We start from the raw sequence: 72,089 nt of genomic DNA, 5'->3' as shown, positions 1-72,089 counted from the left end.
AAGCGAGGCTGGGGCTAGGACATCTTTCGGGTCTGATTTTGCAGAAATATATTATAAAAATGGACTGGATTTGATTCTATAGAAAAATACCTCGAGCGCATAAGGTTTTCAATGGTTGGATAGGAGAAGAAGCTCTTTTTCTTGTGGAAGTTTGTTAGAGAGAATTCTGTAAGATGATAGACGACCAAGATGAACGCTTCGATTTGAAGAACTTTTGAAAAATTTAGGAACTAAAGAATAAAATGGACAAGCTCGGGAATGAACTCGCAGAGAAGGACAGCGAATAAAGAAGAGTTTTCGAGTGAGGTTATGTCGTGAGTGTCTAGATCTCTCGATGTGTCGTACGACACGTGGCAATTCGAAATACTACATATGGAAAGGCTTCAAACCCAAAATTCCTGAAAGCTTAAATCCTAAATACTAAAATCTAACCTGTTTTAATTTTAAAGCATGTTCAAGAAAATTCCTAAACTCCCCTGACTCTTTCGAAATCAGAATTCCTCGCACGAGTGTTCGTACCATCGCGCCTCACCGTTGTTTTAATGTATCCGACTCCACGGCCGTGCCGCGTTCATACATACGTGATTGCGCTCGGTCGAAAAGAAGGAAATACTTATCGGCGGGGCCGACGACAACAGTTCCACGAAAGAGACCACGCAACGAGCAGGCGAAAAGTACAGGCTGCGATCGCGGGGATCCGCTCCTGGGCGACTCCAGGACCAATTTTTCTGCGGCGGCGTTACAGCCGCTCGTTTCGCGTCTTACCGGGCAATTTGCAGCAGCCAGAGCCGCGGTCGTCTCGCGTTCTTTGTATCGAAAATCGCCGCGGCGATTCGACGGCTAATCGCCGGAGGAATAGCACAACGGAAGTCATTCGACGCGAACGGTAACCGTCTACCTGCCGAACAACCGATAAAACCTTGGATCGCGCCGGGCGCCATTAACAGAGGGAGAGCAATTATCATCGAACGACACGGGATCTCCCAGGGACATTTGACAGAATTGGCTCGCTTCGGATCGTGATCGGAATCGAGTCTTTTGAACGATGACGATACACCCCTATATTATTTGCATTCCAGAGTATTAATAAGTCGCAAAGAGAAAATTGTCCGAAATAAAAGTCGCCTTGTGTACACAAGATGCGGCACCTGCTTGCCTTGGACAGCCTGTAAATTATCCGTTGTAGGATGTGTTAAGGATGCGATCAAAATTTCATGGTTTCGAGAGGGTCATTAAACGGGAAGCCGATGCTTTTTTTCTAGGTAAATGCGCGTCGAAGGTCGACGTCGCGTTTCAAAGAGGATTTTCTGCTTTTCGAGGCTGGGCTCGATCGCGCGAAGAATTCCGATAATAGAACGATCAATGAATATTCTCAGAATTTAAATTTGTTTTTCAACGAACGCGTTCTCGTTTCGACGAGAGGAACAGATACGCCGCGTTTCGCAATGCGATATGCATTATTGCATTCCATTTGTGTAACGTGGTCATTACAAGAGGCCAGCTGGTGTAACCCCGCGGATGGATATTAATCGTCCCCGACGATTTGAAGCGGCGAAATCGCTGCGGGGATGTGCGCGACTCTCGCCGATAAACGTTATTTCGCTTGTACCACTCGCGCTGGCCGTCCCCTTCGATGAATTATGGCTCTTTTCGCGATAAACGTATCGGTCCACCGTTACGCCAGCGCAGAAATGCGTGTTCTCGATACCGCCTGGTCATTCCGTCACTCGACGAGTCAATTATCGTTACATTCGACGACGCGAACTAGATCGCGCTCGCGATGGAGGAAATTCATGTTCGAGTAGTTCTAGCTAATTATATAGTCCATCCTTAGCTATCGGGACTTGCTGTACGGACGTGTACCGGATAAAGCTACGAAGTCTTGGACGAGTAACGAATCGAGTTTGCGGAAGAAGTCTGGCTGCGATGACGAACGTGATTAATGAAGATAGGCGTATGTAAACATTTGTAATGTAGCATCTCAATGTACGAATTTCTTTCTCGTAAATAATAGAAGTTCGTCCTATATGTTATTTAACAAAATATGCTTCATTTTGGCCGAGGATGTGAAAAATAATTTTTATAGACAATTTCAGATTTCGAGCAAAATCGATAGGGGGGAACACGTAGCGAAATCTTATAAAAAACTTTCTTTCATTTTTTAAAAATTGGATTTTCACTTTAGAAAAAAACTTGGTATATGTTTTTTGTAGGGTTCCATGAGATCTATAACGAAAAAAAGTTTCAGTCCAAAATGTTCGTTATTAAGAGAACTACGAATTTGTTAAGATTTGGATGCTTTTTACATATTTTTCCGTCGAAAAGAACTAAACAATCGACTGTTTCGATTGTTTTATATTTTGTATAGATTCTTCATGCACAGACGCGCATTTTCTCGGTTCGATTATTGAAATCCGTTCACCCAAACAAAAATTATGATTTTTTCAAATTTTAGTCGAGAATTCTGATCGAAATTTCTAGTCGATCCGGCACACGCTACAGGCTACGTAATTACATGCACATTAACTCGAATTTGGTAATGGATAGAACAAAATTGGTTAGACGAAAGTTGTTCAGTATGAAAGCGAGCACAAAATTGCGAGCACAAAATTGCGAGCACAATTTTTATATAGCGGATGGCGAAAAGATTTATGGTAGGGGAAATATCAGTCAAAATAATTTTTTTTTTAATTTCTTACTACGGCGTTATAGAATGTTAAAAACCATTTAGTTTTGTGTTTATGAGTTTTTCGATATCTCTTATGATTTCCGAGTTAAAGTAAAATAAATTTCATCAAAATCGGAGTGTGTCACTCATCGATTTTTAAGATAATTTTTATATACCTCTTGATGACTAGTATTATCTGTCCTATAGTACAAGAGATAAGACCAGTATAAGTAGCTAACGCACAATATTATAAATATTTTGTGAAAGATTGCAACGATGTATAGAAAGAGGAGTTGCCATACAAAGTCACAGAAACAAGAAGAACACAAGAGCAAGAACCACCGTCTTATCGATACCGTCGCGAAAGGTAACACGAACGAAAAAAAGCACCGGAAGGCGACACCGCAGATAAAGCACATCGAATCGCTCGTTTGGCCCTCGCAATTAACCTTCCAGAGATAGCAGTAATCAGCGTCACGATTTCCGCGCGGTTCAACGACACACGCCCGCTTCTACGACTTTATTTCGAGTGCGAGGTACTCGCGAGGCCATTAATTATCCCCGGATCGGACAACGAAGGAACGAGGTTACGCAATTTAAAAAGCGCCTCGAGCGAGATAAAGTCACGGGGTCAGAATCGGCAGTGGTCAAGGCATCGTCGCCCCGGTCGGCGCGCGTTTCTCTGAACGATAAAAGTAACGTTGATTGCTGCGCCTCCGGAGCAACGCCGCGCACAATACGATTTCAATTTTATTGTGCCAGCTGCGCCGGATAACCGCCGACGGCGATCGTAACTCACGCGGTGTCTTTTAAGCTGTCTTCGAGAGCGAAACTGTGTCAAATCGTCGGAATGGACCCTACCGGATTCGCGCCGATCGACCGCCTCGCGCGGCTGATATAGAGGTAACTCGCTGATAGCGGGACAAAGTTCCCGCGGCGAGCGACTGCCGGAAGTGGCACGGAGTATTGTGAACGCGTCAGCTTGATTGAGACCGTTGCTCGCGGGAGGATGGAGAAGCCTTGCGGCTAGATGGTAGTGACTGCATCTCGTGCAATTTTTCAAAGAAACGCGGGTACATTTGTAACGTAATCTACGGGGTTGTCGAGAATAATTCCCAACACTTGGCACTCGATTGTCTTGGTCGAAAGGGAGTGTCTAGAGAACCTTGTTAGCGAAAGGACTTTCGATCTAGGTTCGAAGGTGGCGATATAAACGAATTCATTGTTTCCGAGATAACGCGTGCTGATAGAGTGAACACAAAGCGTGTACTCGAGCTACAAGAAGGAAGTGCTACCGCGAAATGCAGCCATCGGCTGATATTATTTGGCACGTAATCGATAATGTTACCGCTGGTGATATCATTAGCGATCACGTAGTACAAATACTATCTGGGCCCAGGTCTCACCACGTGGAGGTTGCTGCATATGGAGACCCACAATTGAATAACTATTACGTAACTAGTACACTCTTCGTTTCCATAACGGAAGTTTGAGAAATAACCATGCTTCACGCTAGGACACTGAAAAACCGCGGCGCGGCGTCAACGTGTCAAAGAGATAGAAATCTCTCGATTCTCGTCTTCGTATTCCCGCCACGGTTCAGCTCATATTCTCGTCGCGATATAATCTCCACCAGTTCTGGAAACTGCTGAAGGCGAGTTTCAACGTCGCGTACGACACGCGACCAATCGCGTCTCGAGTTCCGAAAGAGTCGGCAAACGTCGACGATCGCATTCAGAAGCCCACGATCCGGTCGATTCGTGCAAATGGATCGTCGCCGTGCATAACTAAAAAGCAATCATCGGTCCGAGGAGAGTGACGGGCATAGGAACATTACCGTAATTCGTTTCCACGTTCCGTCTCGTTCCGCCTCATCAAGGCAGAAGGCACGCGCCCGTTTCTTTAAATTATGCGACGATCCGTGAAACAAGTTCGCGGAAAACGAGGACGATCTCTCGGCGATACCGCGCTAACGATCGCCACCAGAAACAATAATGAAACCAACACTGTCTCCGGATGCGCATAATTTACGAAAGTGATAGGATCCCTTTTGGCGTTTAGTATCTCGCGAAGCTACTGCAAAATAAAATAACAAAATTTCGGTCTTGCTAACTGGATATTATTCCACAGCAGAAGTAAGCAGATAATGTCACGGATACATTATTTTGCGTATCGAATGATACAGTTCTAAATGGAAGTTGCATTTTAAGTCAATTTATCGAGGGCAGGTGCAAAATCTCTATCAGATTAAGATGTTAATTAAGCGTCTGAATTTTTCCGGCTCATTGTTCGGTTTGTACAGTTCACGGTCGGAAACGTTTTCGCATATTTGATTATATTTGATTAATAAAATCGTATTCTTTTTCATTTTCAAAAGGATTCTTTTAAATCTTATCGATGACACACACACACACACACACACCACATGTAGGGGGTGTCCAATCATTTAGCCACGTATTTATTTCTGCCTTCGATGTCATGTTTCGAAACCACCAGCTTGTAAAACAAGTTTCGCGGCAAAGGGGGACACTTTTTAACGGCTCGGTTCGTTACTTTATCGCGAGATAAATATCGGCGGCCGTTTAGCGATACCTTTAACGACTTCCCACGCGATAGATTAATTGATGACAATTAAGCACCGATAATAAGTGCGTTCTGCGGGCCTCGTTATCGTCCCTGTAAGTACTCGGACTGGTAATTTCCGCGCGTAAATCCCGGCTGACCGGTCTTCGACATTTAGAATTCTCTTTCAGAACGTGCTGGTGTTTCTTGTCGTCTCCGTCCGATCATAATTCTCCTGAATCGCCGGTTACCTTCTGGTTCGACCTAAACGATTATCGATCGTGCACCCTCGCTAGCCTGCGCGGCTAAAAAGCGGTCGTTGCGTTTCTGTCCCGCTGAAAAATAGAGGGAACGGTCGGACTGTATGCGACTGGCATGGAAACTGGACGTGCTTTTTAGCAATCTTTGGGAGAAACAATTTCCAGGAGGTGACTTTAGTTTACTTGCAACTGAAAATTCTGGTTCGAGTAAATATTGGGTTGTCCAAAAATTTCGTGGCTATTTTTGAGAAAAATTCAAAGACACGTTTGAGCTTCGATAAATATTTATTGAATTGCATAGGTACCATTTTGTTCCACAAGCTTTCCACCTTGTAATGGATGCATACATGTTATTTCCATCTAATATTAAATAAACTCACGTAACAGCAAGGAGTAAATAATGCTGAGAAAATGGTCTCAGTCCGAAAGGCTGTAACTCCCATCCAGCGATACTCTCACTCACTCTCGTCGAGCGATATCACAGCGATGCAATTTAAAACGCGAACCTCCTGCGCATCGTCCTCCAGGAAACGGTTGCGTCGTCGTTCCCGTTCGGAAATCTGACCAAGAAGCATTCCTTTCTTCCAGTACGCGGCAACGATCGCCGCTTCCAATTATCCAGGGGCGTTCTTTTGAACGGTTCCTGTTTGCTTTATTCCCGCGGGCCTCGCGTGCGTACTCGAAAACGATGAAAGTTACGGTGATGTAACGCAGGTAAATGCAGTTCTTAAATCCCGGATAAGAAAGGTACGGAGGGCTTGACAGGAGAGGGAAGCACGAGAGAGAAGCGACAGGGGGAAGGGGTCTAAAGGTTGCAGCAGGCAGCTGGCGAAAAGGCATTTATTGCCTGTTGCACCATTTTACGGGTTCTTAATTCCTTTGGCAGCGTTATCCAGGATCGGTGGGATCTGAAGGGCGCCGCCAGGACTCGCCAATCCTTTGAGAGGTTCACACTGCCCTAAACGCCCCTGCACAATGCCGTTCCACGAGTTTTACGCCTCCGATGGCGACCCTTCTCGACAGGACCTTCCTCGCTCGGGGTCCGTGCTTTAATTAGTGCTCGATATCTGCCGGAAGTTGAAATACTCCGTCGCTAATGGACTTTGCGTTTCATCTTCGGACACTGGCGTTAATGGAGAATTTGTTTACTCGCTGGTTCTCTTCTGGCAAGAACTTCATTTCGACTTGTTCATCGGGCTTCCTTGCAAATTTCTAATTACAACACTTCTCGTGTACATTCTTATACAATTTTTTATGATTGCAAATCATTCACAAATAGTACCGGTGCATATCTGAAAAATGTCACACTGACGTAACGCTTGATAATAAAGATGTCAGAATAATAAAATAAATCGCAAAAATGATTTCGCATGTCCCTTTCCTGCATCGATTTTCGATCACCTGATTCTTACGCCTGTCGTGAAATCCGCAAATTTTTATAACGCATAGTTACGTGAAAATTCTACACAGGTATTGGTATTTGGTTGCTTAATTACATCGGCAGCCATCGGAACTTTTCCGAGGGAATTTTTCGCGTGGACGTTTCCCGAATGATTAAGCGGTAATTTAAAAACTTTGAATAGGGTTTCACGTATTCATCCGCGGTGTGTAATTCGGAGCAAAACGAGGGAGGTTTCTCCCGGTAATTGCGATTCAACGTTTGCCAGCTTTCGCCCGTCGAATAAAACTCACGAAGTGACGAAACAAAAATTCACGGGCACCGCGCGCGCGCGCGCGCGCGCGCGCGAGAGAGGTAATTCCAGGGCGAAAGTTCGCAAAAAACTGGCATGAATTAGTTAGCACGAGTCGTCAGGTGGATTAACTTTGCCACGGCAAAGTGTCCCGCGGATAGCTGCAACTCATCAAAAAACGGCTGCGGTTCGTCTCGCAAAAACAAATTTCATTTAACGCGTAATGACACTTCGCCGCCTGCAAGTTCTTTTTTTATTTTTATATCCGATTAATCCCGACGCGGAGAAAAATCGTTCCAACGAGACGAAGTCCCCATCGATAAATGACAATCCTCCTTTGGACTCGGATCATGTGTACAGTTTCGAGATTATATTAAGCGACGTTTAAATCGTGTGTCTCGGTTCACTTGTAATTAAGATATCCAATGGAATGTGAATTAAAATGTTTATAGACGTGATGATTTTTTGCGAGTAATACATTAAACGCGGGCATTGCTCAACTTAATTATTCCTACGTTCATACAGTCCCAGAAATATTCGTACCCTCTATGTCTATCGAAAAAATTTGTTTAAATTAAATGGTAGATTTTATATTTCCAAGTGTACGTTTATTTCTTCAATAGACATAGAAGGTGCGAATATTTATGGGATTGACTGTATATAATACGAACTTCAATATTCCTGCTTTTAGAAATAATTCAAAGTCTACTAACGTATGAAAGAAATACCACTGATCCAGGATTCATAGCAAGATAATTGCCAGAAGAATTCAACAGATAGCGAGGCCCTAAAATGGGAAGAAAATTCATTTCAGGCCGAAACCGTACCGCATGAAACGGTCCGTTTAGTACATTTCCATAGTCGCAGTTTCATCCTTTCCTCGACGTAACGAACCGCGAACCGCAATTTCCTAAGTTGCCAAATTGCGAGCGAGGCCGAGCAACGCGACGTCCGCCGAAAACAAAATTACATTCCTCCCACGGAAACGGTTACGTCCGAGGGAGCACCGGGTTCTCCCATCGCCAACCCCTCGGGCGTGGACCCGCAGCACCCTGATTCCGGCTAGATTAAATTACACGGGGACCAGAAGGGGGCGAGCGAAAGAATCATTGGCGGAGGGAAGATAGAGAAGAGTAGAACGAGGAAAGCCTGGCTAATTAATTGCACGGAGAGGAAGGAGACGGGATGACATGCGGGAGCCTGGAAGTGGACGCACGGTAGCTCGTTAAATTTTAGGGGCGTGTAGATCGAAAACCCCCTGTACGCTTACGCTTAAACGAGCACAGCTCGCTGGCGGTAGGTACGGAGGAGCCTGATTGAAATCTATCAGCGAGCGCCTAATTTAATTAGGTGTGTTGCTCGTGGCGAGGGAATCGTACGCTCGAGAGGCATGTATGAGTGCTTCCGTGTCGGCTGATAATTGCCGTCTATGGCTGCTGCTTCGGCTCTCGACTTGATAGCGAACGATCGTACTCGGGAATTTCGTGTAGACAGCCTTTTGATTTTTAATAACACGACACGATAGTATTCCATGTCCGAATGTAATCGTACGTACTTTCATTTATAACAAAAACATTGGCTGCATTCCGTATCATTCGTACTTTATCGAAAAACAAAATGCGCCAGTTAACCGTTTCGTCGGTATTCTCTAATGAACGCGTTCCTTGAATCCGATTTACTCGGAACAATATTCGACAACTGTCTTTTCGTAATCCTGGCGTTGTAGTCGTTATGTTTCCCACGCGGTCGATTAATCTTGACTGCAAATTGCTGTACCTTGTACGGAATTCTCGTGAAAGTCGTTTCCATCCGTCAACCCAGTCGAATTCCTGCTGGAGGAATTCCGGTCGGTCGACTTTGAGGGATGAAACGAATTCGCTTTACGAATTCAGTGATTGATTCTATTCTGGTAGGCAAGAATTTGATATTGTACGATTTTCATGAGGACATTTAACGAGGACATGGATACTTATTCCGAACCGTAATTATTATTAATATTTAACCGAACACTGAATGATACTGTATGTATCACAGTCGATTAAGATCGTATTACACTATTCGCTCGAGTGTCAAGTGGGAATCCTCCTAGTGGTGGAGATAGCCATCTTGTATTTACCCACGCAATCCTGTCTTGCAAAATAAACACAAATAAACAACAAAACCTGCAGCAAAAAGTTACACAGAGAAACTCAACCGCATCTGGACTACTACCAGTAATGGAAGCAAGCTGTAACTCGGAAGGAGAGGTACGAAAGTCGAACAAACGGAACGACAGAAATTTCCAAACCCTTTGTTTCAGCGTTCGGGCAGTTCGTTATCTGGATCGTTGGCTCGTTTATCCCGAGTCGTAAAAGGATAGCAGAAGGGGGAGACCGTGGTTCCGGTTGTGCTCGTTCCCTGTTCGTTCCCTGTTCGCCTGGGCCGCGCACGAAGCACTCCGGGCATGCGGTCGGTACCGTGTCACACCGAAATCCTTTTCCTCGAGATATGATTCATTGTTATGTGCCCTCGATGGACCACCCAGTGTATCACGGTCTGAAACGCTCGTCGAAGGATCCGAGATCGATACAACGAGGTGCGCCCACGCTCTCCTCTGCCTCGCGCGACCGCTGATGCGCTGTCAGGGGCGGATTGACCCACTGTACTCGACAGCTAATATTTTTCTACGTCGACTCGCGATTAATACAGTCACGTGGACATGCTGCTCCGTCTTCGCGGTTAACGCATTCTGCTTTCTATCTCCTTTGAACTTTGCGTACTCGTCAAGGGATTTCACTTAACAGAACACGTGCTCCGGACATGTAATTGCGGAATACACGAGCTGCGGATGATGAATTTGTATTTAATTCGAGATTTGGATCCAGGGGAGTAAACGAAATTCGAGTTTCCGACTTGTACTAAGGTAAAACTGATCGCTAGCCACGCTGATTACTCAGACCCTATCATATCGCCTATCTAATACGCTATGATTATTATTTGCGTTCTGGAGATAATTCTAGTAATAACACATCTTTATTTCACGAGAGTAATAGTTGCTGTCGTCGAGATAAATATACGTCGAGACGAAAGGCAGAGTACTTCAATCTTAGTAGGTTACAATTTACGTACATCATCCTTCACGTAAATGTTGCACATCGTCGTTTCGCAGTAAGTTAATCTAGAATCAAGGGAGCAACGGTTGCATATTTATTAGGCGAACCCCGCAGACCACCCGTAGTATATCTACACAATTCATCAGAGCTAAGTGTTACGATGCCTACTTTATCGTAAGGACAGAGAGCTCATTTTTGTTCCAGTTAACAAGTCTTCTCTGCGAATAGAGATCCCGGCGAACGTCTTGGTTCCGCGTTACATACTTTTCGTTTAATTATCTCGAATCGTAATGGCCAGGTAATTCGAAGATATCGAATCGATAGATTTCCTATCCATCCGCCCCTGTGTCAGGATACCGACGCTATAGACCAGCAGGCCCACCTGAGAGCAATCGATACGAAAGGTATCAGGATAATCTCACGGCGCCAGCCGAATTAGAGGTCTAGCGAGTCTTTAATTGAACCCCTGAATAATGATCGTCGATCCCGTGATAGGACAATCCCGTCACGGGGGCGGCCGTCCTTCGTTTCTACCCGACTTTTCAGATTACTATCCGACCTACGTCTACCTACATTAACCGTTCGCAGACGGAAATCAATCTGATAGCACAGCGAAACGGTCCGAGGAGAATTTATCTCGATGAAACCTTAAACACTGTTTGGATTATTAATTAACGGGCCCGGGGTGTAGGTGAAGCGCGGAGAAAAATAATTATCATCGCCTCGGTGTGCCTAGTCGTAGAGAAGGAGAGGGTTTTGCTGGAAATTGAAGAAAACGGGTCCTTCTCACTGCGATCTCTGTAATAAGGAATTAAAATTGACCACCTACTGGACGAATGCAGAAGACTTGAGTCACAAAGAAGGAAATACAATTTGACTCTTTATTTCCTGGCGGGACTTATAAGTTGGGACTTTCAATTCCACTTTTATGAAGTTCGTTTTTGATTGTTGTATTTCTCTCTTTTGGAAGCTCGTTAGAGACAACTCTAGAAGGTGATGTAAGATCAAGATGGACGGCTGTGTTTGAAAAACTTTTGAGAAATTCAGTAAACAAAGGGTTAAACCCGGAAACAGCACAAATTTCCCAGAAACGTGTGCAAAATATCATAAATTACCTCAAGAACTTAACATAGAAACGTAAAATATAAATAAATAAATAAAATCCAGATAAAAGAAAAGATTGATTCTTTCGTTCCACGTAAGAAGTAAACATTGAAAGTAGCACAGCGAACAATCTAACCGAGCAATCTATCCACGGTCTAAAATAAGAAGAAGTTGCATCAGTGCACACGACGACGTGACAGACGCAGAAAGTATTGTTTTTGTCCCTCTCAGTCGATGATTAATCGCGCCGCGACACGACGTCTCGCCGCGCAGCAAATCTCATCGCGACCTCCCTTCAGCTATCAACTTTCTTTTAATTAAATACCGAGCCGGGCCGAGGGGCCGCGGTATCACCTGGCCCGCGAAATTAATCAACAAAAGCGCGCGCAGTCGGTTCCGCAGAAATAAGGCCTTAACGACGAAACAAAACCAGGACCGATCGCTCAGAGTAATGCACCGAGTACAATACTTCAGATGTACAGAGAGAAGGAGACCGTATCGAAATATTTTCCCTGGCAGCTAACGAGCCCCGGGACTCCTTCACGACCTGCGGATCACGTTTTAACGACCAGCTCGGTATGAGTAATTGCAATCGAGCCTGAAATAATTAACGTAACCCTCTTCCGCCCCTCCATCCAGGACAGTGTCAGCGAACCAGCTCTCTGGCCAGAGTACACAGGAACACTCACTTATCCACGTTCGCTGAGGGGGACTAGGACAACAAATTAGATCAATCTGGCTATGCAACGAGAATAGTGCAAACTCCGAATGAATGTAAAATTTCAAACAATTATTTGAGGAGCTTTACAGGTGACAATTTTGTCGTAAGACGTCCGCTATTTTGTTACGAATCAATATTTCTTAAAACCGATCCGTTAGGGACTGGATAATTTAATATATTAGGTAAAACTTTGTCTTTTTCTTATTTTACCAAAACGCTTTTTCTTGGGCTCCGAAAATTGTCAATTATATTTATTATCAAAATTATGATGTATTCTCTAAAATATATCTTTGGATGTTTGAAAGAAAACATCGCACAAAAATCATGCTTCTTTTGGCCTCGTGACTGCGTGCGACCCCTTAAATGACTTGAATTCAATTAAATTAAACAATAATTCGAGAAGCTTCGGTTCCAGGTGACACCACCACCTTAAAACGAAAATGTGGAACGTTAATGCAAAAATGAAACGACTGGAATTCAATTAAATATGCAATTAAAATTCGCCAGGCCCTGGTTTCGCGTCGAAGCTGAGTTATTAGCGTCGAGTCGCGTCGAGTTTTTCAAGATGGCAGGAGGAAGTAACGAATCGAGCTCTAAAACTTGTCGGTATTCGACGGTATTATCGGAACATGACAGAGGTCCTGGAACGTAATTAACGAAAGAGGTGCGCGGAAAGGTTCGGGCTCGGCCCTCCCAGGAAGGGACTTGTGTAGCCAGTCGAATAATTGCTGGAATATTTCGGGGACTATCAAATTAGCACGGCCGTGTAGAGATAAAAACGTGTCGGCGATTATCTCGGAAGGCGTACGCAAAGAGGCAACGAGTGTGCTTGCCTTTTTGTCAAAGCGATGGGACGCCGCGATTCGCGATAGTCCTGTGATTAAGAGGTTATCGGATTTCGGATTCTACACCCACCCTGAAAAATCATAATTGGACAAGACGAAGTAGATCGTTTCGTAATTGCTAGAGAGAGGAAGAACTGGTCTGGCTCGGTAGACAGGGGATGCGAAACCGGATCTTTTCGTTTGCCGGAAGATGATCTCATCAATTGGTACGGTACTGGTATAGTGGAACCTTCATTACCCGTGCTAATAGGGCGGGCAAGTCTGTTCAATTAAGAGGGATGATCACGGTGCAGGATCGAAAAAGTAGAAAAATTCAAGCACCTGTTGGCAGTTTAACTTTGTAAGAATTAATTTGAAAAAACTTTATGTAAATTCATGAAATTATTCAACATGCGCCAGAAGGCATAGTGTTGATTTAAAAAATCTGAAATTGAAATCAGACGATAAAAGAATGATTGTTTAAAATCAAAGACGTAGGGAGGACATACGAAGCCAATAACAATATCCACACTTGTTTACATTCGTCACACAGAGAGTGTAGCACTGACCAATAATTTTTAACAGAGCGAAAGTAAGGATATTTCGCAAAATGCTGATAACAGCGATACTACGGACACCTAGTGGGATCCATTGATCTTATTATATCTCGAGTGGCTTTATCAACAAAGAGCAGAAATCTCAATTGACGCAATATAAAGATCGGAAAGTACGCGATACCTCGATAGATACCGATAAATCGATCGCGAGGAGACCCAACGAGCGCTGGATAATCCGACTTAATCATTTATCGACGAAGACGATGGTCTGTTTCATACCTCAGCCCTATGTCCCAGAGCTAGACGAAGAGATAAGCGCCTTGGCTTTCCGAGTAAATCCGTCATCGTTTTATAGAATAATCGATACCGCCGCAGCTGCACCGTCGACACTAATCGCGTTAGGATCGCGATCGCGCGATAGCGACGTCGTCCCAGTCATTTTATCTGGCACCGAGATGGCGAATTTCTGATCGATTTGCGGGAAAATAAAGCAATTAGTTGTCCGAGACGGAGATAGGAAAAATTCTGATCGAGACAAAGTAGAATTCAGAACTTGAACTTATAGTCGATATTCGAAATCGGTACACACCGTGATCGCCACAACCGCGGGGCGCCAAAATTCAAAACTAAAAGAGTACACGAAAATTAAATCTAACAATCCAGTTTCCGAAATCCATAAAAGGCCCTAGTTATATATCAGTTTGTATCGACACGTCGAAATTTATAATGAAATACTGTTTTCCGTCGATCTTTAATTGACTAATACCAAGTGCTGTTTCCTGTTTCCGATATCGATGTACCGAACCTAAAGCTACGGCAATCGGTAACAAAGTGAAACATTAAGAGCAACGGGTCAGTTAATTGCCGGATGAACAGTTGCGCACCGACTTTCCTTCGCATCCTGGAGTGAACAGGACTCGTGTCGCGCGTCTAACAGGATCTCATAAATGTGCTCGAGGAATTCCACGACGTCTGATCGCCGGGGACAGCCAATGCCGAAGCGGCCGTCTGTCGGCGAGATGAAAAACGGGAATTTTCACGGCGATTGGATGCGGGCATAGCAAAAACCGGAAGCTCCGCTAGCCTCGATTCGTTCAGAAACGTTAACCGGCCGGTTAACGTCCACGGCGTATCCGTTAGGTCAGATCACGCGCAATCAACGAGATAATGGGGCCTAATTATCGCAATTAGGCAAGACGAGCCTTTTCACGATGGATCGTGAAGCGCCGTGAGAATTATGTGGAATTATTCCGAAAGTATCCCGGAGCTCGTTCATAGCTCCATCCTTGGATATTGTAATATCGCGATTGGAGCCAATTTTTTACTCGTCCTCGATCTTTTATGCTACTTTTTACCTCTTGCGAATGCGTATACTATTACGTTAAATCGTGCTACATACCTATATAAATCGCTTACGAGAACTAACAAGGATGATTAGGAAAGATGTAATCATGAGTAGATGATGATTCTGTCAAGCTTCTTGTGTTGCAAGACGAGGGAATTGATAAACGACACATACACGATACGATCTGTTGTACAACTCATCGTACGACGTGTCGTACAACCAACCGCTACAATTGTCTGTGAAGTTTCATATTTGATGCATAATCCGTTTGCAAAAATTCATTGTTATTCTTTATTGCTGATAACTATTGTCATCCCTTAGACTTCGTTAAGTGATATTATAAAAAAAAATGTACTTATACAGGGGAGCTAGTAATTTATGTTAGAATCATAGTGGAAGTTGAAAATCAATTTCGATGGATGGTACGTAATTTATCATGCATAGATACAGTGTTTCTTTGTAAGAAATGAAGAGCTACGATAAATTAACCGAAACGTCGACGATACATAAATATAAGGGACGCTTGTAAATCGATCCCTTCGAATAGTAAATAGTCTTCTCCGCCACCCTCTGCGTTTTCTCATCACGTGCACGACTTTGACTTCATGGAACCCCTCATTAAGCTAAATTATACCACGCTATTTGGCCCACCTGTGGGGCGCACGGTAAATTTTAAGTGTCCCATTTCGTCTCGGCGACGCCGACTTTTGAAATTTTGCACGCACGTAAAATACGATTTTACAGCCATCGATTTGGCGCCGTTGACGAACAGTGGCGAAACCGCGTGTCTGCGTTTCAGCTCGGTGCTCATTACCATCTGGCGCAATTTCGGTGGTAATTTATATCTCATCCCGTGGCGCGCACCCCGCTGCGCCCTTAATTCCAGAATTAATCTCCGACCGAGTGCGTCCGATTAATCTGCGATCGAAAGCCTGCTACCGATGGAAACGGTTGCACATGCCTGACTTTGCGTGACACTAAACGATAGAAAAAAGTCTCAACAAGGATCTCGGGTAAATAAAGTAACGATTTATCACTTGTCCTAAGGGGTAACACCAAGAGGCTGAAAACAAGACCTAACTTTGATAATTAATTTCGAGAGTATCGCAGAAGGAATAGGATTTCTTTTTATAGGGTTCGTTTAACGCGTATCGAAGTATAAACAAAAATTGTTGTATTACAATTTTGGTGAAAAATGGCGGTGACAAAGCAAGTCTTCGAAATATCCTTTTACCGACATGCTCTAAACAGTCTAAGGATGCAAATTATGTAAAAGAAAATTTAATTTTTCATCGCCACGAACGGTAATCTCTCCTTAAGTTCTCTGTTCTATCATGGAAAACGAGATCACGAATTCGCCCTCGTCAAGATATCGAGGCTGACGAGAGACAGATTGCGATTCGAGATGCAGGATCATCCATAACGGGCTGGCGGGACGCTTAAATCAAAGTTTAACGAGAAAGGAAAGTCCCCCGTATTAACGCATCGCCATTGCCCGGCCGATGGCCACGGGGGACCGTTAATTTCCAAACGATTCGTTATGTGGCGAGGCGGGTGAGTCGTGATTCGCGGACTCCTCGTCGCGGTCGTCGTCGACGACTTGGCACTGGCTGACGCCGGATAAGCCGCGGATGCAAATAGAGATTTCCAGCTGCGAGAGATGGATGATGCCACCGGTGATAAATGGTTCCCGCCGATCTTCGCCTGGTGACGCGGCCCCGGACTTCTTTAGCGCGCCGCGTTTTACGCACGGCACCTACGATTTCTCTTTTTTTCCTGCGGCTCTTTCTCCGCATTTTTCTCAGTTCTTTTGAACAGTCGACAGGGAGCTCGGATTTCTGGCGCTGTGCTCAGTGCCGGATTTCCCGTAAGGCTAAGGGGGCTCATATTTTTATCGGTAAAATTCTATGAGAACTTTTCAGTGAAAACATTTGTTGACCATGTACAAGAATTCGCCAATTCTCGATTCGATTCTCAAAGAATTTGAATATGTTCAAACAACTACACGGATATATGTACATCGATGTACAATGTTAAATGAAAGATCATCCTCTCTGGCCTCTTCATTTATGGAAAATGATTTATTCAGATCTTTAGATTTTAACGATTTAATGATGGAATTTGCAGACATAAAGTATAGAAAAAGCTATTTTATTAAATATAAATGAATAGTCCCGGGCCTCTACAAACGTAAATTCGACACTGGCCGTGTTTTATAAATGCTTTGTGACATGGCCGAGCGCGGTGATGAATTGCTTCTGAATGGCGCAGAAATCTAACGGTGAGGTATATGTCGCAGGAATTGTTCAAGCGAACGGGTTCTAACATTCGATGCTAAATTTTGGAATGAACTCTATTTGTTTCTACTCGTTAGTTGCCGTCTGGATCGAAGACGATATTATTCACACACGAATGAATGGAACTCTGCTTACCTATCTGATCGAATAAACATATAAATAATTCACTAAAGAGTGTTTCTACTTGTCACCTACGATTCAAACGAGAATTTTCTCATCTCTGTTTCGCAACGGTTGTTTTTCACCCAATCGCAACACTCCGTGTCAGGTACTCGAATAAACGGAATTGAATACGAGAGCAAGTAATCGTCCGTTTGAAATCTTTAATCTCCTCACTGGGACGTGTATTGATTACCAGCCGAACGTATTAAATTAACACATGCGTGTCCTCGATTTCCGCCGAGAGGAGCAGATTGTGCCGTACTCGAAGGTGTTTTAAAGCACGCCCGACCCGAGTTACTCAACGTGACAAGAAATTAACGACTGCGCTCCTATCTTAACACATTGGCGTCGACGGCTCCGCAGACCCACTTGACATGGGTACGAGAACATTTCGCATCTCCTCTTTCGATCGTTGCTTTGGAAAAAAACCTCTTGTAATATTTTTAATTTATAGATTTTTAACATTAGGGAGAACGGAAACGTCGTTTCTGCGAATCTCAAATTTGTCTACGATAAATGCACAGAAACCAGCCCCACCACTGAGGGGCACACCCCTCGAGGGGTCGCAGAATTCGATCACCGAGCAGTGTAAACATGATCTGGGATTGGATTATTCGGTGAGACCATTTAATACAAAGGTGAAGCTTGTTTATTATCAACTTTTTTGTTGTAAAACTCTTACAATTATATTTCTGACATTTTCCTGATTAAAATCATCAAAACATCAGAAAATATACGAACTCTACGATAACTGCACAAAGTCAGCAAATTGAGGTTGCTACTGACGAAGCCTAGGTTCAATATAATACACCACCGTCGCAACCAAATTGCGAGTAAGATTCGCTCAAGTCCGTCATCCGACGCCAATGCGTTGAGCGAGTCTTTAGGGGTCCCGATTCGCGCGAGCCCCGATCACGCAAGAATCGGTTGCTATATAGACCAAGAAAACTTTCGTTTGCGCGCGGCATGCGGATCGCCAAATCAGTCAAGATTCATGTCGACCCGTGGCCATATTTTTTCAAAAGCGGTTGTGGCTCGGTTCGCGGATAAAATCAAAGGGAACCGGTCGGACACGAGCGAAAGTCGTCGGTTAATGTTCGCGATCTCTTGATACCGTGCACGGCAGATTAACTCGTAATTGCATTCATTATCGTAGAATTTGATTCGAGAATGTTCGTGACGGTATCGCGATTTCTGGACATGCCGGGGCACGTGTGCGTGTCCGCCGGTCGATTTCGTACGGAGAGGAAAAATAGGGATTAATCGGGCGAACGTGACCAGGTGCGGATCAATCGCGGGCTCGTAAAACGCGCATAAAAATCTGATTACGGTCAACCGTTGGGAATGAATTGTGTTTTATACGACGAGATTAATGGGAACGAAATTATTTGTTAATTCGGGCACGTTCGTATCTCCCAGCTCGCGTAACGATTTCACGCAATCGGACCTCTCGTCGTCGGACGTCGCGACTTTTGCGTCTCAATTAGTTTTAATTGCGGAGTGATTGCGAGCGGTGCAATTTAATAGAGATAAATTGTATCAATGACACGAAAGATATCGGTACGTATTTATTGCACGCGTCGAGCGGTCTTGTTAGCATGCCTCTCACGTGCCTCGTTGTACGTATTTAATTTTGATTATATTTTTACTATTATTGTAAGATAAATGGACCACGTGTGGTAAGAAAATTGAAAGTTTAATAGAATTTATATTTACACTTGGAACTAGTTTTAATATTAACAAACAGAAGATTTTATTTGATTTCTTTGATTCAGAAATACTGTGACCACATCCGAACGCAAATAAAAGAAAATAATTATTAACAGAGATCTAAGGGGAAACGTTGCTATGAATAAAACGTTACGACACAAAAAGAGGCACGTCAAGTCTACATTAATCCCGTCCTAAATTTTCAAGACCACCAATCCGATGTTCCACGACGACTGCGAGCGTCGCCCACGAAGCCTGTTAGACCGAGAACAATAATCAAAGATCGATGGCCCAGATCTTTCTGGGCGTCTCGAAAATAATAATCCGGACCGTGGTCGCAATCAGGCACGTTTCCAACTGTCCTTCCACGGGCGTAACGATAAAAGATAGTCAACCGCGAGTGACACGGTCCGAGAACGATCATTCACGAAGATACGCGGTCACGGGTGACCCCACCTTGATATTAATGGCTACTCCTCGACCCTGCAAAGATTAATAGAGGCTTCGCGATGGAACGTTCCCCTTGTGCGTTCTAGGGCGTGCTAGCATGTTGTACGGAATGCAAAGTGACCCGAGTCGTGTCCAGCGTTCGATCGTCGGTCGTTTCAGAACGGCTAAGAACTCGTTTCCCTTTCGTACAGCTTCATCGATTAGTTTCGCGGTTGCGTCTACGATTCTAGCATGTTAACGACGACTCCCACGCACCCCCTGTCCGTGACCTTTAATTTACTTGTCATTTATAAACGTCTTCATCCGGGCCATACGTCGTTTGACTTCGTCGATCATGTTAGGGGCCAGAGCGGTGCGTTTCGCGTTTTAATTAATGGACCCGTTCTTGACGCCGTTTAATCACCCCCACGCGACGGTGTACACGGAGATCGTTCCACTGTCGGCGGTATGATCTATCGTTGCTCTCTTTAAATTTGCATAATTTTCCGCGGCGTCGAAAGATGCGGCGATATTCGGACGAGTTGGTGCCCTGAGGTTAGCGAAATTGGGAACCAATTTGCTTGGGAAGAGTATAGGACAAAAGAGAAGTTGCAGTTTGAATGATAAGCTCTGGATTTTCAAAGAAAATTAAAAGAACAATTTTATTGAATTTATGTTGAATAGTATTTGTAACTACTTTTTCGAATTTTTACTGGAGATTATACTTTTTGTCCAAATACTGTTATAAAACTTGACTGTATGTTTTATATAAATATATATATTTGTTTCTAAGTAAAAATTTGTAGTTATGTAATCGTTAAATTTCCAAGTTTTTGTGATTGTTTAGGAAAATATTTCCAATTAAGTAACTTTAATTATAATTATGCTTAATGTATGATTTTTCATTATAATTTTTACACTTGGAATATTTATGGAGCGAGCTTTGAATAAAAAATCATTGAGGTTTATTATTTTTCCTTCAATTTCAATTTCAAGTGAAAATGTTGTCCGAGGTTTTGTTGAGGAGATATTAAAGAAAACCACAACTGGTGTAGCGCCCGCGGTGCGTAGCCTATGCTACTGTGTCTGTCTAGCGCGTACCCTATTCTACTGCGGCAGTCTAGCGCGCAGCCTACACGCCGTGGCTGTCTAGCACGTACCCTATTCTACTGCGGGCGCTCCTACGGCGCCACGGTGGAGTTGTATTGACTGATTGTACGGACTTTTCTTTTAATACCTCCTCAACGAAGCTTCGGACAACATTTTCGCTAAGGAAAAAGTTGTTTCAAATCACCCCCCGAACCACCCCTTTCAAGGACCTCCAACATGCCCTCATATGGCGTCACAAGATAATATTTCTAGATCGTTCAAAACTATTTTACTTTGTAATAATTAGAAATAAACAACAAGTTGTAAGGAAATAGTATTATAATTTAAATTGAATATATCAAAAACACAATTTCCAAAATAAGTTATGGTAAGCATCATTTAAAATTATAAGAGTTAAAATTACGAATTAATAAAGCAAAATATATACGCTACAGACTCAACGACAAAGTTGCATCGTTACTTTGGCCTCATGTGACGTCACATAACATGATTTCATCTTTGCTTCAAAGCATTTATCTAAAACAGAAACCATTCCAAGTTTGTGTATTTATGGAAACCTTACTGTACTCTTTACTGGGAACTAACAAGCGTAATCAGACTGTCATAACAATTTGATATCTATCTCTTCCTCCCACGCCTAATCCGACATCGTTTCCGCAATTAAATTACCTCTCGGCGCGACTAATGGCTTTTTTGGCACAGAAAAAAAAAGGCAAAGCTATCGAACGAAATGTAACTCGTGACTAATGTGGCATCGTCGCGAGATATATTCGATATAAAACTAAAACCTCACGAACCGAATATTAATGCGCTACTTCTTCCCAACCAGTTATCTTTAAGCCGCAGACCGTGCAAATACCGTTTCGACCCGGCGAATATTGTTGCGCGGCGCAAGTTGCGGCCACTCGATCATTTTTCTTCGCAACTCGGGAGATAATCATCTCTAGACCGAGTTCAGCGAGACCCAGATCGGCCCCGAAGACGAAAGACGAATGCCAGGCCACGCGATGGCCGACACCCGCTGCGAGGGTGCGACGAATCCTCGGCGGAGTCGCCTCCCGCGGCGTCGGGACGCCCGTGGAACAATTTCCTCGTCACGTGGAAATAGTTCCCAGCTCGCCGGGAGTTGTCGAAACCCGAGGCACGTGCCTCTATCCGGTTCCCACGTGCCGCCATCGTTCCTCTTTTCTTTCTCCTCGTATTTTCGTGTCGTCGCGCGCTATGAATAGACCCCTAAACACGCGGGATACTCCGCGACTTTGCGTCACTGGCCACGTGTGAGAACACCCATTGTCTTTCGCATCCGTTTCTCTCTTTTTTCCGAGCCAGCGGAGGGGTTTCGCGAACCCGGCTGCTCCAGGGTGTCCCGAGGAAAAAGGACGCGGGGATAAATTTGTAATTTGAGAGAACGAAGGCTCGAAGCGTCTTCGAGGGAACGAAGAACGCGAGCTTGCGCGAGTATATTCGAACAATGTGTATTGTACAGCGCGCCACGGGAGGCAAACGTGAAACTTCACCGGCACGCTTGGCAGATGACTCCGAACTAAAAATAATTGTCGAAGAATGTCACTCCGAGCATATTTCATTGTACGTTTCGACCAACGAGCTATCTGGTCCTCTTCAGAAATCGATCGTCGAGGAATGTACACGACTATCCGAGAGGACCGAGTTTCACCGTTTCGGCTCTATCCTCAGAAACGAAAAATTATAAATGAAATTATGATTCACACGGTGCATATTTCAGACCTCGCCGGCGTCCGACTATCAACCTCCTCCGAGAAATGGCGAATATTTTCAGCCGAAGGTCGTACATCAATAATGGCAACGTCAGACGCGAATAGCGGTGAATAGGGAACATGGGGTCGCGGACGAAGTACAATCGATTTCAGAACAATGGCAGAAGACCACAGGCCATCGTGCTCGAGACTATTTTTCGTTGCAGTTACGACTTAATAAATTACAGCTATATGCCAGTCGTTAAAGCGGCGTCGAGCAAGGTGGTTAGCGTTTTTCTGGCTGAAAATGAACGTAAAGAAAATTTATACAGCCCTTACTCCGATTTTTGAATTTTATAGGATGGTGTAAGCGTCGAGGAGGCGAATGGTAGCGGTCATTCCAAAACTGAGACGAGCTTTTGAAAACCAAAACTTTTACGACTTTTGGAGGTATTGGAATCAATGGACAGACGTTTGTTTGATGAAGGATGATCCGGCAGGATGGTTACTCAAGGAATTATTTTGGAATTTTACTTGGAATTTTACAGGTATTTTCTGTCTGATGCATCCAACAACGAAACGAAACGATCGACTTGGAAGGTTGAAGAATTTAGACTTAGAAAACTAATCTTATCACCGGAAGATTCTTCGGATTTGGAAGTTAAGCTGGATCACCCAATTGCAGTAAAGATAATGCTAGGAGATAGTGCAGGAAGCCTCACAATATTTCTTGAAACTATACTTCAAGTGCGTCTCGAATATATTATGTACGTCAGAGCTGCGTCCGTCATAAGCAAAACAAAAACAATTCATTCGAACGAGGAATATTTTTCCATAAATTTTCGTGACAAGCGTGAAGGTTATACGCGATGTGTAAATATATTAAACCACATTTCTCGTTTTCTTTTAAATAATCAAGCCCCTAACACGCCGGGAATATCTGAAAATCACGAGCAATCATTCGTGAAATACGCTGTCATAAAACAAGTACGCCTCAATCGCCCTCCTCTTAATTAAAATTCCCCATCCTGGAAATAACACAGCCATCTTACAACTAAATCCGAGTGGCCAACCGGGTTCGCGAAATGATTCTGCGGGCGATCAAAGGAAACGTCACCGGTACCCAGGGGCGAGAGGGGAGGGGCAAAAGGACAGCGAAGAAAACGCGGTAGCCGAGAAAAAGTGGTAGTTGCCAATGACGATCGCCGGTCGATCATTCGGTCCCCCCGAGGTCGAGCTTCGGACACTAACGAATCGAGCCTCGCTTCGAGTGACACTTACGAGCCTGCGAAACGAATTAGCGGTGACCGCAAAAAAATCACGACTATTCCTAGTCCTTGAGGTCTGAACCCGTCCCGTCGGGCTGGCAGGTGCGAGGAGCTTGGAAATATTCTGTTGAAAAAAAAAAAAAAAAAACGTCCCACACGACCGACGAAACGAGACTAGGAAGACCTTCGAGCAGCGAGCGAATGTCTTGCTCGACGAGAGCTATCTCGCGAACGGCCTGGAACGAGGCACGCAACAAGCCTCAAACTAGTTTCCCAGATTGTTTAACGATCCACCTGCCACCGCGATATAACACGCATTTAAACGTCCCCGACGATCGCGTTCCGCCGCGCTAGTAGAGATCTTACGCTCGGCGCGAATGTTGCGGAATTGGTAGTTCGGTAATCATTCGGCGTGGTTCGAGGGGAAGAAAAATAAATTGGACGGCAAGCTGGACCGAGGTGAGAACCGCTAATTTTGCGCTGAATTATGTGCACGACGATTTAGAAATAAAGGACTCGGGTGCGCCTAATGTTCGGGGATGGTGCGTGTCCAGGGAGAATATTTCAGGATTGTGAAACAGACTTTACGCCCCAGCGCAGCGACTAACGTTTTTCACCTTTGGACGATAAGACGAAAAGAAAGTTGTTGAACGCCTAAGATTTTTGTGATAATTTGAAATCGGCTTTCTCGGCTCCTGTGACGTCGCGTTTGAAATGTTTTCCTGGCGATACGAAATGTCTGATACGAAAAAGAATTATGGATTGATATTAGAATTCTATTAGAGAAGAACGTGTGAATAAGAAAAGAGCGAAGAGTAACATTTATGTGACGCGAATAAACCAAAACACCGAATAACATTAACAATATTATAAACTACAAAATGCACACAGTATGCAAGACTATAAAAAATATTGCGAGTAAAATAAATTCCTATTTAGGTTCGATTTTCGGAAGTACGTTCGACAAGATTTTATTTTGCATAAAGATCCGGAGTCTATTTATTGCCATTATCTGAGTGCTACTCAATGATCCAAAATCCCAAAAACGTGAACGAAATTCCTAGCGACTCGAATTTATCATTTTTTCCTTCCATGGTAGGTTTAATATTTTTTAGTCTATAAAATCCAAAAGTAATTAGTTATTCCCCGACCGATCGGAGGTTCTGGCAACCGTCACTTTTATCGATTTAGTTATTCCTCTGACCGATCCGAAGTTCCAGCGATCGTCGCTTTCGTATCCAGGCTTTGAGTTCGGTCGCACACGACGTACATTCCATCCGATAACATACACTCAGGAATCCTTTCGTAACGCGATACACGGCCCGCTGCATTTACACCCGTTCCCGACAACTTCCCCATCCCCTTTAGGAAAAGTGATGCAGTTTCTTGTTCCTCGGGCAACACTCTCAGGGATTCCGTATGAATTTTTCATTTCCGAGGGCCTCGGATGGAACATTTTTTAGCGTCCTTCCTTTCCTCGAGTACGCGGTATCATCAAACGGCGGGCACAGTAATAACGAAAACGAATCGACGCCATTGATTTCCAGCTGTGGTTTAAATCAGGCCACTCGACTTCATCGTGCCAGTCTCGGTCCAGCGACCACGAAACGGCCGAATCCTTTTTCTTCCCCCGGCATTTCGCGATATTTCGTTTCACCTGCCGAAAATGGCGGAGGTGGAACGCACACGGACAGGCGTCGAGCAACATCGAGGGCTTCCTAGGCATCTACTAGTCCACACTTTTTGCCCGTCTCACGAACCAGCCCGAAAGAAATCGGGATATCTACTAATACCTTTCTCGGGCCGGGGGATCACCTGCCGGTTCCTTTCGTCCTTGGATAATTGCGCCGGTCAGGATTTCGTCTGGCCGAGGGGTTCGATCTCATGTCGGTTTCTAGCCCGAGGCATGCACGACTGCGATTTCGAGAAATCTATGGAATCCCACTGGAGCCTAAACGAGCCTGTGGGACCGGCAGCAATTAAACTCCGGCTCCCGAAGGGCCGGTTTCCGATCCGACAACGAAACTGACGGAGGACAATTAAAATTACCATTCTCGGTACTCTACAGGAAATGAAAGTGTTTGAATCCCTCTTTATGAATATTCAACTTCGTAGCCTGGGGACGGCAATTAGATGGAATCCTCGAGATCTATAGATCATAAAATTGGGGTGGCGAACTTGGAATGCGAGACATCTCGACGGCTCGTCGAGGAATTTAATATATTTTTTTTATATGTTTGTTTTTACTTGAGAAGACATCGATTTCTGTTTTGTTTTGCCGCATTGGTCAAATTCTACTTGCCATCCCGTAGATCGCTATGGCATAGAGTCGTGACCCATCGATAGATCCTCGTGAATCGATTTATTCATTTAAGAATCGCTCATTTAAAATTCGTCCAGTCATTCGACTAAAATGGACTGGACCACCGTCACGCATGAACCATATGCAACTCATGATTTCGAGAAGGACGCCTTTCACTAGTACGTTTTATCTCTGCTTCAAAAAAATGATATGAGAGTCACGAATTAAATTCCCCTGTTGAAAAACTTGCCCAATTAAGTGCTGCCAATTATTCCTGCTCGTTAAGATTAAATCGATATCCCCGGCTTGATTGCGCAATGGCTAGTGTAAAACGTTCGCTAACCTATAGGTCTAGGTGCGACAATCGGTCGCTTGTAATTAGAGCGATACATTCTTTTTTCATTTTCAAGTTTCACATGTAATTTAGCACTTGTCGCACCGACAAAGCCGCAAGCTAAAATTGTCGCGAAACGATAAGCGATGCTTGTTTACGTTACTATTAACTTGTACACTTATCTTCGAATGAAATACCTATTACATGAAATTAAAGTTCGATCGAAGAGTCGCTTCAATCGAAGTCGAAGTAATCTTATCTGTCCATAATTCACGCAGCACCTGATGGCTAGCCATAGTACTTGGACCGAAGGACTTCAGACGGAAAAATTTTAGCGACCTTGTCTCGTAGAATATCGATACTTAACTTACTTAAGTACTTACTTTTGATATTTAATTTTGATGCTTTGGGACATCTCGCTTTGATAGCTTTCTTATCAATTTTATAGACCAGTTTTACAACTATTTCATCCTACCAGGTGACAATCTTGGAGGAGTTTACACAAATGTACTCTACTCTGGTCGAGATAAATAATCGGATTGAAAAATATTTCGAAGAACAAAGGTCTGAAGAGTAGTTGAGCCCAAAGAGACACCGAATTAAGAAGGCTGTGCAACGTCAACACATAATTAATTGTTTGTAATTGGGATCAGTTAACGAGTGAATAAAATTCCTCTCAATTAGATCAGAGGTGAAGTGGAATAAGGCTTCGAAGAACTGTTGAAACGTTGCCAATCCGAAGAGCCGGCATCGACTGCAAATTAAATCCACGGGCCCTAAAATCGTTTCCTTACTGGCTGGCCCTCCGCCTTACGACGATCGCATTTCATTACGCGAACGAACACGCATTGATGGTTGTACGTAAAATACCCAATTAGAATGAAAAGCCCTGGCTCGAAGAGGGTTTCCAGTGGAACCATAAACCGCCGAAAATTTAACGACGCGTCGCTCTTTCGTGTGCGCGCATCGGAATCCGAAATAAGGATTGTTTATACGGCTGTTTGAATTAATTGGGCAGATAAAGTCTCTGTTAAGTTCAATTGGGCGTGGAGGGGACGGTTGGAAATATACTTTACGAGTCGATGGGTTCGAGACTATAACGAGTCCAATGTCGATGCACTTGTCGCAAATGACGTGGCTTTCCTGGGATCCTTATTTTTACTGAAATTTAAGTTACATACTTTCAATTACGCAAGTATGTATTGTAATTTTTTTATGATTTCACGAACATAAGGAATAATACAGATGCGTGTATTACAACACGACTGATTGAAAACAATTTAACAGGGCTGGCAATTTATTCGGATGTCCAGAAAGTTCACGCCAATTTTTCAGCAATATTCAAATGCATATTTGTAAGTTCCACCTTTTAAGGGATGCACACATGTTATTTGTTTTCAGTCATTGCGATATATTCAGACCTATACCACTTACTAAAAATCGGCATGGACTTTCCAGACAGCCTAATATATTATACGTGAATAAATTTACCCAGGAATAAAAAAAAATGTTTGACACAGGGTGGCTCTCCGTTCGACGGTCACGAGTTTCGTTTCGCCTCCGATTGGCTCTCGCCAGCTGAAATTTTCTCGCGATGACACGACCCACTCTGATGTAATCGAAAGACCCGTCCCCTCGCGGGAACGCTTTATCTCGAAACTCGCGATTTTAAAAGGACCGCGAATTTTTGGGATTCCAGCGTTGCAAAATCCAGGAGGCACGTTTAAGAACCACGGAGTTTAATGACGTCGATTTGCCGGCAACGATGATAATCAATGACGGCGGTAAAACGACGTTGCACAATCGGAATTCGTGAAATATACGACGCGCACGATCCTCCCTAAAAGTATGTGCATACATTCGGATGTGCATAAATGCAACATTTATAGGAAACGTGAAATAAATATCATTGTAGGGAAAATTGAAGATTGACGGGACTTTTCGTACTCTACCGCGCGGGGTTTTCACCCTTAAAAGAATGTTCACCTTGGAAGTTACACACGCGATTTAAAGTTTACACACGCGCTCCAATTTAATGGGACCCGCCCGAGATCGCTTGCAGCTCGTCGAGGACCTCGCCCCATCGTTTAAACCTCGCTCTCCTTTTTACTGTCTCCGAAGGATACTGCTGCGTCCACGTGCGGATGACAATCTATTAAGAGGGGGCGTTCCCCGTGGATTCCTCCTCGGCCATTGTACATCAGGCGCTCATCACGCGCGATTCACCTTCAATGTAGCCTAATCATGGGTTCTCCAAATTCCTGTCCATTTTCGACTCCTCGTCAACACCGCGAGGAACCCTTAACGACACTCTACTTTGGAGGACCAAGTGTTGATACGATTCACTGGTGGCGTCAGGTACACATTAACCCTTTGCACGTGAGAATTTTTTTTTTTGGTATGAAGAATGTCAAGAATGTAGCAGGATTCGTTTGGAGATTTGAAAATCAAGTCACCCTTATCTCACCAGGGATCATTTCACTTCGAGTTCCGCGGAAATTAACCCTTTGCACTCGAGAGATGACTCTCGGTCACTATTAGGTTTCAGGTTCAGTTTCTTCGGAGCTCGACGTATCAACAAAATGATTATCGGTGAGATAAAGGTGACTTTGTTCTAAAATCTCAATAGCTTAGAATTTAAAGCAATAGAATGTTAAGAAACATCTCGAGTTTCTGATAGATACCAGAAAAAAAGGCCTCGAGTGCAAAGGGTTAAACCTAAACAATTACTGCTTGATTTACTTCGTGAAACTTAACGATGAAAGGGTTAGCTTCCCTCCCCTCCGATCGGCGAAATTCCACAGCGAATCGTGTAACAATTTTTCAAACCAGATTTACTATCGCGTCGACGAAAAACCTGTATCCTCGGAACGAGGCGAACGTATTTACATATACGACAGCTGACGAGTTCACCGAATAAAAAACAAACATCGCCGTTTCCGCGGAATTTAAACAGCGCTCGCGACACCTGCGCGCGCGTTACAAGCAAACCAGAAAAAGGTTACAATCTTTTCGGCCGCAACCGGGCCGTTAGGCCCCGGGTTAAGATCCTGGAACAAGGGCAGGTACCGTTACGTCTCAGCGTGGGGCGAGCGCGTGCCCAGCGTCAGCACGGTTGCGGACCGACACGACTTCTCCCGAGGAGCACCAAGGAGCAAAGATGACAATGGATAAAAATTTCGCTGGTGCCCCCCCGGGTGCCTGGCCGCGATCGAACCGCAGAAGTGTTGCGCGGCTAACGTTCGACCACCTGTCGAGAGGTGGACCGTGCTCGTACCTCGCGTCCGACTCGGGACGTGCGACGAAACGTTTCCGGAAGATTTACTGAAAATCACCTGTGCAACGGGGACCAAGGGGAGTCACGAATTCCTGGTAGAAATCACCCACTGAGAATGGAGCGAAAGGCGATCGTCGTTATCCTGCGATCGATGGGCGTTGCCCATCTGTACCAAATACTTGACTCGCATAAATTTGTCTAGTTCTTGTTGAATTGGATATAAATACAGCAGTGTCTCTTATGCAGGCACTAAACTTGTGCAGTTATCGTAGAGTTCGTATATTCTTTGATGTTTGCCGACGAGCTTCCAACGTAGAGGATAGCGAATAAGGGAAGAGGACGTTTTAGACCGTAGAGAAACAATCTCGATAGTGAATGTAGCAGTCCCTCTAACCCTTCGAAGTGTCAAATAATATTTATTTAATTAAAAACTATGTAATTTCATTTGCGCTTCCACCCACGATCCAACAGTTCTCCGTTCCAAAAGATTATCATGAATTTCAATACATTTTCAAATAGGAGGAACGAACGGTGTTTCGCGCTTTCGATAAATTTCGAAGAGATGGCACGGAGCATACGCGCCGAATCATTTCTCGCCTGTCGTTGCGGAGATACCATGATAAAGTTGATTTATTAAGTGCTTCTGCGGGAGAAAGTCAATGGGAAGATAACGAAGATCGTTTTAATATCCTGTTGGAATAAAAGAGTACACGAAGAGTCCAACCGAAATGCAAATTTTACAGCTTTTTTTTCCGCGTGGGAGAAAGTCGAAGATGTACTATTGAATGTTCGATGCCATTTAAAGGTCAACATTTGTGTTTCTATTGATAGTAAAATTTGTTATATGCTTCTCATATGTGTTTTTAGTTATCTACTTAGAGTTGGCTCTTACTTTCCCTATTTCTATGTCTATATAGTGTAAAATAATTTCTGACTTCGAAAAACATTAAAACTGCACTAAAAAGTTTTAAATAATTTCTACGTAAGCTCCATTATTCTTCACCCAACTCTTGATGAATTTTTCTAAGATATCAAATATAACACATTAAATACAATGCAATTTTTTTCATACGTGGCGCAAAATTCAAAATTAGTTTAAAACTCTATGCACATGGAATTGAGTAACCTCCCCCTTGTCTCGCGATGTTTCATCATCTGATTGAGCTATCGGTACTTAATTAAACTACAACCTACAACCAGTGAAGATCATCATTTATGTTATTCACGCGATCGTCGATGATCCCGGCTAGCCGACGAGGAACAAGTTAGGCGAAATCGCACGAAGGCGGTCGCGGTCGCGGTCGCGGCTTGATTTCCGACCGGTCGATCCCTTCGAGCGTGTCCTCGGCCGAGTAATGGCCAGGGTAACAACTCGAGTAATCTGCCTACGCAATTTTACTGGATCGGCTCCGGGCAACGGTTGCACGCTCGAGCGGCGCGGGCGCCTCGTCTGGCACTGGTCGTGCACACGTTCCACTTGCACGAACGCTCGTGGCTTCACCGCGAGTTTGTGCGTGCAAAAGTCAGCGTGAAGTCGTAACGATCGGGTCGCCACGGCGGAGGCCCGACACGCACATCCTGGCCCCGGGTTCTCCCACACGTGCGCCGATGGGGCCTTTGGAGTGGAAGGAGGCGAACATTGGTACAATTTTCGGTGGAATTTGCACGCGAGGAAAAATCGGTTACTGGATACGCGGATGAGTCGATATTTGGATACACTTTTAATCGTAATGAACTCTTTGCACTGCAAACAATTCCAAGATTTTTAATGCTTAGGTAACAAGTTTCTATTATTTCTCAACAAAGTTCTTGTATAACCTTCATCAGAGGTGTGTAAAATCCAGAGTACTCGGTTCCTCAAAGCCAGGGGAAATAAAGTCGAGCGTCGCGTCCATGGTGAACAGCGTTCGCCACGCGTTTTTATGGAGGAAATATAAACCCTTACCTCCTAAACCTTCCACCATTCTACGTGTGCCAGGCGTCAGCCATGAATTCGCATTTTTACTCGTTCCCGGCTGGATGGGGCTCTGAACGTCACCCGATCTCGCAAAGCTCCCCACGCGTTCGACTCGCCGCCAATTAGACACGTCCAATTACTCGACAACGCGGGCCAACTACTAACCGAATCCATTACGTCCATGGAAATAAGGAGCACTCGCGGGTCCCGGATCGTCGTCATTTTTACGCTCGAGACGATAATTCGCCCAGACGAGGCTGCGAAGGCGACGTGGAATCTGTCGCTAACGAACCGGTAAGACAACGAGGCGAACCGTAACGTTGCTGCTTAAAGTCGAATGGAAACGAAGGGCCGTAAAGTTCCCGAGTGGCAGGGGCACTAAAATCAAAGGACCGTACATTAACGCATGGGTAATGGCCGCCCTCGGGCAAGCGAGCGTCGTAGGACGGTGAGTCGCGCCAGCCACGACCAGCAGTTCGTCGATCGGTATTAACTACGAATGCTCTCCCATTTCTCTCGATACTAACTGAATCTCTCGAGTCTCTCCGGACTCGGGGATGGAGACCTAACCGCGCTGCTCGACACTTCGGCCGTTTTATTTGCCTGGAAACGGCCAAGGGATTAGTTGAAACGCGTTATATCTCAATATTTATTTTATGTACGTTATTTAGTGCCATAAGAGAAATGTGAAACGTATTAAAGCATATACAGACTCATGATTATTCGTACCCTATATGTCTGATGTCTTCAAATAAATTTCTTATTATACATGTAGAAAGAAATAGTATTTCTTTCATTTCAATTCTACAGAATACATCTAAAGAATAAGCTTTAATCGTCGTTTCTCTTCTCGCAGGTGAGACATTGTATATGTATGTTGTCTATATAGTTTGGAATTAATAAGGAAATAAATTTGAAATCTCCTTTTACAGAGAAACAAATTTAGGTTAATCTGCCTGAAAATCATCGATAGTAATTGTAATAGTAACCGTCTTATACATATATACTCAGTGATGTTAGATTTGGCTCCCAGTCGAGGAGCCAAATCTAACATCACTGAGTATATACATGTGTAAAGTTTATTCGTGTGCACATTTATAATAAAACATTTGTTTGGAAACATGAAACCTAGTAATACAATTTCGACAAATGTCTTCGATAGACGTAGATCACGCACGAATATTTACGGGACTGACTGTAAGAGGAAAGCGAAGTGTGAATAAAGGTAAATGTAGAATTCCGGCTACGAAGAAAAATCGTGCACAGCCAGAACGGTCCGAGGTCTGGGGTGGGTCGAGCTCAAACCGATAGTTAATGGCACGTTGATAAAAATTTCAACGCGAATAGAATAAACGTTGAAAAATACCCTCTGGTAACGTTCCCCCGTAGCGTTCTTTCAACAATGACCGTGGCAAATGATTAATCGACTCATTGTACTCGGGGAACAATCGGTAGTCACGATCGTGGCGTGTAAACGTGGCTTTAAGCGCGGGTGGGGATGTCGAAGCGTGGCGGAGCGTGCTGCTCGCTCGCCTTCGTCGCCCGGAGCGAGGCGATTACCTTTCCAGGCGCATCAACCAGTCCGTGGGCTCGCTTCCACGCAGACCCCGTTGGAATGCCTTTTTCTTCCGACGTATCTCGAACCATCGCTCGGGACCTAGATTCTCCGTCATTAGCGTGCCTGGATCGATGATAGAGCCTCGGCGATGCACTCCTCCGCGCTCACGCTCTCTCATCTTTCGTTCAACGTCTATCATTGCACGCGTGGTACGTGGAAACTCTTCGCGCCGCGAGATCCCCGCGTTCTACCGCGTTGTTTCCCCCTGGTAATTCCCATGTACGGCCGGCGTACTCGGCCGACAACACGGGTACTCGGAAGCACCGATGAATTTCAAGCACCTGCGAATTATCGCCGTGATCCGTGGGGAAATAAAACACAGTCTTTGTTGGCGCCATTTTTCCTCGCGTTTTTCTCGCTTTCTTATTTTTTTATCAGCAAAAGCGACGCTCCTGTCGCGTCAGTACTATGCAATGATATTCTCAGCATGTAACACATTTTAATTAACCTGCAGCATGTCGTTAGAATTAGGAAGAATCTCAAGATCCGAAACGATATAAATGAAATAATGGAAGGAATCGTGTTCCTAAAAGAAACAAATTATAAAAGCACAGATAACGTAAGCTTGGACGTATAAATAAACATACTGCAGTCCCACCAAGCAACAAAATTGAAAATTATACACGAAGGGAGATTATCTTTCGATCCATCGAATGATCGACGTGTTCGACCCTCCTCGGCCGAGAGTCCTTTCTAAAATCCTACATACATGTTAGATTTAAATATACAGCGTGTCCCAAAAGTCGGGGAGGAGCCGGAAATGGAGGGTAGCTGAGACGATTCTGAACGACAATTTCCTTTGCAAAAATGTCCGATGGAGCTTCGTTAAGGAGATATTAAGCGAAAACCCTGACCAATCAGAGCGCGTGTATACCACTGGAGCGGCCGTGGTAGCGAAGGTTACGTGCTAGGCGGTAGCGTCAATGTCCTTCGATGCACGTCGAGTCACTTGTTCGCGTACAAGCGCGGCCGCCAGCGCGTAGCCTTCGCTACCGCGGCCGCTCTGATTGGTCGGGATTTTCTCTTAATATCTCCTTAACGAAGCCCCATCCGACATTTTTGCAAAGGAAATTGCTGTTCAGAGTGGTCTCAGCTACCTTCCATTTCCGGCTCCTCCCCGACTTTTGGGACACCCTGTATAAAGTCGCTCATGACCCGAGTTGTTAACTTCACTCAAAACTTAAATAAAAAAAATCATCGTGGTTCGTGCTCGAAAATTCACGGTAGCCGTGGAACCCGAGGCACGCTAATTTTGACTTGCAAATGACTCCCGAAATATTTCGCAACACGTTGCGGATCACTGGCCGACAGTAATAACACGCTCATGACTGGCACTCGACGCGCGAATTCGTACGTGTAACGACAAATCGCCTCGATTGAAAGCTTCGGGGTAAAAGAAGATTGCCGCGCGATGTTCGCGGATCGACGTCGATTCGAACGCGAAAGAACTCCCAACGAACCCCATTACCCTCGGAGCGTTTGCGAGCGCAGCTACTTTCTTACGTTGTATTTCTTCCAAGAGGGAATTACGATACCGATACATCTCCTGGAAGATTACACCGTAATCTTTCTTAGCTTCGCGTAATCCGTATTCCCGGGACGGATAATGAGAGCTTCTCGTACTTTGTAAGCACATCCACGAAAGAGGATTGTCCACCGTGTGGCTGTTGCGCTCGTTCTCGCGCCGCAGCTGCCCACCCCTGCTCCAGCGAGTGTAATCAGAGCCTATTTCTTTTAATAGGTCCCTGAAAGAGGGACTTCCTACATATAGAAGATAAAAACCACGTCGCACGATTGATCTCGGCCATAGGTGATTATCCGAGGAAGAAAGAAATTGGATTTCAGAGAAATAAGGGCGTTTGAAAGGGAAAGAAATTTCGAGTGAAATTCGACACTGGTATCTTGTTCATCTGGACTCGAAAGGCGAACGGAGATTGGTCTAAGCACTGTGGCGCACAGTATTGTCTCGAAAATAAGCAACTGTCTTCACCTTTTTGTCCGAAGTCGCCCGCCCGAGTGAGAGGTCCGAAAAGAATTCGATTTTACTAGTGCTAAAATGAGAAAGCATGTTACTCGAGAACAAAATAACATACCTCGAAATAAGCAATTCGCCTGTCCCGACCGAGTTGCTTATTTCGAGACAGTATTGTATTTCGTTTCTGTTTTGGAGTTCAGAGAAGGAACCACCCCTTCAGAATCACTTATTATGACAAGCTAGTTTAAAGATAAATTTGCGATGAATTTACGAATGAAAAGTCTCGAGTAGATTGTACCACGTTTGTTACTCATTATTCGATCCAAATTCTCCCACCTTCGAGCACGTTGCTGCTATTGTATTTCTAAGAAGTACGTCGCTTTAAAGAGTCTGGTCACGGGTGGTTTTCAGTGATGATGGCGATGCTGCACGGGATATTTTCGCGTGCCTGATGCGTTACGGTGCCGTATTATCTTCGCGAAAAAATTGGTACCTCCGGCGCGGAGCATACTGGCACCATCCGCTGGCCAATGGCAATTTCGATGTCTAATTTCGTTGTATGCTTTCGTGGAAAGGCTCGCGCTAATTCTCACCGAACGAAGAGCAAATTTCTGCTTCCTACAATTTGATTATTCGAAGTTTATCACCTTCTGTTTTTCTATCATCGTTTTCTAGCATCGTCTTTCAATTTTTGTTACTTTTCAAACTCTCACTTTCCATTACTTCTATTAATTTTATTTGCGCTGTTTTGATTTATTTTTCGTTTCTCGTCGGAGAAACAGTTCATTTTTATTTATCGCTGGACGAGTTTAGGCACGGACGTTGTAGCGTATCCGTCGATGAAAAAGAAGGGGCGGCCATTGGACTGAACGTCGACGCAACCCCGCAGTCAGTAAAGCCCGAACGTACTTTAAATGGCCAATTTGGCAGCCGTAAAAACAACATTCATTTATGGTGGTTCGCCCATGGAGGAAAAAACCGGTGCACCAGAAAATTATGCTGCTCGAAAAGACAGTGTTACCCCGAAGACGTCGATCCTTTCTTTTTCTCAGTCGCTGTCTGTTGCGCCCCTTCAGGGCCAGCTGGATGCTTCGCAAAGGAACTGCATCGTCTAGCTCGGTACTCGAATTAAATACAGTAAAAACTAGATAAGTGCAAGAAAATCGGGACCCAAACATTGCATTTATCCAGTCTTTACTGTACTCAACTGTATAAAATCTTTAAGCTAAATATTCTTTATTCAGCATAAAATCTCTTTCTTCATCCCTGGATAAAATCTGAATGCAAAATTCTGAAGGGAAATTTAAATTTTTCGCCGCCTCCGAGAAGGGCGAAATTCATCGAGAGCCGGTGATTAATAACGCAGTTTAAATAGAAATGATTTCCGAAGCGCACGAGTGGTGTAAGAACGAGCATCGCCGAACGCGTTGCGCGATTGTAATTATTACAGCAATTAGAGGAGCGATAATTAATCGAGCCCGGAGAGTTATGCGCACGCGAAATCCACCGGCGGTGGCCACGAGAGGGACTCTTCGTGGGAAAGGACGATTCGTTTGGCCGGATTCCGGGATAATGCGCCGCCATATAGGAACGAATGTTCCAGGACCCCGGGGAATATCGCGTGACCGCTCGTGGGATGTTTGGAATGCTACTCGAGCACTCGGATAACCAACGGTTATGCTGTGTAACCTTCGTTCCGTATCGTTTAAGGTTCGTACGAAGAGAGACCGAATCGTGGAAGCTGTAAGCCTCCTCGAGCACGCTTATCCTCGCCGCGTAATTTGCCGAATTAATTTTCTCCGGCGTCGGGACGCGCTCAAAGAAGCCCCGAACCGCTGCGGATTCCACCATCTGTGGGAGAGACTCTGAAAGGACCTTTCCTCGGTGCCACTTTGACTGCCACGTTACACGAACACACGCGCAGGAATAATTTTATTAAATCGCCAGCTGAATTTCATTCGCGATAACAACTGACGCTTTAACCCTAGAATCGAAAGATTGCAAGGTCTTAAATTTATTGCTGTTTCTAAACCATGTTGGTACCTTATTCCTTGATACTTTATGTATTAAAGAAAGAACAAAGGTAAAAAGGTATTTTGAAAGGGAGTAAAAATTACTCAATCTCTCCATTAAAAGACTAAACAGTGACCTTTCCATACTAGGGTTGACCTTCAAGAGATATTAATTACGACGAGGAAAAAAAAATATTTACTCCCAGATACTTAAAATTCCGTGCAAAGCTGAAAATATGGGACCACTTAGAGTCAGCCCAAACGAACATTATTTTTGATGTCCGTAAAATGTTAAGATGGTCTCGCGTACCCGCGTTATCCACGAACGATGCTATCGAGACCGCAATGAAGTTATTACCGCAAATGTGAGCGATCGATCGTATGCAGATCGACCGCAATATAGCGTGCGGTTAACCAAATGAACGTCGAGAGGATTAATAGTTCAACCAGTTAAACGCGACTGGTGGAATCGATGGGAACGGGCTGATTCGACAGCCGCCTTTGGAATATTTTTAACGAGAACTTTTATCGTCTAACGAAGACGTTAAAGTGCTCACCCGTAAACAAGACGTAAATCTATCTGGACATCGACACCTCTAATTACAAGCAGTAGGTATCGGTCGAATCCCAGTCGCCGTTTAAATTCATTCGATTCACTCGACGTTCGATTGTCGTTCCCATTAATCCAGATTTTTCGCGAGCGGCTTTAGGCGCGGATCGGGTTAATTTAAAGCACCGGTCTCAACGCCGACGGTGAAAAAATCCGTTCCGTGCCCCTCCCACCTCCACCCGTGATCCAAAACTTTAATCTGACGATTTACCTTTCGGCGTTCCGCGCAGGTAAGAGCCATTAAAAGTTTTACCTTTAATATCGCGCATAAACACCGCGACAGAATTTATACCGCCGTATTTAATCGACACCGTCTTAAAAGGGTCCCTCACCGGGGCTCGGGCATCACGGCGTTTCACTGCGGGTATTATGCCTTTACTTAACTGGCATACCGTTTTGTTTTGCCACCGAGAACGCGCGGCGATGGTACGGGACGGAGCGGATTGGAAAAACAAGGCGGACCGAGAGAACGAATCCCGAGAGAGGAAAGACGAGCAAAAACAACGTGGAAAAGGACGAGGAGAGCGCAGATCAGAGATCAGGACAGAAAGAGAGGCGATCGGCGAATATTAAGAAAGACGAACGAGGGGGTAAAGGGCGGGGGTTCGGGATTCTCGGCTTACCGGCGACCAGGCTAATTGGGCGTAATTAAATCCGCGGAGGTCCGCGCGCATCTGCTCCCGGTGTCGTGCGATATAATGGAAATCCCAAGGTACGCACGGACTTGCCAATCAGCATCCCCGACGACCTTCGTTTCGAAGCCAGAACCCTGGACCGAAGATCTCGATGCGCGCTGTATCGAAGGGGAAAGTCGCTCGTGACGAATCGTAATAGCCGATTCGAGACAAATCGAGTTCCTCGAATCGAGACAAAGTTACCAGCCTCGATTTTTAAACTGAACTCGATCGAACCTTAAACGATACCGGCACTTTAAAAATACATTACTGTGGTGCGCGTGTGGAAATCACTGCGTGGAGTTGTTTGAGCTATCGATTGGCAATGGCGAAAATCTACAGAGGAAAAACGGCAGCGTTGTGTCGCATCGCAAAAAAACTAATTGACTATTGTTCTATTTGCGCTAACTTCTCAAGATGCTTGTATCGAATAGATTTAGGTACAGCATCTTCTTTCTTTTTTCCTTGTTTGATGAAACAGACTGCGTTAAATCTACTGAATTTTAATATACCTCTTTATTTCCTACATCACATACCTTAAAAATGGAGTATCGCGATTTGAAAGAAATATCGAGAACTGTACACACGCCTGAAAAGAACGAACAGCGCTCAAGGTTTCATTTATGCTCGGGGTACGGTTTACGATCGGGCAGTAAATCAAAAGGCGCTCGATAATAAAGCTCGCCACGTAGGAATTAAAACAATGTACGGTAATTAACATGCATTATCGATCGCCAAACATGGGAACAAGAAGTCTCCGGGCTTTGTAAGGTAATGCACATGCTACGGCCGCCGAGGCGGTAGTAAATCACGTTGCATTACTATCGGGACGTAACCGCGGGAAAGTCACGACTACCATGTTTGGCGATGTATTATGCAAATTTTCGGGGAGCTTATTAGCCGCGTAAACGGCGAGAACGGTACAAATCGTGGACGGGAGGTGTTCCGTTCGACGCCTGAAAAATAAATAAATCTTCACGATTTAACAAGCGGATTTATTTACGATTTTTCTATACCTCTCTCGCGGTCCTGGTACTCTTTTACGACGGGAGTATGGCAAAATAAGAACAAAATATGGAATGTAATTTTTTCATTTAAAGCTTAGTTTGCGAGGAAATCGAGTTTGACAATCCTATTCGTACGTATATCGTGAATTTAATTTTACAGGAATAAATATTTGTGGTCACATTAAATAATAAAAAAAAAAAATTAGCGAAGCGGCGAGATATTTTTTAAATTAATTTTTCTCAAAAACACCGAAATAGTGCTCCTTGCTCAAACACTCTCCTCGTAAGTTACGTAATCGATACCATAAATATTGTTGGTTCTCTTCCGTGTATTTTTTCTCGAACACGTAACAGCATACAAACGAATATATTTTTCAAACTCGATTTTCTTGAGAACTAAGCTTCAACCGAAAAATTTTTATTCCATACACTGTTCTTACTTTTTCACGAGGAACGGCCGTGCCCTGTATATTTTCTCTTCTTTCTCAAGGTAATATCAATGAGAAAATGATTGTACTTAAAGAACAGTTCCCGCAACCACGTTCAGTCAAGCCGAATGAATGCAATTGGCACGAAAAACATAATCCTTGCTTTCCCCGCCATATGGAGCCGTCCGAGTAATTTCCCCAGTCATCACTGGAGGCCTGCGAAGCCGTAAATCCCGATTGAAAAATCGTAAATCGAGGAAAACGATTAGAAAGCGACGGAATCGCCAGCAGCCACCGGGATAACGCGAGCGAATTTATTGGAAGACCCTAATGATCCTGCGGTCAGGAGCTAACGGCGCTGCTCCCGAAACACTTTGTTCTTCTTATCCGGTCCAGTGGATAACCGATAATGCGTCCGGCGAAAAAAATGTCAGCGGGATCAGGAATTTTACGATCGCAGCTGCGAACACCGCGTAGGCATTCGCGCAGTATGTTTGCAAAGTATCCAGCAAATCCATTAATTCTATAATTTAAGAGCGACAAGGAGATATATTTCAACCGCTCAGCTCTCCCGTAATCTGCCCAAATGTATTTTTACTATCTCGCTATAAAATAACAGTTACATTCCGTAAACGTTGTATCGGGGAGCTCGCGGATCCAGTCGTTCACGGGTTGGACGACCAACGTGGACCACTCCCGAAATTTAATTAGGTCCCGCGTTTAATTAGAATATTTTAAACGGCGATTAAAACCCATTCGAAATCGCCGATTCTTGTCCGCGTTCTACCGTGTCCGCGAGAGTATCTTTATAGTGTTAATCGCGAGCCGAAGTGGCGCGTCGTCACGGTTTTTTGCAACATTTTAACAATTTTTATTGGCCATGTAACGTCTCGAAAGTAGCGTGAATCGGACGAAGCTCGTGTTTTTTATAGGAATTGCGAGGTAATAAACTTAAGAGCATTTTCTGCTTCGAGGGATATAAAAATTGTTATTTTTTCTTTTTGGGATTTACTCCGAAAATTATGGCGCTAGAAAAGTGTTTCCAGATGCTGGATTCAAGCGGTAATAATTATTTCCAGGCCGTTACCTAATTGAGGAATAGTTACTACTTATACCAAATTTGTTGTCGAAATTAGTAACGACGTCCTAACACGCTCGTCGACTGTTACAGAAGGATCTTTAGGAAAGTAACCGGCCCCTAATGCTTCTATTTAATTGACTGTCTGGTCGGTGTACTCGTGTATCCGATTCGTGTGCCCGGTAAGTTATTCCTCATCCAGCAAAGAACGGAGCGTGTACTCATTAGCATCCTTTTACGTCCCACTTTCGGTCGTCCAAACGGTACGTCACCAGATTGGTTCTCATCGAGGAACTACCGTGTTACGTGCACCTGCCGTTTTATCCTTGTCTACACATCTCGTAGCCGTCGACGGCCCGCGCAAAGGTCACGGTACGTAAATCAGTACCGAAAGTCGGTTTCTTTTCCGCCTCGACAAACCAGGGAAATAATTAATTCCCTAACGAACAGTCAACAGGCCAGCGACGTCCTCGGATAACGTTGGAATTTGATTATAGCGCGCTCCTCGTGATTAAAAAGAATGTCATGGGAAAGACTCGTGTCCGAGTAATCGTAACTCCGTCGAATATTGTGTGACTTTGTTCGTTAAAAATCATGTCATCGTTAAATGATTTCTCTGTTCATGGTTCAGCTTCGTGTTTGTCAGGAATGACAACGAACAAAAATGTATGTGTATGTGTACGCGTCTGTGTGTAGTAAGGCGCACCGTCATTTAAGGACCACTAAAAAAATTCTTCTAAAAAATTTGACCCTCTAAAAGTCCCTACAAAACTTGACCTCCTAAAAGAATCCCAGCTGACGCATTTTCCCCCAAAATCTATGGTCAAAACTTCCGAGTTGGCAACCGTAAGTGCGCCAACGCCATCGACGATGCCGCGCGTCGATTACTTTTTTCGCGTCCATTGGCGCGTTATCTGCTTTCGCGTCGTTCGAAAAATCTCCCTTTGGTAATTTCCCGCCGAACGGGAAACGTGACATTGAACGTCCCATTTGTCATCGTGAAAGCTCGAATGTCGCGTCGTCACCGCAGTCACCGGTTTCGCGATATAAATTCTCGCGGTGTCACGGCGTAAATTCATCCATTTCCTATGTATCTCGTCGTTTGTCTGTCGGCTTTCCAGAATCAAAAGTTCGCGATCGCGCGTCGCGTGAAAACGTGAAACGGGCCGCGAGAGACACGTGGCGGAGGGAAATCGGGCGACGTACGATAAAAAAAAAAAAAGAAAACGGCCCCTGGAGCGAGGAGGGCAGAGGGGAGAGGCGGTGGCGGGTATCGAAGAATTCACGAAAGAAGCCCGAAATTTATCGTCGTCCGAATATTTACAGCCGACCGGTATGAATATTCAGCCGGGTTTATTTTACGTGCTCGCCGGTCTCCTTATGCGCGGGCTCGTAAGCCGCTCCTCGGGGTCAAGGGTTAATGAAACTTGCTGAAAAGAATGCAAATAAGTCGGGACGCGTACGCTGGTCTCGTGGTGTACGTAGCGTTACACGCGGCGGCGGTCGATAAAAATATCCGGAGAGCGCAAATTAGAGGCTCGAACGATCGGGCAACGGGCGAATTTCAACGCGATGGCACGTTCACGAGTACACGTGCACGTGTGGAGCCAGGTAATGATACCTGGCCTCTTTCTAGAAATCGACGATGGCTTTGGTGCCGGCGCTGTCAATTTCGCGAATCGTCGACGGGAGACGCTGAGTTCCGAAGCGCCATCGTTCTCCAATCGAGAGAGCACTCGAGTATCTCGACCCTCGGATACATTCTCGAAGAGGTTCTTTCGATTCTCTGAATTTTCAACGATCAGTTGATCGATCCAAAAATGTGAGAAATCGCGCTCAAATTTGAATACTTTATTGTTCCGCTTTGGCAACCCTACGTTGACATTTAGGATCGTCCCGATACTTTTCCTGGGTTCTATACCAGAACAGCCAGAAAAATGTATAATTCCAAGACACGACCGTTAGTATGATCGTATAAGTTGTGGGAACATAAAACAAAACGGTAACGGCTGTCGTGGGGATACAAAATATTTAATTTTAGGGACACATTTGGTTTTTATTTTTGCATAAATTATAGGATTTGTCGCGTCTCTAAAAATACTCGTTTGCTTCTTCGGCGAAGATGTAATTTTGACTTAAGCCCGTGTTACCGAGCACCGAAGAATTATTCGGAGTCTAAGCTGCGAGTACGTCCGCTCGCGGAACACCGGGGAATACCGGTTACGAACAAATTTTATAACGAACGGATTATAGTTTTATCGACCGTACGAAAAATGGCAGAAACGAACGGAGATTCGTTTTCGCGTGAGTTCACTTCGTCTCGATGAGTCTCGATGCGACCGGAGTCCTGTTTAATTGGCCCTGCCGAATGCTTCCGTGGTCGTGTAACCAGCAAACACGGTCGCACACTGATTTCGACACTGATCCGATTATCCTCGCATCTCATTTTTAATCCCTGATAAAACCATGACTTTATATTTTTCGGAGTGCGCGGCCATCACCGTAAACTACGACGTTCCTGCTTATCACGTTAGCGACGCTGTGTGGTATTACGTTTGCGATGAAAAAAGTGAAAATATAATTCTCCTGGTTTAATCTGGTAGGGTGGTTTACTGCGAGAAGTAATTTAGTCTCGTTGACCACTTCCGATTTTACCCTAATCATTTGCTACATAATTTGGTAGAAAATATCAGCAGGTGCGAAGGACACGAAAATGATAACATTGACGCGCACCTTTTATTACACGTTCAGAAACTCGCGTTTTTAAACAGATGTTAATCAATGTCCTAATTGACTGTCGCGTGACGACAAAATCGCTCGTAGCTGAGCAAAAGTGGTGGCAAGGTGTAAGTTTTTTTCTAATCGCAAAAAATCAATAGAGCTGAGAGATAGGGAATCCTAGAGGAACAAAGTTCACGATTAAATATAAAATTCAAGTAAGTCGACGCAAGCAATTATCGACGCGTTCCTAATTTGTACGCTCCTCGCCCTGTCAAAATATTATTTTACAACGCGCGACAAAAGCGGATAACGGGAACGGCAAAGGTCTCGCGTTTCCTGGTTCCAGCGGTACCTGCTGGGCCCAATTCAAACCCTTCCGGTTTCTAATTTACCTTAATCACACTAGCGCCCCCCCTTTCGTTCGTTACCTGGCCGCAGAAATAGAGGACGGTCACTCCCCATTGAAAGCGACGGGCAGTGAAAAAAATTATATCTCGAGGCTTGACCCCGTCGACCCTGAAACCTTAGAAAGGCTCTGGGCAGCGTCTATTCGGGAGGCTGGAAATTAGAGGGTCGATCCCGTACGATCCAACCCTTTCTCGAGAAGACGCACACCCCCACACGCTCTCTCGGCCCTCGATACAGGTGCACTGTCGGCCTAATGGACGAAACGAGTTCCGGAGATACTGCCGCATCATTATAAAACGTTTATTTCGGCATAAAAGTCAAAGTGCAACGTGTCGGAACGCCGGCGCGCACCACGGCCTTAGTCGATGACTCGCGAGTAAAATACGTGTTCTTTGTAGCCGCCTTATCTCCCCCGCCTCGGCTGGCCTATTCAGGACCTCATCTTTGTCTTTCTCCTTTTCCTGCTTTCCTCCTTTCGCTGCCAGTCGAACGAGGAGACCCTCTCCGAGAGCGTGTTTCTACCGGATGAATTTTCGTCCTAATAAAACCGAGCGTATCTCGAGGGTGCGCCGTTTCGAAAGGGAGGCTTCGGATAGTCGCCCGACTAATCTAAAAAGGGGACGGTAATTATTCGGGGCTTAGCGTCATCCGGTCTCAGCTGAAACTACATCGAGGCGACTCCAGTGACGCGATCGAGCCTTTGTTTGGCAGATACAAGCTAGAGACACGTTTCAACGCGAATTAATGGATGGTTGTTTGCGATGGGGCTGATTACCTTTTCAGTGCTCTGTAACTCGCGAGTGCTTTCACCTTGGTAGGTAAAAGCTGGGAATGATTGATTATACCATCACTGTAATTTATTTGTGATTTTCAAATTATTTCTCGGCCCTTTACTCATCCTAATGGTTCTGACTGACAAGGAAACATGTCCGACCACGACACATCGATTTTTATGAAACTTGTGTGAGATATAGTTCTCAAAAAAATATTTCACACGTATTTTTTTTTTTAGAGGCAATCGTGCATGCCGAAGAGATAATAACAGCCCCTAGAGGGGAGGGTGAAAAACATGTTTCCTTAAATAACTTGGAAACTGGAGATCCTAGGACAACATTTTTTATTTAAATCATGTTTTTTTTTGAACGGGTAATTGTAACTGTTTATTTATTTAAATAATTTATTTTTGAGAAAGTATACTCACATAAGTTTCATCGAAATCGATGCGTGGAGTTGGATATACTTCCTCGAGAGTTAAAATTCATTCGGGTGGCGAATAATTTTGAGAAATGTAAAATATATCGTTTCATAAATTGAACCCCTCTTCAGGCTTGCATAACGTATTCGTACAACCGACTTGAACCCATCCGACGTACTTAACACGGTATACTTTATCCGCCCAAAAAACGTCCTCCATAAAACGCAACCTTTTTACGAAGCTTTAAAAAAAAAAACACACACACACAATTTGTCCTTGCCTGGTTAGGCCAGAAATCTCGTAACTTAATGCCCATCACGGGGACACGTAGAAGCACTCGTGCCCTAACTCAACGGACTTAATCGCTACGGGTCGTGTTTTGCACGCGAATAATTGGCCGCGTTAAAATAAAAGAAGCTCGTAAACACTCTAAATGACAGCCACTTATCAATATTTTTATTCGCGATATTAAAGAGCTGTCAAATCGTCTCCCTCTTCCTGAACAAATAACGCCGCGACACGTTGCGCAGCTTGTTTCGTTGAAATGGTCTCCTTTTATCGAAAAAAAGTGGGAAAAAACTAGTATTCCTTTCAAAAATAATAAGTTACCGCTCCTTCTTCCACCGACACTTTTAGATACTAAATCATTTCTCAGTGGAACAATTATTATTCCAATTATTGTAAATAACAGTTCATTTAAATCTTGGCTGACTCCGCTGGCGAACAAGATTAATTCGAATCAGCTGGTCTCTCTCGAAATAGTTTAATGATCGTTCCAGGCATCGGAATCACTCCGCTGACGCGTCCCCCAATTACCTGGCGCGACGTGATCAGTGGAACACAGGAAGTCCGAAACTCGAAAACAAGAAAATCGCGACGAGCGTACGTACGTTCCCGTACAAACTTTTTTTCTCTGTTACGAAGCTCTTGAATTCGTCGAGTACCCGCGGAGTTCTTCCTACATGTCGAGAGGCACCCTGTATTTAACGCTTCTGCGCGCGCGGCCACCTTTATTATGGCCCCGGGGCCAAAAAATCGCGGAAGTTTCGGAGTGCATGCCACGATAATCGATGCCACCTGTTCATACACTTCTTCGTTTTGAAGAAAACGCAACCGTACAAGGGCCCACGGAAGGGGGACGAAGATAATTCCCGTCCGTTTCGGCCCGACGCGTATTAAGAATGAGATCGTAAAATCGTTCGTTCGTCGAGCAACCTGCGTGCCCTTAATTGCGCAATCGCGGTTAAATCGATTCAATGTACGCACAGTCGAGCCTCGATTATCCGTGCATCGATGATCCGGGCTAAAAAATGTTGTCGATTCGATTATCCATGACTTTACGACCTTAAACGCTCGACTGCCCAAAGGAAATAATCAGAAAACTGAGAGCTCGAACGCTCGGACAAAAAATTCGTTAAAGTTATTCCCAACTGTGTACACAACTTTTAAGTTACGATCATTGAAAACGTAATATCTCCGCGTTTTATCTCCACCGCGCGGCTGAATAAATTATTCGTTGAATATTTTCACCTTACGATTTTATCCCGGGCATTTTTGCACCCAATTAGCGCGAATAATCGAGGTTTATACTTCGTTTTATTTATTTCAAACGGAAGAAGTTTGTCCTCGGAGGGACAAGTCACCTCGGGTTTGCGGAAAACCTGATTGGCTTACTCAGAAATATTCTTCGAGTTCCCAGAAGTGGTAGAAGAAAAAGTTGAGTCCCACAGCGGGGGATGTTTGGAACGTTTCTTAAATAAATCGATTTTTCTCGATGTTCTACGCGCCAAAGTTACGTAAGATCGTTAAATGATGTCGCGCCTGTTGTACAACGCGTTGTACAACGGATCGTACAGTCGTACAACTCATCGTACGATGAAGAAACACACGTTTGCGTGGTAAAATATGAAATATCGCGTAAGGTGTTACGTTTTCAATGGCCGTAAAATGAAAATTACATACGCAGAACGGTGAAAAAAAATCATATTCCAATTTGCACTGTTGCACCTAAATGTCGTGGATACGAGGCTTGGAAGTGTCCAGGCGCGGGAACAAGGAACAAAGGATAAACAAAGGATAAACAAAGGATAAACAAAGGAAGTAATCGAGGGGTGGTCGGTATCGATGGAGCTCAAAGGGGCGCTGCAATCAGCGGCTCAAGGACGACAAAGAGGAATATAAAATAGAGGAAGTCGTTCCCCGGATCTCGATTCAGGGTGGACCACCTGTAGGCTGGACGGGAGCGGGGCGAGCCGCTAGCAAACCGCAAGACGCGATAATTACGCCCGGGGCCTAAAAGTGGAGGCGCGTTGCGACCGGGGATGCCGCGGGCCGCGAAAAAGAAGAAAAGGGGAAGGCGAGGAGGCGAAGCGACGACGAAGAGCGAGGCCGAGCGTGCGGCCGGCGACGAAGAGAGACGGAGGGGGAAAAAATAAATGGAAACGAAACGGGCGAAGCCACATAAAAAAGCACTTAAAGGTGGAGATGTTGCGCGCGGAGGAAACGCGCAGGCAAAGGAAGAGAAGGGAAACCAGAAAGCCGAAGAGAGGGCGTGCGGAGAAGGACTACGCGGAGGGAGAGTAGAAGAAGAAACGGAGGAAGAGTTGCGGGCACGGGTGCACGAAGCGTGACATTGGGTGCACGAGCACCTGCCCATTCTTGGTGAGCTCAGCCCGCGCGGTGATTTATGGAAACGAAATGCGGCTGGAACGGGAAACACGGAACGCAGCATCCCTGGCGCTACTTTTTGCCGACTGGGATACACGCCGGAGGCTGTTCAAGGATTTGGCGGATATTTGGAAGACAGATGCCGTACTTTGATCGAGACTTCTTCGGCTTACTCTTCTTGGATAGGTAGAGGTGCTTTATCCGAGAAGTTCCAGTGCAAAGGGTTAACAGATCGATGAAATAAAAGACTGGTAAGTATTAAGGGGACCAAAAGGTAATGTCAGTTTTTTTATATTAAAGACAAATAAATTCTTAATAAGTATCTATTTTTAATCAATTATGTAATCACTCTCGTCGTCAACAGCTTTTTGCCATCTAGTGTGCGAATGTTTAATCCCAGATCGATAAAAATCAAGGAACTGATGAATGATAAGTAAGAATTGATATTTGCAGAAACGACATTACTTTCCAATCCACCTAATAGGTATACAGCGAGAAGGTAGGTATCCACCTGGCCGAAAAGCAGCCCAGAATCGCTGCAACAACCTGCCCCGTGGGCTGTTTTCAAGTATCCCCGTGATCGCCCACGCGCCGATACTTAACGGCGGCAAAGGCGCTTATTAACAGTTATTACGTCGGGGATGTTGGCCGATTAAAAAAGAAAGGAAAGGGAAAACAAGCCAGGGTGTCGCGCACGGTCGGCAGCAGTCGATGCATCGTCGATCGCGTCCGCGGAAATTAACAGGCAATCGTTCAGGATTTATTCCCCCACGAACGAGCTAAATCATCTCGAAATCGAGCGGAAGTGGGTCGATCGATCGATCCCGCCGGAGGAATATATTCAACGGACGATTTCCCGTCGCTGTGCACGGAAGGATTATAAATTTTAACTAATACGAACTCGCGCGACCTCCGCCGGATGCGTTCTTAAACCTTTGCACTTCGCAGGCGCGGCCGCGGCGACAGGTATATCATTAACGCGTTCGCTGCCAAGTTGAAACGCGGGAAAATTGTTAAAAATTTAATATTATGTCTCGAGAGTATCGAAGAGTAGATAATTTGTCGTAGCATAGAATTTTTTAATGTAATTTTTTAATATCGTGGAGTAGAATAGAATTCGGAAAATTTGAACAAATATACCGTACAGAAACATCTTCGTGAATTTTTACCGCTATTTATTTTTTATATGAATGCAAATGTTTCGTTTTGTACGTTTTTCGTAAACTTCATTCAAGAACGCACACTTTGAAAAAAAAACCCGTCTAATTTGGTCTTAGAGACATAGCTAGTCGAAGAAAGAAACGACGTTTATTTTTTAAAAATTCATAACTTTCCTTTGATTTAGTAGAAAAATCTACGAAAATTCACAAAAAGGTATTCAGTAGGGTACTGTAACATACAAAAATGGCAACGAAATAAAAAATGGCCGGGTCCAAAAGTTTTCGAAATGGCTCGCAATGTCTCATATATGTACATATTGATTAAACATCATTTGTGTTAAAAAAATCCCACAAATCTGTATAAAAAGCAAATCGCGGTAAAAAGATTCATAAAGATGTATCTTAAGAAAGTCCATCTAAGATCGTTTAAATTGCCAATCGCGAGAATGATTGAGAAAGGAAAAATTCCATGTCACAAAGACAGGATCGAACCGAAATCAAATAACATCGTCATGGAATAAACCCTCGTGTCCATTTCACAGTACCTATCCGTGTGTTCTAGACATTTGACAGGATCGAACAATGGATCTCCGGGTCTCGTCCGCCGGGTAATAACAAGAATTCGTCGCGTAAAAGGTCCACCGGCGTTCGACACGTCCATCAATCAAATCCGCGACCCTACTCTGATTCTCGTCCATCGTCGATGCTCTTTCGCCACTGATTCATCCTCGTCGAGGGCTATCTATCGTCCCTGGCAATCGTCGTAGGCCACGTACAGTAATGTCCGTGTCAACGGGGTCCTTGGGATCCCCGGGCACGCCCACGCGGCGACTTCGAAAAACATTAGCGGTCGAACTGGACCGTTGGAGCCGTAAACCGATGTTACGTGGCGTTCAGCCTTCGTCTTCTTCATCCCTCTTTCACGTGGACCGCGTCGTGACGCTCCGGGCCTATCGTCACGGGTCTCTCTCTTCGTCCCCGTCTCCGTCTCGCTCGTCCTCGACCCTCTCGCAGGCTCTTTGCTCGTTTCACGTCGAGAGCAGCACGAGCGCGTACTTCCTCGGTACTTACGACCGTCCCCGAGTAGTTTTATTCTGTCTGGCAGCGTGGGCGGGAGCGGGACGATGCACAGAACTTAGGGGCCATCTCCATTTGCCGATTACTCCTGCCTCGTTCTCTCCTTCTTCCCACCCTCTCGAGCCGTCTCTGTCGCTGATCCGATACCGCAGACTTGCCTCCGGTACACAAGCTCGAACCGGGTTTCTCCGTTGTGTCGAAACGACGCACGTGAAATTGAAGGTTTCGCTGTGGGGGCGACGACGAAAGTCGGCCCAGTAAATCCCGTCTTTACCGAAATTACTCGACAGGAATTTATCTCGTCGGGGAAACCTGAGCGTGCCCCTCTTCAACCGCAGGAACCTCTTCAACCGTGCCCACCCTCGAAAATCCCTCGAAAAGATATATCCAATGGCACTAAATTGATTTGCTAGCCTTCTGCATCGCGAATTCACTCGTTTTATAATTATACATGTTTATAACGATGCATGTTCAAAATTCGACCGATTTCTGGCAACTTTGGTTCACAGTAGTCCGAGCAGCCAATCGCACTTGAACTGAGATTTATGATTTTAATAGGATCTGTTGTTTCAGACATCCGGTCCTTCGAAACCTTCCGAAACCTTCAACTATCGCTTCAACTATCTTTTCTTCTCATCCAACGTTCCTTCCTTTTTACCTAATCACTGAATTTTACCATACGAAATCCTGTACAATCATCCGTACAAATGAAAACACCGTATCGACATCGAAGCAAAAATCGCTACAATTTCCAGCCAGCACCTTTAACAAGAAGATCGTAAAATCACGCGATCTCGTAAGACGATTCCGACTAACGCTGTCCGAGAGGTTACCGATCCAGTGACTCTCGTATTCGCGAGATCGATAAAGAAACCTGATACGGGAGACTACCGCATAAATTCACCTTTATCGTTAGCGAAATAATGTTGCAAACGCGAAACAGGATTATGATGTCATAAGCTCGACCCAGCAGCACAGGAAAGTCTCGTTAGCAAATGATAAGTGGAAACGGCGTGCGCATTACATACGAATGCGTATATCGCACGATCGATACGAGTTCGAGCTTTATAAATAGTCGACTGTTCGAGACTTTACGACTTGTCGCTAAGAAAACGAAGTTTGATGGAAAAGTCGATTGCCCGCGTGGGATGGGCTGCTCGTTTGTATATAACAGCAATTTCGAATAGATATCCAACTTTGTCGAGCCGAGCGCGGAGAAAATATCTTACTTTATTTCATTGCCCGCGCGCGTCAGTCGAGTATTTCATATTCTGCTACCAAGTTTTATTCGTGAATCGTGAATATTTATTGCTCTCATGCTCGCTGTTTCGACAAAATTTATATTCGAGTATCAAATAACGAAGAGAAAATACGCTCGGAATAATTTCTTTGCGTTTCGTTCTAGCGAGCCGATAAACTGTTCCCTAACGAAAGAGAAAATTTGGCAGGAACTCAAAGTGCTCCGAACGCGTCTGGTCGATTAGTTTGGCGGATACCACGATTCATCCTCGATTCGATCTGCGTGCCAAGCTAACACGAATCAAACCTAACCACCGGGAAACATGGTTCCGCCGTCAAATCATTGGCACACGGCTCGGGATAAATTACGTTCCGACCAGCGCGGTTTATTTCAGTTGAAACATCGAAATCGTTACACGGATTACGCGATGCGTTCGTACGCGGCGCGTTTCCAAGCGAGGGCAGAGGAGTCATGCGAGCCACGCGCTGACGGTAATATGGCATCAAGCATTCTGACAAATGCTCTGGGGGCTCTGCACGGGCCGCTCGGATGAAACAGTGGTTTTATGGTTAATGCAGGCCACGCGTGGCTTATATCATAATAACGCAACGCAACGTGTCTCGAAGCGATCGCATACTTCCACGAGCTGTTGCAGCTTAACACACCGTGCGTGCTCCGTGGCGAATCCTCGGATGAGATCATTTTCTTCGCGCTCGCGACGCAATCAGAATTTCCTCTGTAATCCTCGCCGCGCGTTGCGCGAGTTCGTGGCTTTTCAACGCCGATCGAATGTATAGGTTACATAGGAATCGAAAGTATAGGTTATTTTTAGGAGGAATTTCTCCGCTCGCGGTTCCGATTATTTGCATAGTTACACCCCATTTTTTACCAGCAGCGAACAGGAGGAATCGAAGATTAAAGAATGGTTTCAAGGGTTCGTTTAACGTCTCCGCGTACTGTTGGTCGCGCGTTACTTTTTTCTGTCGCTCGGTTCCCGCCAGACAAAAGCAGACCGAGATGAAGGGAGAAAGGAGACTTTTACTCGCGTGGGCCCAGAGGCGAGGGACCAGCTTGGTTTTCGGCCGAGAGAGAAGAGGTAACCGGAGTGTGCCCCCATGGAGGCTTCAAGGGCCACCTGCCCTACCAGGGACCCCCCTTTTACGTCCACTTTATTAGCTATTATTATACACGTGCTTTGGCTTCGGTCTCTCTCTCTCTCTCTCTCTCTCTCTCTCTCTCTCTCTCTCTCTCTCTCTCTCTGTCTGTCTTTGGGTTGGCCGGCCAGGTCCCGCCCGCGCCTGCTTAGAAATATTTCACGAAACGTTTCTCGGCTTAGCCAGACGCGGAGTTCGTTAATCCTTCCGACGTAGCCTAAACAACCAACTGGGCCCACGAAACCTCCTGGGAAAACCTGGCCCCTCGGTGTCCCGTGATCGCTAGCTGTTTTTGTTTCGTGACCCGACCAACCAGGGACCAACGACTCCCGCGATTTTGCAGAGTTTACACGCTGCATTCGAACCGAGATACGAGCAAGGTGAGCGATAGAAATTATTCGACAAATCGGAAGAGTGGTTGCAGGAGGGAACGGTGGAGCAGTCCGTAGAATAATATAAGTGAGATAATAGTAATGGAAAAAATAAGAGACAGAATCAGAGATAAGCGCAATACTACGGGCGAGCAGAGAAAGTAGCTCTGTAAGAACTATAAAACACACGAATGAATGGGAGTGGTTGCTAATTTACATAGAACTCGTCAGAAAATCAAATTGAAGTGTAAATACATTCTTCTGTAAAATTGTTTAGATTCTTGAAGTAAGTGTAAGGAAATAAAATAATTGCGAAACCTTGAAATTCTAACAACTCTAACAGAAAGTAAATTTCCAACCTCGAGCGACACGAGACACACACCCCGCGAGATTCCGGGGCCAACACGAATTCCACGATACTACTCAACGAGTTCGTGTCTCCTTATCGATGAACCAGTTGCGATAAATTAGCCGGTCGGTCCAAATTACATAATTAGTTTCAAATCGAGTCTGGTCCGGCCCTCCCCGAGATAGAACTCAGCACTGTAACCGTTCCATAAATTTCAATCTGGTTCGGTGAAAGTCGAACGGCAAGTCTTCGAGAATGTCCAAGAAATAATAACTGGGCACAATGTAACCTAGGGTCGTTTATCTTCCCCTCCAGTAGCACTCTTCGCCGCATGAGAACGGTACTAATCGATATTCAAGACAATCTTAGCCGGGAGTTCGTCGAACCGCGCGAGCGTGTCGGAGCCACGAAGAGACCGTGGCTTCCGGAGATCGTCGATAATGAAACTTCACGGGCAATTATCCGGAACGTGATTGCCTGTGACCCTTTTCGAACACGCTCTAACGCGAAAGTGGCGCTTTCTTTGGCCGAATGCAATTCCCTGACAACTTTCATTGTCTTAACACGCCCAACTCGGGGGATATAGGAAGCCGCGGCGGCATTCTTGCGATTCTGATCGCATCGATCGATAGAAAAAGAAGAAACGATCCTGGGAGAAATTGGCCAGTGCGGGAGAAGAAAGCTTGCTCCGAGGTGCGATGACCTGGGTATAAAACAGCGACGTTTTTGACATTTGTGATTTTGTACTCTTCAGGTAAACCTTGGTGCATAATTATCCGCCGTTTGTTTTTAAATTTTATTATCAAAAAAGAGACATCGAAATTCGACAGAAACATGTTTAATTATTTATTCTGAGGATACTCGCCATCTACTTCCACAGACCACCACGTCAATCGCTCGCTGAAAACTGTCAGGCGACTAGAAATGACTATTTGGATGAACTCGGTGAGCGATGTTAACTCGTGGTTTGACTCTAAGAAGCTTGCCTTTGTTGAATTTTTATGTTTCTTTATTCACAATAAAATTGAAAAAAAAAAAAAACGGCGGATAATTACGCATCAAGCCACTAGAAATTGAGCTTATTTCTGTCTTGCAATCCAAAGTCCAGGCGCTTCTAGAGCTTCGCGATTTCTCCAACGTGGTTAGAGTGTCTAATAAATCTCAAGGAGAAGTTACCGTGGGTGATGTCACCCGGTGGCACCGGCGCCAAATGGTAATAAACACCGATCGACTATCGGAAACAGCGAAGGCGTGCAATTTGTCGCTGATATCTGCGTCCCCGGGCTGAGCCTCCGTACACGGATAATCAATATTGGCAGCAACCAGTCTCTGATAACGTTGCCAGTTCGTCTAACCAACGGACCCCAACTTCCTTCGCACGGGAAAGTGTAACGGAACCACCTGGCGTCCGATAAGACGGTGCCTTTAGAGGAGACCAAGGTTCTCGAACGTGGCATAAGTCCCAGCCTAAAAAGGTGATCTTCCTTGACGGACGTAATCGATCAGAGTCTCGAGCCAGCGAGGTTAGTTTCCTTTCGTGTTTCGAAACTTGATTCCGGACCAATAGACTGTATCGAATCGCATCGTTCAATTTTTTCCCGCTCTGATCGCGACGATACGATATCGACCGAACGTTTCGTGTTGCTGTTCGATTGATTTATTGCCCTCTACAAGTCTCTAGCCAGGGTTGGACGGAATAGCGATTCATCCGCAACGTTCGAACAGTTATTCAGACGAAGCCTTCTTTTTAGGCGAAATTTAATTGTACAGTACAGAATATTTAACGATTAAATAGACTGTCCGTCTTAAATAGACAAAGATCGTACAATTTTTGAACTGCAAAGCGAGCGGATACTTCCATCGAATAATATCGTGCGTTTGGGCCACGTCTCGGCAACAATACCGCTATAAATCCGAGAACGCTTTAAAAATACAGCTTTGTACGTGAATATTTTCACGCGGCCAGTTTCTGTTCTCCGCATTCACGACTCCAATTTCGCGGGCCTGAAAACGAGCCGAGGTAAAAAAAAAAAAAGAAACAACGTTGGTTCGCAAAGTTCCCGTAAAAAATAAGAGCGATTTATCGCGGAGGAGCCGTATCGGTGTACGTACAAAGGAAGAAAGGGAATCGGCGAAATTTTTTATGTCCGAGGTACCCCGTGGCTCGCGCATAGTTTGCATATCCCACTTTTCAAAGTAAACGCGCCATGACCGACTTCCCTAACCGCGCACGTGCGTGCCTGGCACGTCGTTCACGCATACTCGCGTTACCTCGAACAACACCCACAAAGAGACAAACAAGACCATCGAGAACCAGAGGAAGCGCCGGAGGAAGGAATATCGGGTAAAAGGATGCAATAACCCTCGACTTATCGAACTTCTCCTCCGAAACTATAGGCGCAACCTTCGCTGGTTGGTCCCGCTTGCAAAAAGGCAGAAAAGGCTCGTGAGAGAGCTGGTACTTTGGCCTGAAATACGAGATTTCTTTATCGCTTCTTTTATATTTCTTTTTTTTCTTCTTTTTTTTTCTTTAGGGAAAGAGATAACTGGATCGAGGTGAAAATTAGTGCTCGTGTTTTTAGTTTCGTGTAGGTCGGTGAGGTATTTTTTATTTTGCCAACTACCAACTTTAGGTGGTCGAGATCTAGCTACAGTCTTGTGAATGACAACACGAATTCCGCGGATTTTATATTTTTGAACCAAGATACGTATTGGATGGTTCTCAACCATTTGCATGATTTGTCATCAAAATTTTGATCAGAGCATTTTGTAAACAAAGATATACGATGTTAAATCCATCTGGGGAAAACGCCACGAACTTTTTCGAATATTATATTCTATGACGCGAAAATTGTATAACCAGAAGGTTACCACGGATACAAATGGTAGAAACTCGTTGCATGAAATGCTAGAACAAGAAACGCTGGATACGAGAAAGTACCCCGTCCAAGGGCGACTTCTTTCGATTTAATCCGCCTATATCGATCCTACGATTCGTTTTATATCCTAATTATCCAACACTCGTGGCGAGCGCGAAACGGCGTCGGACGTGGTGCGCACGCCGAGAAACCTATAGCCAGCGGTAACGCGTTGTAAATTCAATCGCGAGGAGAAAAGAAGGCGTCCGCCGATAAAACCGGACAAGGAACGGTCGACTCCCGAGATTGCCTTCCGTTTTCCCTGGCGCCCATTGTGCCCTAGAAATTATACGCGGGGCCCCGTTCGACGTCTCTGCTTGTCCTTTTTAATCCCGTCCAAGTGGCCTTTACGCAGATACGGGTTTCCTGAAAGCAGCGGTCCAAGCTTTCAGAGGCGTGGCGCCCCGGTTCGCCCCCGACCGGCCGCGAGATATTTCATTTACGGTCACGTGCCCATGCGGGCCACGCGAAATCGCCTCCCCCTCGATATATCGCGGCTAGATCTCGACTTTTACGGCGACACGATCCACGGCTTTATATGGGTACGCGACCGAACGCGCGGAATTCTGCAACGCAGACACCGCCGTTCTGTTCGGAAGACCGAGAGTGGGCTCGATCGATCGATAGATCGGTGGGTGGTACACGCTGGTCAGAGAAATCCCGACGTTTCGAATTGAGATGCGAAATACCGAGATCTCTGCTCGATGCGGACGAGGATATCAGTAGAGAGTCCACGGTGCATTCGTGTGCATCAGAAAATATTTCAGCCCTATAATTCTTCTGTAATTCGATAGTAAACTATTGCATTGTTCAGAAAGTTCGTGGCAATTTTTCAGAAAAATTCAAAGGCACGTTTGATGTACATACGAGGTTTTATTATATCTAATTACATCAGAAAAATGTCTTTAAATTTAGAATACATTGCAGGCGTGTTGAGATATTCATGAAAGAAGTTTCAGGTTAGGTTGGAATGGACCATCTCTCCTGTAAAAGATACGTGGTAGCTCCAACGCCATATATACGCGGTGACGGATAGTTTTTCACGTACTTGGCGTCGAGTCGCTACCGCGTCTCTAGATAAGTAATAATAAACTAGAATTTGTTTTTCTGCAAAGAAAAATAATTGAAATTTTACTGATCCTATATGTCCAATTTAACAACACGACGTTGTTTCAACCGCTGCTCATCCAATTTAAAAGACGGAAACCTGCATAGAGCATCGAGAATCGCACATGCACGTCGTTTGGTCTGCGTTTCGTTCGCGCTGGACATTGGTGCATTGATGCAGATTACGAGGCAGCGAGAAGGCGAACCATTCCGAGCAGAGAATACCTAATGCGGCGCACCTTTGGTGTGCTCGACTTAATCTTAACTGACGTTAAATCGGCATCGGGGCCGGCGCGGGCTCATTTGCGTCCATCCGTGCAAAATTTTTATTCGCGAAGCGTGAATTGCCGCACGTGGACCGGCTTGATCGCTGTCTGCGATGAAACGAGTATCGGAAAGGAGACGTAGAAAGCTGACAGCGTGAAAGTCGGGAGGAACGACGAGCGGAAAAGGAAACGGGAGTCGCGGAAACTAGGAGAGCGTGCGATCACGACGAGGAAACTGCTTCCATGGAAGGTGAGCGAGTATTCGACCGAACTAAATGGCAATCGGAGATGAATCCAGGATCGGATTAAGAATTTCTTGATCTCTGGTCTACGGATATTGCGAACCGAGGTGCCAGCTCTCCGTTTTCTCATCGCAGCTCAGATTTTAGTAGAAATATATTCTACTACTTCTCAGATCTGGTCCAAATCTTTTTTTGGTGATTCTACACTCTAAAACAGTTTTTCCGTATCCGAGGGTTTTTGTGAATGGGCCTCAGGTGGCCCAAAATAAATTCAAAAAGTCAATGTTTTAATTTCGGCAATATTTGTTGCGATTCACATTGAAAGTAGAATTTGTACGAGTTGTTTTTTCACAATTTCTATGACCACTGCGCGTGTTACCTTCAGACCCGAATGGGTTGAACTTGTAACCCCTTTTTCGATGCGTAACTCAACGAATAGAACGTTCCCTGTCGCATTTCTCCACGGGACCGAAAATAAAGAAGTTACTCCGTATGGTAATTTACGGTGACTCGGTCGTACAAGCGTGCGCGGACCGAAGGATATTCATCGGTTGTTCCCACAGGCGTGACTTGTCAGCTCGAGCGTTGCAATCGCGCGCCTTAATTATCAATTAAGGTAAAAGTGCTTCTCCGTCCCGGCCAGCAATAATTTATAAACGATTGCTCACCGATTCACCGAATTTCGCATAATTCTTACAAACCTGGGAGCGCTTATCGAGGGGTGCACGCGTCACAATGGCGCTCTCGTTTATGTTCGTCCATTTTAAAGGAAAGAGGAAACTCCAATCTTGGACCGCGACAGGGCGCCGAGATAGAGGCAATCTGCAAACACGAATTGGCCATTTGGCGGGCGTGGCGTTGCGCATGAGCGTCGCATAATTCGCTTTGGATTCGTGACTCCACTTTTTCTTTTACGCCGGCGGGCCATGCAACACGCGCTGCCCGAGGTTTCGTTCGTGAATTTACAAATGCAAGCGTTTCCTGCAAACCGAAGGAAACTCGTATCCTGCCTGGGATTTATTCGGATGGTAAAACGATTGACTCGTTCGGTCTTTATCTAAATTTGAGACGTTTGAAAGTCTCAGGGTAACAGTTAAAAATTGCCTTGACGACTTCCAATCTATCCTATTTCTAATAACTTTTTGAGAATAGTATTGTTGTGCCAGGGAGTTGTGCAACGCGGAGTATTAATTTGATCTAGTTTATAAAAGAACGACCCATCCATTAAAACTCTCACGGTAACAATTAAAAATTGACTTCGCCTCGACGATCTCCAAACTGTCGTATTTCTGATCATTTTTAGACAACAGTATCGTTGCCCCAGGGAGTTGTGCAACACGACCAGGCCTCACTAACGGCCAATTTACCGTAAACTTAATCGATAATTCGAATATTTAACGAGTCTAATCGAAAACTATTCGCCAGGTGTTTTAAAACGACGGCAACTTGCAGACTTGAAAGCGCAGAGGAGAGATCTGCCTGCGCCTTTGGCCTAGCATTCTAAATCTGCACGCGTCTGCGGCGGTTTCTATATAAGGGAACGCGAAAAGAAGCCGAAGGGCCTCTTAAAAGTGCCTTAACTTTTGAGACTAGCAATTATACTGGTATTTACTGCCGCGGCCTCTCCCGAAACGCCATTGTGCTCGCGCCAACATTTGCATCCCTTGTAAGCGCGACTGTCGATTGTTTTAATGGCCGCTCCCGCAGGGCCTTAGCCCATAAACTTCATTGTTTAGGCACGCCTTTTTAGGCGCACAGCCACGACGTCGGAGTCGCATATAACGAGGAAGGATGTATGGTCTACGATGCAGAGATTTTCGTTCGAGCCTGCTAACGTCCTTTAGATTTATTTTTGCAAACTCTGGCTGCTCCACTGAATCTCTATATTTTTTTAGAAAAAAGGAAGTGCAGAAGGCAATTGCATAGGTTCTTTCAAAAACTTCAGTGGCGGTCAACCAATTTCAATCGAAGCCACATTTAATTTCGAGCTCTAGCACCATACCTCTCGATACTACGAAAACGAATGACCGAATGTTCGTCATTTGTCAGGAGCAGGATTTAGGTAGAACCGTGAATACATCCCGAGGGTTAACCGATATAACTCACGACTACCCCTGTCCAATTTTTCTTCCCCCGAAGCAGTTATCGACCAAACCAAACTCGAAAAGACGATCGGGGGACCGCGGTGGATCAGGATCGTGGCTCCCGTGGCCACGAAATGGAAATTCGAGGGTGTGTCCCAAAGTCCTCGAAAATAAATTCCAAAAAGGGATCCCCTGGGGGCACGAAGAGAGCTTTTTCGACCACCCCGCTGCGAAAAATCCTGCGACTTCGCGTGACGAATTTCCATTCGTTACGTCCAAGCGAGCGTCGACGCAACGCCACCATTAATTCCGCGGCGAGTATGTACAACATTAATCAAGACACACGCCAAACACTATTATAAATCGGAGCGTTTAATCGAGCCGCGCGAGGATTCGATCGTCCAGGGATGGAGAACCTTTCGGTACTGGAAGGTCGCGTGTTTCATGGGGCCACACACTTCGCGTACAAGCAGTTTTACTGAAATTATAAAAAGGTGCTCAAATACAAACTGACAGCGTCAATTAGTCAGCTTTAATTAACGTTGTTAACTTGTGAATAAGTACCTTTACGTAATTCATTTTAGGGAACTGAGTTCTTGCCAACGTCAGGGCTTCAGAAAGTATAGCGAAGATGATTATTAAAACAAGAAGACATCGTGAGAAATAATCGTGGAGAAGTTAACCAATAAACAGAGAAATTCAGACGGAAACGAAGTAGCATGCTTCGGATAATAACCTGCCGGGTGGGCTTTCGATTACTCGTAAAATATCGTTCAATTATAATATTAGTTTCCATCCGTGCTTAATTAAATTACAACGCAGCGAGCCATCCAGTAGACGACGTAGTCGAATAGGCGCGCGTCCATCGAGAAATTAACAGTTAAATGAAATAGAGTAATTAAATAGCGGTCCATAACCGCTTCGCCGACCATGCCGCGGGTCTGGTAATTATCTAGAGGTTTTAACCAGGGGTCCTTGGGGTATAATCAAAGCGATGTAGGAAGGGGGCAACGCGACGGGGTGTCAGGTGCCCCCCGTTGAGGCGGCCCTGTGCACACGGGGAACCCGAATACACGCTGCATCCTGCGAGGGACCAGCCACCGCCGACTGCGATTCACCTGCCACAGAAACCGGACAGAAGTCCTCCGATCTTCGAGAAAGGAACGCGGCTGGTGAGAAAAATGGCGCCGAAACTGACGAATCTAATGAGTACTGCATGCCCCGTCGAATTGATCGATGAGCCGACCGGGAAACGGGTGACGTCCTTATCATCCGCGGAAGGAGGACCCTTCTTGCTTCTTGCTGGTCGTTAAGCGACGCTGTGAACCGTGAATCGACGATAGGGTGAACAAGAAACGCCGGATGCCACGCGTTTTTAGGACGATACGGTCTCCAAGCGTCGCGGTGGACAGATCAGACCGATGCACCAGGGTGGAAACTAACTGGGTAACGAGTTGAAGGCGGCGGGAAAATCGTATTTCGTGTTGAAGGAATCATGGGGAGAATAACGTGCCCGTGGACGGGAAAGAAATGTCAGACGCGAGAGTTAAATGATTTTGGATCAGTGCATCGGTGCATCAGAAAAATGCAACTGCACTTTTTTTAAAAAAATGGGAATATATATTTGTGACGATACAGATCGATGCAGTTTCTCGTGCTCTACAAAAAAGTAGACTTATGCCCTAAACATGTTTGGTAGGAAGTTATTGATGAGAAAATGATAGTAAAAGTTATCCACGCTATTTCGGTCAATAATATCCTAACGCATAATTTTAGGGCAGAAGTATGTTAGTATTCTTTTTTTGTAGAACACAAGAAACTGCATCGATCTGTGTCCTCAGAAATATAAATTTCCATTAAAAAAAAAGAGTGCAGTTGCATTTTTCTGATGGACCATCCATTTAACTATCACTTATAACTTTTCAAGGAAAGCTTCGATCCAACCCCGAAGAGAGAAGAAACACCTTCCACCCTCCGCGCAGAATCCTTTCCGCCGGATCCGAGAAAAAAATAAAAGCACACGTCCCTTTGGCGCTCATTAACGCGAGCCTCTCTGACGAGGTGTTCCGTCCGGGGCACGGTGATGCATTGTTTCGGGAATTAGTTGCTAGCGAGCGTGTTCGCTCACGAAATTCGACGATCACCCCTGCGGATCTATCTTTCATTTTCTATACGGAGATGCCCGCAGTCGATCACTTTAATCGATTTCGCCGTAGCTGGCGCAAGAACCGAACGGGATCGTTAGATCAGCTTGATGAATGGCTGAATTATCGGCGCGGAACCGCCAATGAATATCGTTAATGAGGGAGGCCAGGGTCCCGGGGGAGGTCGGCATAAATTTATCCCGGAGACTGTCCCGAGAGTTCTTCATCGGGATTTAATTATTCGCGTCCTCTGTCTCGATTCCCTCCCTTCCTTTTTCCCCTTTTAGTCGGAATGATCGATGCGACAAACCTTGGACTCGAAGCCTTTATTAACGCTCGCAGTTTCCTCCCGCGAACCTCTACGATAAACTTGTATCCTCGATCAAAGCGCGCGCTTCTATCTGCGAAATCCACGACCCAATTAACCCTTTGGACTCGAGGAATTTTTTTCTGCTATCTACGAGCAACTCGAGATGTTTCTTAGCATTCTAGTGCCATGAATTCTAAACTATCTAGATTTGAGAATAAGGTGTCGCCTTTATCTCATCGATCTGATTTTGAAATTGAACCTAAACAAACATTATTGCTGGTCCCAAAAGTCACCTCCGCAAAGGGTTAACAATTACCTCTCCCTTCAAGGACTCGTCTCTGGTGGTCGAAAATCTCACCGAATCCCTTGCACGAAAATCAGGCGTTTTCCAATTAAGCCTCATTGTTCCGCGCGAAACAAAAGGACCAGGTATGCGTAATCGAGCGTGAAAGTAAGACGGGAATAATAGGCGGAAAAAGTATCCGAGGCTCTTTCGGCGGGGGCACGCTCGCTTTCTCCCGACGAGATTCGTTTGGGGTGGCGGAACAACAGAAGTTACGAGATTCGGTTAATCGGCGCTGAAATGCTGTTTAACGAGCCACCCCCGAAATCGATCGCGCGTATCCCACGAGAGACAATAGGAACCGAGGAGGCGGCGTCGGTCTAAGACAATGCAGGTGCCCGAGAATGGACGGGCCATGATGAATGAACGTACCGGCGGCTCGTTTCCACGGAACGCTTTGAAAAATCGTGTAAAGCGGAAGGCGGTGCCGAGAGATTAGGAGAGGGATGAGACGGAACAACGATTTCATTACGAATCGATCGTATTTAGTGCGGGAATGTGTAGAGGTCGCCATGATGACAGCATTTGGTTAGATAAGGACGTCTTGAAATATAAAGAATTGAACGGACATTGTGGGTATTGCATTCTCAATTCAAACAAGTAACCGAGTGAAACAAATTCGCTGAAACGTAAGTGTATCTGTCAGATCTAATCTCACTGCGTGCGATGTGTTTCAGCAATAATTCCAAGATGTCTGACTAATGCCAGTCGAGTGTTTACGAACACTCGACCTCTCGCACGTGACCTTGTTGACGGTTCTCCGAACACTATCTTATAGCATTCTAAGACTCCTCTTAATTCGTCTTCTTGATAAGAAACGCCGAGTGTTGGAAACTTTTGATAATAGCGAGCTATTTTAATCGACGAATTACTCGTGCTCTCCCAGTGGACCTCCCGACGCAAACCTGAATGGACTAGCAAAATCACCTATGCGGCTTAGGAAGATCTATGATACGTTCTTTCGCTACATTCTCATCGCGTTAAATATTTACGATCATCGAAACGTGCGAAACGTAGTACGCGCGACCAGCTCGTATTCGTGCGAGCATCAATTACCAGATCTGGGTTCGACCCTGTTCCCGATGCTGTAACGGCGATAAGAAAGCGTCATAAAAACGGCCTGTCCGCGGTAATGAGAATCCGTTTCGACTCCCAACGTTCGTTGGTTTCACAAAAACCGGCTGCTCCCCGCGTCCTTGCCCCTCGTCCATTAAATGTTGCAAACGATCCCCGGTCTAATGAGATACCGAGACGTTAATAGCCGCTTTAATTGGGTTGTTAATTCCCGAAGATGAATTCATAGGGGAAAAATGCAAAAGCTAATAGCGTCGAGTGGGAGGAGCACCACGGATTAAATGGGCTACTTTCAGACCCTTTCCTTCCTCGAGACAGAGGCCACGTTTTTACCCGGACGGCGAACGATCGAATCTCTCCGCTTCGTCCGTTAGGAAACCTCGTCTATTTCCTTTTTCCTTGGCGTTCTGTATATGAACGCGACCGATAATGTTCTAGCTCCGAAAGTTGTCGAGTTGGCTCGGAAATGTCTCTCGGGAATGCATCGTGCCGCGGTGCATCGCGAGTGCATCGGCTCTTGCGATGCGCTTGGAGTTAATCCAGGTGCTCCATTCTAGGTGGAGGTTTTGTGCGCGAAGCTGAATTTACATACGCTCTGACGACCTGAACGTTGCCCGGAGCTGTCCTCGGTTCGAGGATGTTGTACAAGAATTTCTTGACCTTTTATTTTTCAGTGAAACGCTGATAATTCGTTGTTTCTATGGTCGGAGCCCTCGATGGGAATTTTTGATCATTTATTTCGGCCCGTACGATACTGTTGGTCCGTGGACGATATTGTTGACCCCAAAGGCAGAATAATCATGCAAACGCGTATCACAGTGACATAAATTCAGGCTGTCCTTCGTATCGCATGAGTCACCAAGGGGAAACTTGATCAACTACTTCTTACTCAACGCGTCAAGTTCACACTACTAAATAAAACTGTTGGCACGTGACGTGGTAATTTATTCGCGAGCCAGTTCTGTCGTTTTCCGATGAAGAAATTCTTTTAACCCTTTAACCTATAACGAGTGAGACTCGCGGTAGAAAATTTGAGTCGAATATGGAAAACACAAGAAAACATGAATGGCAGCAAGGAAGTTTATATCTTATTATGGCATTCACGATCCTACAGTCGATCCTTGAATTTTTGAGAGAAATTCAAAGGCACGTTCGAATTTTGATATATATTTATTGAACGGTAGAAGTATGTTGATGGCTGCTTTTTAAACTGTGCACTACTTAAAACCACTTCCACCTGGCCACATCTATCGAACGCCGTCCTATACAAGCGATATTAAAAAATAAACCGCCTCGCACCCGACTTTTTGTATCGTTCACGAAGCAACAGAGGAGATCTTCCCCATCGATTTCGACGGATCATGATCAGTCGTTCAGTCCTGAATAGGCGATTGTCCACGGAGTCTCGATTTCTCGGCCGGCAAAAACCCGAGAAACGTCACGCTATACTAGAACGGCTTTTTTGCCAGCCTTTATCTTTTTCGTTTGGGAGTTTGGGACGTGCCGTGGCTGAATAACCTAAAACACAGGATAACAATAACAATACTTACTACTAATGAATGGAGTGGTACTCAGCACTCAGATTTCCCCTGAAGCAAGTTAAAAGAAAACCCTAAATTATATTTACAACCCCCTGAAAAATTGTATCTATTTATTTATTATAAAATGCAATCGAAGCTCGAAGGGTATTTCGAAACAATCCGAAAGAGAAGTGACCCAGAATGGAATTCCGCGCCACCGTGCAAGGATCTACCAAGATAAAGTCGAAGACGCTTCGTGATCGTCGTTTCAGAGCGAGGGGCGCACGAAGAAGGAAGAATACCGATGAATCGTGCCGTGGGCGACGGTTTGCGGTCGTCGTCCGACGATTTCCCCTTGGAATTCCTCGGGCACGGCAAAGATTGAAAACGGTCGGCGCAGTCGTTCCACAAAATTTAACGCTAAATATTTCACAATTAATAACACCGCCTCATGGTGGGAACCGGAGGTTGCGGTTTTTGTGCCAGCTTGACCCGCCGACGGCGAACAGTTCCATTAAGGATCTCCTGGAGCCTAGCTCGTTCGATCGTGAAACCGCGAACGACCCTTCGCTGTCCCTATTTCATTTTCTCCCGGCATCCCTAACCGAAGGAACGTCATGCTTCCTTGCATGTGAAATCGACGATTTCGGACGTTTAGGGGCAGTTCGATCGTGAACGCGCGAATAAGCCGAAGAAGTACCGATCGGTATGCCGCGATAAGGGTTACAAATGACCGGAACGTGGATGCCTTTACGTGTAACCCTTTAAATTCCTGCGGGATGAGTGCGCAGTCCTTACGATTTATCTCTTGCACGGTCCACGATAAGAAAAAGGGCAATTGCCCGAAGGGAATATCAATGTCCATCGTTCTGTCGATTTATGAATAAAGGGGAAACGCATTCTTTATGTCGATAAGTGCTCTTAACCCTTTGATGTACGCAGACTTTGATACGCACCGGCCGTACCAGACGGCAGGAATAGAGTTATATGTGTCGAGAACGGACCAAATTTCGGATAGAAGTGGAGTTTTGTGAAAATATATTTCAATAATCAAAAAACTGAATTTCGAAGACATTCCTTCTCTGGAATTTATTTCATTAAACCGAATTACTATAAATATTGTGAATTTAATTCTTCCAAATTTTGAAGAAATTTCTCCCCTGCAATTTATTTCATTAAACCGAATTACTATAAATTAACCGAATTAATATAAATATTGCGAATTTAATTCTTCCAAATTTTAAAGAAATTTCTCCCCTGCAATTTATTTCTTTAACCCGAATTACTATAAATATTGCGAATTTAATTCCTCCAAATTCCGAAGAAATTCATCCCCTGCAATTTATTTCATTAAACCGAATTAGTATAAATATTGTGAATTTAATTCTTCCAAATTTTGAAGAAATTTCTCCCCTGCAATTTATTTCATTAAACCGAATTAGTATAAATATTGTGAATTTAATTCTTCCAAATTTTAAAGAAATTTCTCCCCTGCAATTTATTTCATTAAACCGAATTAGTATAAATATTGTGAATTTAATTCTTCCAAATTTTGAAGAAATTTCTCCCCTGCAATTTATTTCATTAAACCGAATTACTATAAATATTGTGAATTTAATTCTTCCAAATTTTGAAGAAATTTCTCCCCTGCAATTTATTTCTTTAACCCGAATTAGTATAAATATTGCGAATTTAATTCTTCCAAATTCCGAAGAAAATCATCCCCTGCAATTTATTTTTTTAACTCGAATTAGTCAGTCTCTCATTGTCAGTCTCACAAACGCACAATTTCTAAGCTCCTGTAACTGCCCACAGTCGCCAATGGATCAAATACTGACCACGACCCCGGGATCACCTTTGTCATTGCATTCTGTCACCAAACGTTGATTAATTATTTACCCAGCCCAATGTCCTGATTGCGTAAGGTGTACAGGTGCGACTCGTACGCCAACCGTGGTTCGAATCAACGATAAATCAACTCCCCTGGACAATGTCGTGATTCCGTAACTCCATGTAACGAATCCTCTATTAAGCAGCGTTTATGGGCGTCGTCCATCGGACAATTAGCGAGGAGTCGTTAAGCGGCCGCTTAACCACACCACCGCGGGTCCCGGGTCTTCTCGTTTTTTTCGTCGCGAAAGGCGTGAAACGCGGTTGTAATGGTAACCTAGAAGCGACGTTGAGCCCTCGTGGAATAATCAGTCATCCGTGAGATACACGCCGTTCGTGGCTCTCGTTCGCGTAAAGCGCCGGTGGATCTCACGAAAATTGCCGCTGGAATGATTCTCACCGTTGGCTAATTATTGTTATTAACCGAAGGATCAGTCTGCGGCGGTGATCGCTCCTTGCTTCCGATATTACGACCGCGTGGCTAGCTATTAACCGGAATTCTGATCTGTGTTTCATTTCTTTTTTTCTACCCGCGGAATTCGACGACCAATTACACCCGAAGGCCTCGCTGATTTCGGCGTAATTACACCAGCGCCAGCGTCGGGGGCGTCTGCCAGAACTGGAACGCTTCACGGTAGCCTGGCTTCCAAGGCAGGAATCACGGGTGGTAGTTATCGCTTATTATTTCGATATTTCGACAGCCTCGGTTGGCTCCCACGGCGGTGCCGATCGATCCGAGATTCGATTCGGAATCGCTCGATCCGTGATCTCTCGTTGCGTTTCAATTCTCAGTCTAAGAATCTCAGCTGATCGTTTAGTCGAAACGAAACTGACGTCTGCTGGTGACGAATATGAAATTTCAGAAATTGCCCATCCATTTTATTTCGATGGAGTTTCGAACAACGTAACGTGTCGTTCAGTCAAAAAGCGAGTCGAGCTCGCGTTCGGCACTTGCCGAGCCGTTAAGTCGTTAAATAATCGCCGGTGTGCACGCGATGAGGCAACGCAACTGCTCCCAATGTTACGCAACTCGACGTGCAAAACTGCATCCCGTACGTTTACCGAACAATAAATGCCGCGAACTTATGGGTCGGCCCAATAATTAGAAGAGGTTTTCAGCCACGCGACGTCCGCCGGGAAGCACGTGTTGCGCAATCACAACGCGCTCTTGTCGTCGGGCTTCTTATCTAACTTCAATAGCTTCCTCGTGACACACCCACGTCGATATGTCGGGCTGCTGATAAAGTGGAAGGCCAAACACCGGATGCGACAAATTTCGAGGCGGGAAATACATGGACTCCACGACGAAACGGTTTACACTTGTTCGGTCGGTGTTGGAACGATCTCAGATGATAGAGGTTTCACAATCCATGGATTGCTAGGAAGCGAAATTTATGATTCAAGAAGCATAGAGTGAAGCTCATGGAGTTTCGAGAACGAAGAAGCGTATTTAAATTCCTCGAGATTCTTTCTAGGAAAATATTGTTACATTTCGGAGTCACCATTTAATATAAAGGGTGCTCGGAACGATATATCGAAGAGCGAGCAACGAAGGACGTGTAATCACAGAACGAAAAAGTGGAAACTCTTAGTTTCCTAAAAAAAGGTACTAACTCGAATTTTACAAAAGTAAACTATGATGAAATTAACGAGTGATCAATCACAAGCCAACCAAAGCTAACATGAGTACAATTCTACCAGATAGAATTGTTGAAGCAGATTATAAGCCACAGATTATTATTTTATATACCGTGAGAAGATTTCAGAATGAATATAGATCCACACGAATCTCTACTAAAAATTTCCATCTATTTATTCTTTCTAATCTTCAATTTAATTTATTATATTTATAGTGAACCACTCGACTATAACTTTCTCACCTGGGATGCTAGAGCAAGCTCCGACATGTCGTACATTTCTGTATAACAGTGGAAACGCCGTAGTTGAAGTTAATTATGATAGTAGATCTCAGGAAGACTTCGAATAAACAAATACCGTCACTACCTGAAGATTCAATTTTTGTTTAAATTCTAATTAGAGCACCCCGGCAATTTCCAGGCGAAGTCAGGGTCTGGTGGCCGCGAGAGGCGCCGAAATTACAAGAAGGAGGCCGAGGGGGAAAACGGCGGAGGTAATGAGCGAGCAGAATGCATCGGGCGTTTGGAGGGCATAGTCGGAGCGTCACCGTGACACTAAGCGGAACGCGAAACTACGGGCGAATAATTGCAGCACGTTCGAGCGAGTCGCGAGTGCAACAACACCGCGTAAGAGGCTACGTCAGCACCGTGCTTGTGTGGGCATAACTATGGCTGCACCCACTCGGGCCCAACCACTGCCGGGCAATTAACCCGAATGGTAACGAGCCGCGTCGAGTGCGTCGTCTACCCGCGTCTACGCTTGCGAAACCCGATGTTTCGTTACCGAAATCAAATCGCGATCCGACCCGTTTCCTTTGGGAAACCTCTTTTTCGCAACCACGAGACGCGACGGGGTCGTTGCAAGGTCGAATCTTTTCATTTCTTCAAGTTTAGGGAACGGTAAATAAATAAAATTGAATGTCGTTGCTTTGTTTCGCAGGTGAGAAATTTAAATAATGTAAATAGTAAAAGTTCTCCTTATCGTCTTATATGACTCCTGCATTGTGTTAATATTGTTTGCAGTATCTCTGCTCATCTCTAGGAGCCCGCTGCCCCCCTCCCTCTAGTTCGGGTACCTCGGGATTCCTAAGCCCGTACTGTAGCTTCAAAAAACACCGCTACAGCCCCTGAGGATCCTCGAGAGTCACCTCAGACGACTCCTAAATCCTTCCTAAATCCTCCATTTCTACCAAACTCCCTCGACTAAAACTTTCGCTCTGGTGGAAACGTTAATAAATATGAGCCGCACGCTTCGGATCGTTGTCGTTGTTTAATGATACCTTGTTTCCCTTTTTCTTCCCGCCTCTGTTCTCTTCGTCAGCCGTCGCTGTTCCTTTGCATAACTTGGTCGAACAAAGGAGTCACTCGAGCGACCAGTTTCGAGTCGAAATTTTTGGCCTCGCGGAGCGGAGATCCTCTGCAGCGTGACGACGGGAACGCAGCACCTGGGGATCGCACCGGTGTTTTTGAGAAACGCGCACGAACGACGTTGCCGTCGCTCCGGTGAGTTTTACGACGGTCCGCGACGCACCGCGATCATCGAGGGAGATATTTTTGCGCGGCCACCGCCGCTGGTTTCATGCCCGAGCGTGAAACAAGTGATGCACTGACTCCTTTCCTCAGATAAGCTTAATAACAGCATATACTTACGAAGCTATAAAGATAGTCCTTGACACGAGGACCACGTTTCGCGTTACGCGATAATTCCGAGGAAGCTAAGGCAATAACGGATAATGATACTCGTTAATTTAACGTGTTCGTGAAAAGTAACACGATAACTCGATCGCACAATAAGTTACGAGTATGCAACACTTGTCAAATATATCTATAAATAATTTATAATATATATACCCGTTGCTGCAGTTTTAGTTTAGTCTATCCCAAACTAAAACTGCAGCAACGCGTTCATAGATGAAAGGGTCCCACTCTAATGAATGGCAAAGGCCACGAAGAGCCATTTAACCGCGCAATTTCTTTCGTAATCGATGCCCCGGAAACGCACGCGAGAAAAGAGCAGAAGGATCGCGCTGGCGAGGCGAGTTATCGTAGCAGAACGAAAAACACTCGACTAGATTCGCCACGATTGTCCGTTTCGATGGGTCGTGGGCGCGCCACCGCGGCCCGTATCGACGAGCACGCTTCTTCTTCCGGAACCCGACGATTTGCTCGGCTGGCTCGGTTAATCGAGAAACGACCGAGGGTGAAAAGGGGCACGAGAGAAGCGGGGAGGCGTGAAAGGGAATCGTCAGAAATCACGAAGCCGAGAGGTCGAAACCTGGTCGACTGACACGTGCCCCATACGATGTGGAACGAACCGTCGCGATCCTCCACCAACCGATCGTTTATCGATCCATTGGGGACGAAGAGGGCGCGAGAAATCGAACCATCAGGTGAACCAAAGGTTCGTGCGTTTTTTACGTTGTTTTAGTTTGTGCAATTTTGATTATTTCCACAGAGGGAAATAATTGTGCGCAAGCGACGCGGTTAATCGCGTCGACGGATCTCAGATGACTAACCAAATTCGGCAGAACTGTCTATCGGCTATTGATCCTTTAATTCCTTCTCTTTTTAGTGACACCGTGCAACATTTTTAAATTCGAACACTAACGTTTACCTCACTACTGGAAGCAAGAGTTTAAAGCTAAAGATAATATAATATTTTCTTTGCTGCTTCAGTAGCCTGGGACAACCTAACGTGTCACAACTGTCGGAAGACTTTCTGATTAATTTAATTAGCATCGTTCAACAAACAGGATGCCTAAGTATGAATATCATGTAATCGTGAATATCGTGAATATCGTGAATATCGTGAATAAGAATGATATCAACGCACCAAATAACCCTTGCTCTCCATAGGTAATTATGTTCAGTATTTAGGATGCAAGCTGGAGTGCTGTCTCTAACCCGGCCTCGATATTTTATTTCTGTGTTCACCAAGCACACCAACTGGCATGTCTCTTCCTATTCGTGATCAGCTCCGAGAACGGCGGGGTGACGCAGCGCGCGAGGTTTTTCTCAAAAGTGAACGCTGTCAGGCTTTCCACTGCACAAATGAAACCGCAGCGTGAATCCTATCACGTGCCTCTCTAATCCGTCCGCGTCAGCAGCCAAAAGATATAGCTGGTCCGTGGTAGGAGAGGCAAATAGGCATGCCAGCTAGGTCTGGGAAAAGTGCCACGGTAGGATGAACTTCGAGGCGTGAATTTTAAGCAGCCCGTGCTAGCCGCATCGACCGTACGCGGTCGTTAGAACACCCGCTGAAAGCGGTTTCTGAAGATCACTTCTGCACGCGTTTCATTCTCGAAATTTCAGTTTTCTTATCGGTCATCGACGAGCTAGTTTGCGTTTCATGCTCTTGCAGAAATTGTCCTAAGAACTTCCTCTTTTATTTTTATTAATATATTTCTGTATCAAAACGTAAAATT

The sequence above is a fragment of the Hylaeus anthracinus genome, unplaced genomic scaffold, assembly GCF_026225885.1.
Source record: "Hylaeus anthracinus isolate JK02 unplaced genomic scaffold, UHH_iyHylAnth1.0_haploid 2, whole genome shotgun sequence".
Taxonomy (NCBI): Eukaryota; Metazoa; Arthropoda; class Insecta; order Hymenoptera; family Colletidae; genus Hylaeus; species Hylaeus anthracinus.
Note: the sequence above shows the minus strand (reverse complement) of the source record.